Source organism: Hyla sarda, chromosome 5, assembly GCF_029499605.1.
Source record: "Hyla sarda isolate aHylSar1 chromosome 5, aHylSar1.hap1, whole genome shotgun sequence".
Lineage (NCBI taxonomy): Eukaryota > Metazoa > Chordata > Amphibia > Anura > Hylidae > Hyla > Hyla sarda.
The window spans coordinates 258864608-258936696 of NC_079193.1; the positions used below are offsets into that span (position 1 = coordinate 258864608).

General features: G+C 42.8%; 1 protein-coding gene across 1 annotated transcript; it reads right to left on the reverse strand.

Moving 5' to 3' along the window:
* Positions 1-9690: 9690 nt before the first annotated feature.
* On the reverse strand, positions 9691-38148 carry RAB12 (RAB12, member RAS oncogene family). The gene is made up of 6 exons (XM_056521593.1): positions 37591-38148; positions 26996-27056; positions 21551-21689; positions 20854-20943; positions 16405-16509; positions 9691-10932 (listed from the first exon to the last, which is right to left on the reverse strand). Exons 1-6 carry the CDS (start codon positions 37853-37855, stop codon positions 10819-10821), a joined length of 774 nt encoding a protein of 257 aa, XP_056377568.1. The 5' UTR covers positions 37856-38148; the 3' UTR covers positions 9691-10818.
* Between the last annotated feature and the right edge of the window lie 33941 nt (positions 38149-72089).

Here is a 72089-nt window from a genome sequence, read left to right on the forward strand (position 1 = left end):
CTGGGGCTTGTAGTTTTGCAACATCTGGAGGCACCCTGGTTGGGAAACACTGGCCTAAAACAGTGTTTCCCAACCAGGGTGCCTCCAGATGTTGCAAAACTACAAGTCCCAGGTTGGGAAACACTGTGCCCGGCCTCCGCCCCACCTTACTGTAAGGGCATGCTGGGAGTTGTAGTCCTGCAGCTGGGGGCAGGGGACAAGCTTGTCACTTGCCCACACATCTCCTGCACCACACAACTACAACTCCCAGCATGTCCTTACTGTAAGGACATGCTGGCAGTTGTAGTCGTGCGGGGCGGGAGATGTGTGAGCAGGTGATAATAAATGTACTAACCCATTTTTTTTGTTTTCTTCTCATTTCAGATCCGTTTATCCTGTGGACTCCTTCGGATTCGGTGGACTACTTCGATGACCAGCGTTTTTCTTTGTTTGATTTTAATAAAATGGTTAACGAGGGCTTGTGGGGGAGTGTTTTTTGTAATAAAATTTTTTTAAAACCTGTTGTGTTTTTTTCTTACTTTACTAGACAGGCTTAGTAGTGGAAGCTGTCTTATAGACAGAGTCCATTACTAACCTGGGCTTAGCGCTAGCCACAAAAACAGCTAGCGCTAACCCCCAATTATTACCCCGGTACCCAACACCACAGGGGTGCCGGGAAGAGCCGGTACCAACAGGCCCGGAGCGTCAAAAATGGCGCTCCTGGGCCTAGGCGGTAACAGGCTGGCGTTATTTAGGTTGGGGAGGGCCAGTAACAATGGTCCTCGCCCACCCTGGTAACGTCAGGCTGTTACTGTTTGGTTGGTATTTGGTTGAGAATAAAAATAGGGGGACCCTATGCGTTTTTTTTTTTAAATAAATAATTAAATATATTAAAAAAACGCATAGGGTCCCCCTATTTTTATTCTCAACCAAATACCAACCAAACAGTAACAGCCTGACGTTACCAGGGTGGGCGAGGACCATTGTTACTGGCCCTCCCCAACCTAAATAACGCCAGCCTGTTACCGCCTAGGCCCAGGAGCGCCATTTTTGACGCTCCGGGCCTGTTGGTACCGGCTCTTCCCGGCACCCCTGTGGTGTTGGGTACCGGGGTAATAATTGGGGGTTAGCGCTAGCTGTTTTTGTGGCTAACGCTAAGCCCGGCTTAGTAATGGACTCAGTCTATAAGACAGCTTCCACTACTAAGCCTGTCTAGTAAAGTAAAATAAAAATAAAACACAACAGGTTTTTAAAAAAATTTATTACAAAAAACACTCCCCCACAAGCCCTCGTTAACCATTTTATTAACATCAAGCAAAGAAAAACGCTGGTCATCGAAGTAGTCCACCGAATCCGAAGGAGTCCACAGGATACACAGATCTGTAGAAGAAGTAACCAAAAAAAAAAAGTGTAAGTACATTTAGGGAGAAAAAAACTGTGTTAAAAAAATGTAATAAACACACACACACACACACACTAAACGCCGTTTACCACTTCTGAGCCATGACTACAATTTACAGTGATCCCTCAACTTACAATGGCCTCAACATACAATAGTTTCAACATACAATGGTCTTTTCTGGACCATCGTAAGTTGAAACCAGACTCAACATACAATGCTACAGACAGTCCAGATCTGTAAAACGTGTCAATGGCTGGAAGAACCAACCAATCAAAATGGGCATTCACTGGTAAAACCCCTGTATTACTGAAGTGTATGCACTGACTGGTGTCTGGTATTACATGTTCTGTACACTTTACCTGTATCAGGGTTAGCTGCTCTTTTGGACACCAGGTGAGGGCGACTCCATTACTTGTTTGGGACATTGCCTGTACTGTACAGGACCCCTGAAGAAGCTCCTGTCCTCTACATAGACCAGTGTTTGCCAAGCAGGGTGGCCCCAACAGCTGGAGGCTCCCTGCTTGGGAAACACTGACATAGACAGTGATTTACAGCTCCCAGCAGATCTTTATTACTTTTATATGTAGGGATTTGCTTTATCTATATCAGTTATCTACTTATTTTTCTTTGTCACTTTTTCCTATTTTGGATGACATTTTGGTGCCTTTAGAACCAATTACCCTGTTTCCATAGAGTTATGGTCTCAACATACAATGGTTTCAACTTACAATGGTTTTCCTGGAACCAATTAATATTGTAACTTGAGGGACCACTGTAGTTATTGAATTATTTAGATGTGGTGAAAAAGCTAAAAAAAAACTCAAAAACAAAAGATCCAGAAGGAAACCAGCAGCCAAACCTATTCAGACAGCAGGAAAAAGGAACAGACTATTTTTTCTACTACATGAAGTAAATTTCCCACTTTTGCCTATGTGTGCCAAATTTATTAATGCCATGCAACAATTTAGTAAATTTGTCGCACATAGTCAAAAATGAAGTAGAAAAAAACAGGGTAAAAAACAGACTACATAGTAAAAGATTAGTAAATGCCCCCCATAGTAATAAAATTCATGCATGTGCAATCTACCTAAATCTTTTGCAGTTACTACAGCTTTCTTGGGTATTCAATTAAATCAGCCTCACTTAAAGGGGTCCCCCGGCGCTAAGACATCTTATCCCCTATTCAAAGGATAGGGATTAGATGCCTGATCGCGGGTGTCCCGCCGCTGGGGACCCCCGTGATCATGCACGCAGAACCCAGTTATAATCAGTCCTTGGAGCATGTTCGCTCCGGTTCTGATTACTGGCCCCGTCCCCGTGTGGCGTCACGCCCCGCCCCCTCAATGCAAGCCTATGGGAGGGGGCGTGACAGCTGCTCCAGAGACCTTATCTCTTGGGACGGTGATCACACTGTGTCACTGCGTTATTGGTTTGCACTGCTCTCTTTGACACGTGTGACCCAGCCGCAATCCTAGTAGAATGTTATACTTTGTTATACCTATGACCTCTGACCGCCCCCCCCCCCACCTTCTGCTTTTTAGCTAGTGTTGCAGGGGTACTCCACTTCCCCAGCGTTCAGAACATTTTGTTCTGAACACAGGGTGCTGGCTGCGGGGGTTGTGACGCACCACGCCCCTTGTGACACCACACCACGCCCCCTCAATGCAAGTCTATGGGAGGGGGCGTGGCAGCCACCACGCCCCCTCTCATAGACTTGCATTGAGGGGTCATGGTGTCGCGAGGGGCATGGCCATGACGTCAAAACCCCCACAGAATGTTCCGAACACTGGGGCAGTGGAGTACCCCTTTAAAGGGGTTTTCATCTAGTAATTTTTTTTCTTATTTTGTGCTCAGGCAGGAGAAAAATAAAAAAACATACTTTGTTTTATAATTACAATTGCGTCCATGTAGAATCTGTGTCTGTGTAACAAGCAGGATCAGAGAAACCTATAATCCTGACTGATAAACCCCTTAGATGCTGTGGTCAACAACACCCTCTGCCACTCTCCCTAAACCCCATGAATGCAATTGCAAAAAAAAATTCCCTCAAGTCAGTCATAATGGTATGCCTACAAAGCACAGACAAATAGGTTGTTAGTCCATCTTACATGCCTGGGCATTATATAAGCAATTAAATTATCCCAATGTAAACTTTTTTCCTGGAAGATCCCTTTAAGTAGACTAAAGGGTCGTTGTCATTTAAAAATAAGACTTGTCCAGATGTTGGCACAGAGGTATGGTGCTCTTGTGTAGTCCTTCCGCTGTCTTTGGCTTTTTGATAAAAAGTTAAAACTCACCATTTTCTTCTTTTTTTCTTTCTTTAATCCCTTAACCCCTTGGGGATGGAGCCCATTACGACCCTAAGGACGGGAGCATTTTTTTCAAATCTGACCTCTATCACTTTGTGCATTAATAACTCTGGGATGCTTTTACTTATAAATTTGATTCCGAGATAGTTTTTTCGTGACATATTCTACTTTATGTTAGTAGTAAATTTTTGTCGATACTTGCATCATTTCTTGGTGAAAAATTCCAAAATTTCAGGAAACATTTGAAAATTTTGCATTTTTCTAACTTTGAAGCTCTCTGTAAGGAAAAGGGACATGTTGAATAAATTACTCATTGATTCACATATACAATGGGGGAGATTTATCAAAGGATTTAGACTGTTTTTTCCTGTCTAAATCTGTCGCACAGAAAGTCGCAGTCTAAATATGTGCGACTTTTCTGCGACTTTTGCTGTAGAGGATTTTTAGAACATGATGCATGCAAGTCTATTTTAGACGGAAATGCATTGGAAAATGCATTGGTGCTGAATTTATCAAGTGCGACTTTTGTGCGACAAGTCGCATCTGACCAAAATACGCTGAAATGTCAGACAATGTTGGAGCAAGTCTAAATGCAGTTTAAGCTGTAGACCCTGAAGTCTGAGCACAGAATTTATCAAGGGCTGTGAGACCTTTGATAAATTAGGAGCACAATAGACAGGAGGCTACCACATACGCTGGTCTATAAGCATACCCAGAATAGACTAGATTAGTAAATGTCCCCCAATATGTCTACTTTATGTTGGCATCATAAAGTTGACATGTTTTTACTTTTTGAAGACATTAGAGGGCTTCAAAATTATAGCAGCAGTTTTTCAATTTTTCACGAAAATTTCAAAATCAGAATTTTTCAGGGACCAGTTAAGTTTTGAAGTGAATATCAGGGTCTTTATGTTGAAAATCCCCTATAATGGACCCCATTAGTAAAACTGCACCCCTCAAAGTATTCAAAATGACATTCAAAAAGTTTGTTAACCCTTTGGGTGTTTCACAGGAATAGCAGCAAAATGGAGAAAAATCTAAATCTCAATTTTTTACACTAACATGTTATTGTAGCCCCATTTTTTTCATTTTTAAAAGGGGTAAAAGGTAAAAAAAAAAAAAAGCCCCCCAAAACTTATAATTAAGGAGATACCTCATATGTGGATGTAGAGGGCTCAGAAGAAAAGGAGTGACAATGGCGTTTTGGAGAGCGAATTTTGCTGAAATGGTTTTGGGGGGCATGTCGCATTTGGGAAGCCCCCATGATGCCAGAACCACATGGCATACTATTTTGGAAACTACACCCCTTCAAGGAAAGTAACAAGGGGTACAGTGAGCCTTAACACCCCACAGGTGATTGATGAACTTTCGTTAAAGTGGGACGTGAAAATGAAAAATTTTATTTTTATCACTAAATCCTGGTATTGCCCCAAACTTGAAATTCTTTACAAGGAGTAATAGAAGAAAATGCCCCCAAAATTTGTAATCCCATTTCTCTCGAGTAAGGAAATACCTCATATGTGGATGTAAAGTGCTCTGTGGGTGCACTAGAGGGCTCAGAAGGGAGGGAGCGACATTGGGCTTTTGGAGTGCAAATTTTGCTGAAATGGTTTTTGGGTGGCATGTCGCATTTAGGAAGCCCCCATGATGCCAGAACAGTGAAAAAAAAAAAAACACATGGCACACTATTTTGGAAACTACACCCTTCAAGGAACGTAACAAGGGGTAAAGTGAGCTTTAACACCCCACAGGTGATTGACGAACTTTCGGTAAAGTGGGACGTAAAAATAAAAAATAAATATTTTTTTTCAATAAAATGCTGGTGTTACCCCAAATTTCTCATTTTCACAAGGGGTAATAGGAAAAAAAAAAGTCCCAAAAAATTTCTAACACCATTTTTTCTGAGTATGGAAATACCCCATATGTGGATATAAAGTGATCTGTGGGCGAACTACAATGCTCCGAAGAGAAGGGGCGCCATTGGGCTTTTGGAGAGAGAACTTGGTTGGAATGAAATTCAGGGGCCATGTGTCAGAACAGTGGAACCCTCCCCCCCACATGTGACCCCATTTTGGAAACTACATCCCTCACAGAATGTAATAATGGGTACAGTTAGCATTTACATCCCACTGGCATTTGACAGATCTTTGGAACAGTGGGCTGTGCAAATGAAAAATTAAATTTTTCATTTTTACGGACCACTGTTCCAAAAAATCTGACAGACACTTGTGGGATATAAATGCTCACTGTACCACTTATTACATTACGTGAGGGGTGTAGTTTCCAAAATGGGGTCACATGTGGGGGGTCCACTGTTCTGGCACCATGGGGACTTTGTAAACGCACATGGCCCCCAACTTGCATTCCAACCAAGTTCTCTCTCCAAAAGCCCAATGGCGCACCTTCTATTCTGAGCATATGTCCACATATGGGGTATTTATATGCTCAGAAGAAATGGTATTACACATTTTGGGGGGCTTTTTTCCTATTAACTTCTGTGAAAATAAAAAAATTGGGGCAACGCCAGCATTTCAGGAAAAAAAAAAGTAAATGTTCACGTCCAAATTTAACGAAAATTCGTCAAAGACCTGTAGGGTGTTAAGGCTCACTATACCCCTTGTTAAGTCCCTTGAGGGGTGTAGTTTGCAAAGTGGGGTCACGTTTGTGTTTTTTATTTTGCGTTCATGTAAGAACTGCTGTAACCAAACAGCCACCCCTGTGCAAATCACCAATTTAGGCCTCAAATGTACATGGTGCTCTCTCACTCCTGAGCCCTGTTGTGCACCTGCAGAGAATTTTACGTCCACATATGGGGTATTTCTGTACTCAGGAGAAATTGCGTTACAAATTTTTGTGACGTGAAAAGTATGACTTCTTTTTTTTTTACACTAACATGCTGGTGTAGCCCCCAAAATTTCTCGGGAGTACGGAAATACCCCATATGTGGCCCTAAACTGTTGCCTTGAAATATGACAGAGCTCGGAAGTGAGAGAGCGCCATGCGCATTTGAGGCCTAAATAAGGGATTTGCAAAAGGGGCGGACACAGATAAAAGGATGGCGCTTGTCTCCACCAAAACCCTACGGCAGTGTTTCCCAAACAGGGTGCCTCCAGCTGTTGTAAAACTCCCAGCCTGTCAGGCCAGTCAATGGCTGTCCGGCAATACTGGGAGTTGTTGTTTTGCAACAGCTGGAGGCTCCGTTTAGGAAACACTGCCGTATGAGCCGTTATAAATTTTTATTGGGGGGGGGGGGGGGGGAATGTGTAAGGGTGTGTATGTAGTGTTTCACTTTTTATTTCTTGTTAGTGTAGTGTAGTGTTTTTAGAGTACATTCACATGGGCGGGGGTTCACAGTAAGTTTTCCACTGGGAGTTTGAGCTGCGGCAGAAAATCTGCAGCAGCTCAAACTTGGAGAAGGGAACCCACTGTAAACCCCCCACCCATGTGAATGTAGCCTGTACATTCTCATGGGAGGGGGGGGGGGGGTGCCCCAAACCTTCAGCTGTTGCAAAACTACAGTGGCTGGAGTGGTCCTGATAGAATTTAGATAAAGAACAGAGGTGGCTATTGGGGTAGTAAGGGGATGAACAGGTAAGGAAAGAATTACTTTTTTATGCTAAAAACACCTTTAAAATTGTGTTCCCTTCGCAGTATGGTCATGTCATGGTTTTAGATCCCAGCAGAATGTCTAATCCTGATGGCCCCACAGAAAGGGGGAAGAATGTTTCTGTTTGGTACATATCTCTATCAACTGCTGAGACTGGACAATGAGGACAGTTCACACCTGCAATTGACAGTCTAGATCAGTGGTCCCCAAACTGTGGCCCTCTAGATGTTGCAAAACTACAACTCCCAGCATGCCTGGACAGCCAACGGCTGTCCAGACATGCTGGGAATTGTAGTTATACAACATCTGGAGGGCCACAGTTTGGGGACCACTGGTCTAGATGTTGTAGCCAGCCCATTCTATGTACCAAGTATTGTCTACAGCTGGATCTGAGGAAGGTGTCTATAATCTGCTCAAGATGCCTCCCCACTGGGCATTCAAGAACATGGTAGAGGGATGTGGGGATTTGCATGTGGCCAGCACCTTCTTGGGATAATGGATGAACCATTTCTAAGAAGCTGCTGACACAAACACCCACAATAAGACACCCATCAGGAGGACCCAAAGCTTTTCTGCCTGTTGTGGCCTTTAGGTTCCATTTCCCTGTGAACTATATTCCCCTTGACTGTGGATTTATTCATACTACACTGTATCCATATTATCCATATTCTGTGGACTGTGGCTTTGCCCTTTATTTGCCGGTGGGACTAGGTCCAGTATATTCTCACAATAAGAATTGGCGCTGTTCTCCTATCACTCGCTTTGTTAATTGTGCAAAATTCTAAGGAACCAGCCCACAGCAGATATACACTGTGGGCAGGGACAGAAGCTGTGCTTTTGGCTATATTTTTTTTATATAAATATAAAATGTTTTCATTTTTTTACAATTTGTCATAGAAGAGGGGGGGATTTCATTTAATAATTTTTTTTTTAATTCTTTTCCTCTATTGACGATTTCCCCTTGTAACTGGGACTGACATATTAGCCTAACTTAAAAGAAGAATAAAGCCCCTAACACGGTAGACCCAGAGTTTTTCATTGGTCTGCAGGTAGTTAAAAAAAGGATGAATGAAGCATAACAAGCATAGCATTTAAAATCAAAATATAAGAAAATGTTCATACACTGCTCAAAAAAAATAAAGGGAACACAAACAACACAAAGTAACTCCAAGTCAATCACACTTCTGTGAAATCACAGTCAATGCTGGCTGTGCTTTCACCCTAGTGGTAGCATGAGACGGAGTCTACAACCCACACAAGTGGCTCAGGTAGTGCAGCTCATCCAGGATGGCACATCAATGTGAGCTGTGGCAAGAAGATTTGCTGTGTCTGTCAGTGTAGTGTCCAGAGCATGAAGGCGCTACCAGGAGACAGGCCAGTACATCAGGAGACGGGGAGGAGGCCGTAGGAGGGCAACAACTCAGCAACAGGTCCGCTACCTCAGTCTTTGTGCAAGGAGGAGCAGGAGCACTGCCAGAACCCTGCAAAATGACCTCCAGCAGGCCACAAATGTGCATGCGTCCACTCAAACGGAAACAAACTCCATGGAGGGTGGTATGAGGGCCCGACGTCCAAAGGTGGGGGTTGTGCTTACAGCCCAACACCTCATTGGACATGTGGCATTTGCCAGAGAACACCAAAAATGGCAAATTCGCCACTCACAGAAGAAAGCAGGTTCACACTGAGCACATGTGACAGAATCTGGAGACACCATGGAGAACGTTCTGCTGCCTGCAACATCCTCCAGCATGACTGGTTTGGCGGTGGGTCAGTAATGGTTTGGGGTGGCCTTTCTTTGTGCTTGCCAGAGGTAGCCCGACTGCCATTAGGTACCGAGATGAGATCCTCAGACCCCTTGTGAGACCATATGCTGGTGCGGTTGGCCCTGGATTCCTCCTAATGCAAGACAATGCTAGACAACGCCACGTTGCACCACAGACTGTCCAGGAGTTGACGGATGCTTTAGTCCAGGTCTGGGAGGAAATCCCTTACAAGACCATCCGCCACCTCATCAGGAGCATGCCCAGGCGTTATAGGGAGGTCATATGGGCACATGGAGGACACACACACCACTGAGCCTCAATTTGACTTGTTTTAAGGACATTACATCAAAGTTGGATCAGCCTGTAGTGTGGTTTTCCACTTTGATTTTGAGTGTGACTCCATATCAAGACCTCCATGGGTTGATAAATTTGATTTCCATTGATAATTTTTGTGTGATTTTGTTGTCAGCACATTCAACTATGTAAAGACGAAAGTATTTCATACGAATAGTTCATTCATTCAGAACTAGGATGTGTTATCTTAGTGTTCCCTTTATTTTTTGAGCAGTGTATATCGGGTGCTGTAAATAGAGAAAACATCTGTCAAAAAACAAAAACTACACAATCATTCATAAATAAAAAAGGTTTATTTTTCACTTCGTTAGTTAGAAATACTATCTTGTTTCCAATACCACAATGACACACATTTATCCAAATGCATATCTGCATTACACAGTGCATAGAGATATCAAATATGTAATTCACAAAACCATCATCATTAAAACAGTATGTGCCATTTAGGTGTCATGTCATACTTTGCCACCCCCCCTCCCCCCACAAAAAAATTTAATGTGGCAAGGTTAAACGTACGGATTAGTAGGTGAATACTAATAATAATAAAAAATGTCAGTTTCATCTCCATGTCCAAATAGAACAGTATGCTGCGTTTTCTAGCAGCCTTGTCAGGCATTACTTCCCAGTGAGCCCATTAAAGGGTGTGCGCAATGAAGTTTCCAGAAGAGTTCATAAACCACATACTTTGCTATGCTTGTTCAGGGTGCCTTAATAGCACACGAATCCTGTGCAAGGAGCATTAGAGAGAACAGAAGGGGGCATGGGCCATTCATGTTGTAACTCTAGTAAAACTAAAGGAGAAAAAAAAAATGTCCTTCAAGCTATTTAGGCATTAATAAATATTACTGGAGCGAACATTAATGCTTGTTGTAGGTCCAGTAATCAACTATTGCTATAATTAAAAATAAAATTGCACTGTTTAATAAACTAAATATAATACTGTATATGGAAGCATTTTTTTTATTGGAAACCTTAAATAGTTAAATATTTTGGAGTGATAATACAATTAGCAAAGCACCATATATATATGTGTCTAGATACAATAAAAAAATACAAAAGAGATTGGTAACTGAGAAACCAAACTTCTGAGCTGAAAACACTATGAATCCAACACTAGATACTACACAACTAGTGGAGCCTGAAATAAAGTGCTTTGCAGGAACCACTGCAGTACAGCGCTTAGAAAAGATGGGCCAATACTCCCCATCCAGAGTCCATTCATATTGCTGACTCTGAACCATTGCTCCCGGGGGCAGGAGGAAGAAATGCAAACTTAAAACCTTTACTTGTTGATTACATATTTACATATTTTACTGAGAAACAAGTGCAAAGTGGGAGCTTCCTAATGATTGTATCACAGGACGCAGGGACTGAGTGTCTTGGTCCTGCTATGTCAGGAGAAAATCAACAGCAACGGACAGGTGGTCGAGGTGGAGGGAGCTCTGGGGGGACTTCCGGCTCCGGCTGAAGAGATAAGATGCTGTTTGACAGCTCATTCCGCATTATATCCAGGGGCATCTGCACAAGATATATATATTAAGAGGTTACTGTATGGAATGTTCATACAAACAGCAAAATAACACATTAAGTTGGTTATTAAATGCATCTAAATTCATAATCTGTAGGTTTGTAATGAAATATATTGCTATAACTTCAGGTTTGTTTTTTTTGCCATTAAAAGGGTACTCCGGTGGAAAACATTTTTCTCATATCAACTGGCTCCAGAAAGTTAAACAGATATGCAAATTACTTCTATTAAAAAAATCTTACTTGTTGTTCTTTTCTGTCTGACCACAGTGCTCTCTGCTGACACCTCTGTCCATGTCAGGAACTGTTCAGAGCATATCCCCATAGCAAACCTCTAATGCCAGTTCCTGACATGGACAGAGGTGTCAGCAGAGAGCACTGTGGTCAGACAGAAAAGAACAACTCAACTTCCTCTGTAGTATACAGCAGCTGATAAAATCTGAATCCTTCCAGTAATTTATTTATTTTTATTCGTTTTATTGAAACAATAAAAAACACTGGCTACAAGGTCAGATCAGAAATACATATGGAGAAAAAAGTAAGGCATTAATAGGAGGAATTAGACTGAATGTACCATCATGAAAAGAATGGTCAATCCAACCGTAGAGGTGCAGATACTACACAGATGAGACCGGTAACAGTGGCATGAAAACAAACAAAGAACATAAACATATCATGTACAGATACATAAAACCAAAACCTCCGTCCTCCCTGACCCGCCAGCATCACAGTACCAATTAACTTAAACAAAAAGTAGTAGCCCAAGCTGCCCGGGAAAATAAGGATTTAGCTTTTTTAGTAGAAGTAATAAACAAATCTCTAACTTTCTAGCACCAGTTGATTTGAAAAAAAAAATAATAATAATAATAACAATAATATTTTCCACTGGAGTACATCCTAAGGATGTCTGCAAGCTACAGCTATACCACAACAACTTCAAAACTACTGGTTAGTGTTCAATTCATCCATACAACACATAAACCTTAAGTTACGTTATAACCTTTAGCAAAAAAAATCAAAAAATATGAAACCACTTGGTCCTGGCAACAGCATATTTTTTTTAGAACTCCCAGCAAGTTTGGAGATCAAGACTTCCCTCGAGACTAAAGCGACCTGGAGAAGTATTTGCCAAAAGTCCCATACAAGCTTATGGGACTTCTGGAAAATACGACTCCTGATCGTTTTAGTCTCAGGGAAAGTCTAGGCCACCAAAGTTGCCAGGAAATATTCTGTTGCCAAGACCATCATCGGATGTACATTTTAATTTCAAATACACAAATCACAGGTATGACTCAAAACAATGTTTAATAGCTGAACATTCTGTTTTCATGTACCATACCTCAAAGAAGTACAGAGAGTACATTATTTTGATTGAAAGAAACTGTCAGTTTCATGCTGCCCGAACCACAGGTAGCATGAAACAGGCACAGCATTTTTGTAAATACTTTGTTATATCTTTTAATATGACAACAATGAAGAAATGACACTGTGCTACAATTTAAAGTAAAGTAGTGAGTGCACAGCTATTAATGCCTAAACACTGGCAACAAAAGTGAGTACATCCCTAAGTGGAAATGTCCAAATTGGGCCAAATAAGCCATTTTCCCTCCTTGGTGTCATGTGACTCTTTAGTGTTACAAGGTAAAAGGTGTGAATGGGTATCAGGTGTCTTAAATTTGGTGTTATTGCCCTCAAAACACTCTAATACTGGTCACTGAAAAACAGGCCTCACCATGGTCAACCAAGGAAGTTGAAAGAACATGCTCAGCATCATATCCAGAGGTTGTATTTGGGAAATAGGCATGAGTGCTGCCAGCATTGCTGCAGAGGTTAAAGGGGTGGGGGGCCACCCTGTCAGTGCTCAGATCATATGCAGCACACTGCATCAAACTGATCTGAATGGCTGTCATCCAAGAAGGAAGCCTCTTCTAAAGATGATGCACACGAAAGCATGTGAACAGTTTGCTGAAGACAAGCAGACTAAGGACATGAATTACTAAAACCATGTCCTGTGGTCCGATCAGACAAAAATAAACTTATTTGGTTCAGATGGTGTCAAGCGTGTGTGGTGGCAACCAGGTGAGTGCTGCTAGCACTGGGGAGCTACAGTTTATTGAGGGAACCATGAATGTCAAACATGGACTGTGACTGTGAAGCAGAGCATGATAACCTCCCTTTTGAGACTGGGCCGCAGGGCAGTATTCCAACATATTAACAACCTCAAACACACCTCCAAGACCTGGAGGCCTTGCTTAAGAAGCTGAGGTTAAAGGTGATTGACTGGTCAATCATGTCTCCAGATGAAAGCCTGTTGAGCATATGTGCGGCATCCTCAAATGGAAGGTGTGGGAGTGCAAGGTCTCTAACATCCACCAGCTCCGTAATGTCGTCATGGAGGAGAGGAAGAGGACTCCAATGGCTACTTGTGAAGCTCTGGTGAAATCCATGCCCAAGAAGTTTAACCTCTTGGGGAAGCAGGGCGTACAGGTATGCCCTAGGGCGCATCCCCGGTCCTTAACCCCTTAAGGACGGAGGGTTTTTCAGTTTATGCATTTTTGTTTTTTCCTCATCACCTTCTAAAAATAATAACACTTTCAATTTTGCACCTAAAAATCCATATGATGGCTTATTTTTGTGCCACCAATTCTACTTTGCAATGACATCAGTCCTTTTGCCCAAAAATCTACAGCGAAGCGGAAAAAAAAAAAAAAAAAATCATTGTGCAACAAAATGGAAGAAAAAACGCCATTTTGTAACTTTTGGGTGCTTCCATTTCTACGCAAGAACATTTTTCGGTAAAAATGACACCTTATCTTTATTCTGTAGGTCCTATTTTTGACTTGGTATTGCGCGTACACCATTGACCGTGCGGTTTATTTAACAATATATTTATATAGTCCGGACATTTCCGCACGCGGTGCTACCACATATGTTTATTTACACAGTTATTTTTTTTATGGGAAAAGGGGGGTGATTCAAACTTTTATTAGGGAAAGGGTTAAATGATCTTTATTAGCTTTTTTATATAGCTCCTATAGGGGGCTATAACACTGCACACACTGATCTTTTACACAGATCACTGCAAAGCCATAGCTTTGCATTGATCAGTGTTATCGGCGGTTGATTGCTCAAGCCTGGATTTCAGGCTTGGAGCAATCAATCGACGACTGGACGCGCAGGAGGCAGGTAAGCCACCCTCCTGCTGCATCCTAGCTGTGCGGGACATCGCGATTTTATTGCAATGGTCCCGATCAGCCCGACTGAGCAGCTGGGATGCTTTTACTTTCACTTCTAAAGAGTTAATGCCGGACATCAGCCCGATCGGCGATGTCCGGTATTAGCGCGGGTCCTGGTTGCTTACAGCAACCGGGACCCACCGGGTATGATACGCGCTCACCTCGCGAGTGCGCATTATATCTGGGGACGCGCATAAAGCGGGACCTTTATAAAGGTCCATTTGTGCTAAGGGGTTAAAGGACACAGGGCGTACCTGTACGCCCTGGTCCTGTTTACCAGGTTTAAACTGTTCTCACAGCAGACTTGTTAAACCCAGTGGGTCCTGGTTGCTACGGGCAGCCAGGACCCACGGCTAATGCCGGACACGGCCGATAGGGCCGTTGCCCGGCATTGACCCTTTAGATGCCACGATCAAAGTTGATTGCGGTGTCTAAAGCGAAAGAATACGGCCAGCTCAGCGTAGCTGATCGGGACTATCACGACTAAATGTCCCAATCAGCTTACTGGATGACAGGAGGGTGCTTATCTGCCTCTCCATTGTCCGATCGGCGATCTACTGCTCCATGCCTCCTCAGCAGCATTGATCAGTGTAAGCAATCAGAAGATTGTGTAAAAAAAAAAAAAAATGGAATAAAAGTTAATCAACCCCTTCCCTATTAAAAGTAAAAAATCACCACCTTTTCCAATTTTTTACAATAAAATAATGAAATAAAGAATAAAAGTAAGCATATGTGGTATTGCTGAGTGCGTAAATGTCCGAACTATTAAAATATAAGGTTAGCTAAACCACACGGTTGATGGCGTAAACATAAAAAAATACCAAAATCCAAAATTGTGCATTTTTGGTCACTTAAAATACCATAAAAATTATAAAAAGCGATCAAAAAGTTCCATAAAAAAAAAATGGTACATGATGATAAATACTACAGACGATGGCGTAAAAATGAGCCCTCATATAGCCCCGTACACGGAAAAATTAAAAAGTTATAGGAGTCAGAAGATGCCAATTTTAAACATATTAATTTTGGTGCATGTAGTTTATCATTTTTTTAAAGTATTAAAATAAAATAAAACCTACATGAATTGGGGATCCTTGTAACCATATGGACCTACAGAATAAAGATAAGGTGTCGTTTTTACTGAAAAGTGCACCGTGTAGAAACGGGAACCCCCAAATGTTACAAAATGGCGTTTTTTAAATTTTATTTCACCCCACAAATAATTTTTTTTTGTTTCGCCGAAGGTTATATTATAAAATAAGTGATGTCATTACAAAGTACAATTGGTGACGCAAAAAACAAGCCCTTATATGGGTCTGTAGGTGTAAACTTGAAAGCGTTGTGTTTTTTAGAAGGAAAGGAGGAAAAAATGAAAATGCAAATGAGTCCTTAAGGTGAAAATGAGCTGAGTCCCTAAAAGGTTAAGGCAATGCTGGAAAATAATGGTGGCCACAAAATATTGACACATTGGGCCTGACATTTCCACTAAGGGGTGTACTCGCTTTAGTTGCCAAGGTTTAGACATTAATGGCTGTGTGTTGAGTTATTTTTAGGAGACACAACATTAAACAGTGTTATACAGGTTGTGCACTCACTACTTGTAGCATAGTGTCATTTCTTCTGTGTTGTCACATGAAAAGATAAAAAAAAAATACTAAAATGTGAGGGGGATGACTCACTTATGTGATAGATATACTGTATGTTTTTCAATATCAAGAATGGAAAAAAGAATTATAGAATCATCCTACACTTTGCATTTCTAAAAAAAATACTGTGAAGTCTTTTTTGAAAAAGTTGAAACCAGTTTAGGGTATGTCCATATGTACTGTATACACTGCAGAATGCAGAATTTAGCATTAATCAATATAAATAAATAGTTGAACACAGTATGAAATGCGCAGTATATACAATACTTGTGAACATGTCTTTTTTGACAACAGGAAACATCCCAATTCCCATTCTCATAGAATAGAAGCCTTTTAATATACTTTTCAAATTCTGCTCTGGTAACACAATGCTGTCAACCATAATGATTTCAAGCCTTAAGACATAAAATCATTATGCATAACACATCATCACACCATGCCCTATGCAGTATCACAGGGACTAACTTGAGTCCAGCAGCCAAGGGATTAGGGCAGAATTTCAGTATATTACATCATATGAAAAAAACTTTTAAACCTTTTTTTTATAATTGAAAAAAAAAAAAAATGGATAACATGGTTACCTTTTTCAATATGTCATCAACCAGCTTTAAAAAGATTTCATCTACATTAAAGTTGTCCTTGGCGCTTGCTTCGCAGAACCGCATCCCAGTTATCTGTTGTGCAAACTTAATAACAGGGAGATAATATAAAACAATATATATATATATATATATATATATATATATATACACATATAAATATACAGTGAATATCAATGTGAATGAACAAGTTGCTGTGAACCATATAGGCACAGTACAGTTAACTACATGTATTTAGGTACTTTACACACTCGTCAGGGGAAGCTAATGGCTACTTCTTATTGTGCTCTGTAAATGTTTAGCAGAATGTAACAATGTTTTTTTCAACAAACCCCATTTACTTACAGTGTAAAAAAAAAAAAAAAAAAAAAAAAAAAAAAAATCAGCAGACGATTCTCGACATGCTGCAGATTTTCAAATGCCCTACGCGTTGCCACAATGCTGCAAATATCATACATTAGAATGTATTTGGTAAAAACTGCAGCTAAATACCCTCCAAAATTTAGTAGCAGATTTTTTGTGTGGATTTCTAAGCAGAATTTTCATGACAGATACTCTTGAAGGCAGGTAAAATATAAATATAATTATCAATGCCTTTGGTGAAATCCAGTTGTAACTAGTAGAGTCCACTCCAGACTTATGTTAAAGGAGTACTCCGGCGCGCACTTTTTTCATTTTATCCCGTCCGGGCTGCAAAATAAAAGAAAACACACTCTCCCTTACCTGCCAACGAGCCCCGGAGCTCCGGTACACTCCGGTACAGGTGTTCGGTCCCCGGGCTGTATTCTTCTTACTTCCTGTTAGCCCGGCACGTCACACGGAGCTTCAGCCGATCACTGGCCGAGGCGGGACATCGCTGCGGCCGGTGATAGGCTGAAGCTCCATGTGACGTGCCGGGCCAACAGGAAGTAAGAAGAATACAGCCCGGGGACCGAACACCTGTACCGGAGCTCCGGGGCTCGTTGGCAGGTAAGAGAAAGTGTGTTTTCTTTTATTTTGCAGCCCGGACGGGATAAAATGAAAAAAGTGCGCGCCGGACTACTCCTTTAACCTGTTGTAACAGAGGCCTCAGGGTGGTATTGGAGGGAAGGTGAGTGGGATTTTTATTATTTTCTTTTGGAGGGGACTTATTGAGGGAAACTACTTAAAGGGGGCATCTACCTAATCAGATGTCCCCTACCAACCTAACTACTGGGAGCTTCTACCTATAAGGGTAGGATTCCCTAACTACCTACAGGGGGCTTTTGCCATGACACATGCAATTTAGCTTGGGATCTTCCATTTTTCCTGAACATCTTTGTTTCATCAGACCAGAGAATCTTATTTTTCATAGTCAGAGTCCTTTAGGTGGTTCTTTTGCAAATTCCAAGGCTTTTATGTGCCTTTTACATATTCCAAAGCTTTTATGTGCCTTTTACATATTCCAAGGCTTTTATGTGCCTTTTACTGAGGTGGGCTTCTTTCTCATCACTCCAACCTAAAGCCCAGATTGGTGGAGTGCTGCAGTCATTGTTGATTTTCATGAATTTTTTTCACATCTGAAAACAGGATCTTACAAGCTCAGGATCTTACAAGCAAGCCCTAGGAAAAGTCATGGTTGTTCCAAATATTTTTCATTTATGAATCATGGAGGACACTGTGCTCTTTGGAAACTTTCAGTACAGAACAAATTATTTTGTACCCTTCTCCAGATCTGTGCCTCCCGACAATCCTGTCTGAGCTCTACAGGCAGTTCTTTCAACCTCATGCTTTGGTTTTTGCTCTGCCATATATTGTCAGCTGTGACACCTTATATAGACAGGACTGTGTCTTTCCAAATCATCTCCAATAAACTGAATTTACCACAGGCAACTCCAATCAAGGTATAGAAACATATCAAAGATGATCAAGAGAAATGGGAGGAGCCAGAGCTAAATTTCAATTGTCAAGCAAATTGTAGAACTACTTACGTCCATACAAACTTTAGATTTTTCATTTTTTTCAATTTTTCATTTTAGGATATTTATGGACATTTATCAACAGGTTTAGTCAGGTTTTCTTTACTATAATTGTCGCAAAATTGTCGCAACTGCGCGATTTTTCGTGCGACATTTTGACTGGAAAGCGAGAAAAGCAAGTTTTCCAAAAATTAACTATGTAGTAATAATTTTAAAATGGACTTCGGGTAGTCAGGTATTTATTAACTGCGACAGTCGCAACTGCGCAAAAAAAAGTCGCAACAGCGTAAAAAATTTACTAAATTTACTCCAGCTCAAACATGGAGCAGAAAAAGCTACTACCAAAGTAAAAAAGTAAAAATTGCTTACGTGAAAGAAAATTATCAACAGGCTGAAACCAGTTGATAAATAAGTCACACATAAGCAAAAAAAAAGTAAGGAAAAAACTACTAAAAAAAAGAATACATAAGCAAAGATTGATAAATGTCCCTCATTGAGAGCAAAATGATAGGGAAGATATACTGTATGTTTTTTTAAATTTAAGCACCAGAATTAAACATAGCAAAATGTGGAAAATCTGAAAACCTACATAATTATAAGTCAGTATGTAATGGAGGGAAAAGGATTAAGAAACAATCTCTGACAAAGAGGAAACTAAAATCTAAAATAGACAAAATAATCAAACCCAGGCGACAGGCTGGGACAAGGATTTTTAGGTTTAAGGCCCCGTTCACACTATAAATTCATCACTTTTAAAGACCCGTTATAATGTTCCGTTATGAAAACCCTTAAAATCGTCCGTTAAACAGCCGTTACAAAGTCCCATATAACCGTTACAAAATCCCATTATAGTCTATGCAGAAAAGAAAAACGACCCTTGAGATGGTGCTGCTGGTGTGATGGAAAGCAAATTCCAAGCCAAAGATATTTTCAAAACACCGGAGTGGTTTATTTAGAGCATAAAACAATAAAAGTACAGAGATGACGCGTTTCAAGGGAGCCACCCCCTTCCTCAGATCAGTCTGGGTACAGTGTGTGCATGCAGGGTTTAAATACACAAAAATGCCGCCAAAACACAAAGTGGGCGGGGCCAACGGATGACATCACAGTGTGGTATTCAGGTTACACAGGTAGCAAACATGGTTATTTATAACATATATAAAATGGAAATCGCAATAAACAGTACATATTGTATAAGAACGCATCTAGTCACTATTTAAATAAGACAATGAATCAAACCCGCTACCAATAATCCGACACAGGATCGGTCCATCAATTTCGTTACCATTTACAGTAGGGAGCATGGTAACATCAGTGAAGTACTTAATAAGCATTGGGCTATTCTTCTCAAAGATCCCGATCTGAGTACTATCCTCCCATCCAAACCCCCCCCCTTACCTTCCGCAGGGGTCGCACTTTAAAGGAACCTGGCCGCCCCCAGCAAACTCAAGTCTAAACCTCCCATGACTACATCATCTAATTTCTTGATTATGGTTGGCAATTTCAAATGTGGTTTACCAAGATGTACATGTTGCACCCATATCACACATAGATGCAGTTCTTTCAGCTCCCAGGTGACAAAAAATTCCTACTCCATCAAAACGCGCCTCGACTGTGGATCTCAATATGTGATATATATGCTACAATGTCCCTGTGGGCTGCAATGTGTCGAGCGCACCATATGATGTTTCCGCGGGCCCCTTAATAAGCATCACAACAATACGGTTCGTGGGTTCACCTTACATAGTGTGTCCCGCCATATGTATGAACACCACGACAACAATTTTAGTCTTTTCTGTACTTTTATTTAGTTATCTCAGTACTTTTATTGTTTTATGCTCTAAATAAACCATTTTTGGCTTGGAATTTGCTTTCTATCACACCAGCAGTGCCATTTCAAGGGTCGTTTTTCTTCTCTGCATTGCTTCCATTGGGATTGGTTCATTCCTTCTCCTGGGACCCGGGCTTAGCAGCTGGTTCTTCACATCTTGACAACCCACCTGTTGGGTCTACATGCAAATTATTTATTCGCTCATGGTAAGCGTCCATTACCTAAGGGCGACCTCAGCCTATTGACGGTGCTCATCACCTTATTGTCCATCTATTTTTTGTGGTAACGCACAAGGCGCCACCCGTTGGTCTCTTTTTTTCTCTCATTTCCATTATAGTCTATGGGATTTGTACATTACCCGTTTTAACACGTCATAGCCCGTTATTAATAAAGGACGTTATTTTGTGACGGAAAAAAGAATGAAAGAAATGGTGCATGCACTATTTCTCCCGTCACAAAATAACATTCGTTATTAATAACAGGCTATGACGGGTTAAAACAGGTAATGTAAAAATCCCGTAGACTATAATGGGATTTTGTAATGGACATTTTTTATGGTTTTATTAATGGGTCATTATAACGGATCTTTAAAACTGACATTTCTATAGTGTGAAAGCAGCCAAACACCTCACATACATGCCCCTTATTTCACGAAATCCTTACCTTTTCTCCCTGTTGCCGAGAGAGTTCTCTGTCAACTTCACAGTCCAGCTTATTTCCAACTAGAAGGAGTTCTGCATCCTCAGACGCATACTACATTAACACAGATAGCAAACCAGTCATTTTTTTGTCACAATAAAACAGTAATTTGACCACTTTCCCCACATACATAATAGTTAAATGAAGTCTTGTATTTTGTTTGGTAAACCATTGCCATAAAGTAAAGAATGTGATTATTTCCAGTTCTATTGTAGTAATGTATGTAGTTATTTGAAACACTGTGTCATAAGAGTGCACGCATATAAATGGGCATGTGAATGAAGGGGTCCTAACACTGAACACAGGCTACTCGATCAACTTTTACTGTACGAGAGTATCATCCATTGCTGGCCCTGAGCCAATTCCTGTAGGGCCACTATAGGTGTAGGATGTAGGGCCCAACTGAAAATCCTGCTGTGTACAGGAGTTTAAATAGCTTAGAGCAGTGTTTCCCAACCAGGGTGCCTCCGGCTGTTGCAAAACTATAACTCCCAGTATGCCCGGACAGCCGAAGGCTGTCCGGGCATGCTGGGAGTTGTAGTTTGTCAACAACTGGAGGCGCCCTGGTTGGGAAACTCTGGCTTAGAGACTACTCTACATAGAAGAATAAGTTGTCACACTTATCAGAGGGACTGATATAACCAGTGTTTATAATGCCCACCTTATCAATCATCTTCATCCATTTTGGTAAATCATCAAAAGTCTCTTTCTTGGTGATATCATAGACTAATATGATACCCTTGGCACTTCGGTAATAGGCTGAAGTAATACTGTTGAAGCGCTCCTGGCCAGCTGTGTCCCTACAAAAAGCAAAGAGAGCATGGTAGAGAAGAGAAAGAGTGATAGGACAAATCTCAAATAAAGAGCAGAAATTAGCATTCAGCTTCACACCTACTCACACTGTGCAAGACAAAGCCCGACTTGTGAGCACGATAAAAGAGCTCAAGCATGTTGGCGCTGACTTCAGAAAATGCCTAATGACTGTGCGATGTCACTTTATTAATGGCTGAACTATGGGCTTAGGGATCCCCAGTGGAGGGCCACCTTGTTCTAGTACTTATTAATGGACCTTTAAGAAAAACAACCCAAAGACAATATATATTTGTCACATTGCTCTAGCGATCAACATCAACAAACATCAAATGCATGTTCACACAGGGCAGTCTTCAAGGAAAAACAACTGCACACTTTTGTGGAATGCAAGTGAATGGAATCAAATGCAGACAGATTTTTCTGCAGCAAATTTACCACGTGTCAACATAGACTAAGGCTCTTTGTATATAAAACAGTATGGAGTGCACAACAGCCAAAAGATACCTTCCATATCTTAGCACTATAACTGGTATACCACCCTTACTCTTCCTTGAAATAATTCCTAGTGATTAAATTACTGAGTTTATATTGACTACAATATGTCACAGAAATAGCTTTAAGAACATGATAAAGAATTGTGGATTACAATCCTCCGTACACAATTTTGCTGTCCGTATTATATAAGTACAGTAAGTGTATAGAATTCACATAAAAAGCTAAGCTTAGTTAATTAATTAAATTACTTCTACTGTTTAAAGGCTGGGGCTCCATGACAATTTTGGGGTTGTGCACCCAAAGATCGCCTAGACAGCTGTGATGCAGCAAGATCCACACAGTTAGTTAAAAATGAGATTGCACTGTGCCCCAAAAGTAACAGCGACTGCAACTGGGCACTTGCAAGAAATTCGTCCTAAACTTATTTTTTGCAACGGTCAGGTAGCAGCCACTTTTGGGTTGCAGAGTGACCCCATTTACTTACCTTTGGTGCGACACAGCGCAAATCAGGCAGTGCAAAATGTTGATTTATGTTGTGTCTGTCATGGCCAACATTGCTGTGTAGTCCTAGCCTTGCTGCCAGGGTTCCCTTGCTCATAGCAGCTGATCACTCCCAGGAAGGGGGATTTTTTTATGATCAGCTCACTGCAAAGGAATCCTTCTGAAGGCAGGATCTGTGCAGAGCAGACAAGCCTCTGAAGGAAGATAGCAATAGCTTTCCTATACCGTATAGGACAACTCACACGTTTTGGTCTTCACATGTGAACTCCTCAAGTCTACACCAGGTTTTGTCTGTTAACATCATGCTGACTGTTTTTTCAATGTAGCTTAATGTTACTAATAGATTTAACCTGTACAATGTATCGTGTGTTAAAGAAACAGCCAAGTTTAAAAGGGGTTATCCCAATATCAAGAGTTATTATCTATCTAAAGGATAAGGAATAACTAGCTGATTAGTGGGGGTAAGAGCGCTGGGAACCTTGACGATTCCAAAAGCAGAGTAAAGTGTCCCCTGACATTATGGTACGGCAGAGCACATGAATGGTCAGTGCTCCATTTATTCTCTAAGGGATTTCTGATCATTGCTAAGCTCAGTACTCGTATCTGTATACACAAAAGAGTATCTCTGCACATATGTACTGCTTTATAGTAAAGGCGATATACAAGTTCTGCAACGTACCAGGTTATAGCACCTGCATTTAATCTAGTGGCTCCATATTCCCCAGCCAAAGTCCAACAAATACACAAATAAATGTAAGCACAACAAACGGGGATTTCGTTTATTCAATCTATTTATCCACAATTCTTCAGCTGTTACACAAACAGATATGTATGGACAAAATAAAGGATAATCAACCAGTGACAAAGTAGCAGTAGTTCATCGATCAGGCACTCTTAGAATTCATCTGCCTCCATGAGGTCTCCTGTTCCTGGCCGTGATCTGTAGCATCTCCTGCGGGCTGGAAGTCGGGCTGCTCAGTGCATCCGAGCGCCGACCATCAGGCTGACGTTTCAGAAGATTGATCTCTCTTTCTCCCTTTCTGAAGAATTGTGGATAAAGAGATTGGATAAACGCAATCCCCGCTTCCTGTACTTTCATTTATTTGTGTATTTGTTGGACTTTGGCTGGGGAATATGGAGCCACTAGATTGAATGCACGGGAGCCACCCAGGGAAGAATCAGTGATCCGCTGTGCTATAACCTGATACGTTGCAGAATTTGTATATCGCCTTTACTATGAAGCTGTACATATGTGCAGAGATACTCTTTTGTGTATACAGATACGAGTACTGAGCTTAGCAATGATCAGAAATCCCTTAGAGAATAAATGGAGCACTGGCCATTCATGTGCTCTGCCGTACCATTCTGTCAGGGGACACTTTACTCTGCTTTTTGGAAACGTCGAGGATCCCAGCGGTCTTACCCCCACTAATCAGCTAGTTATCCCTTATCCTGTAGATGGATAATAACTTTTGATATTGGGATAACCCCCTTTTGAGAAAGAGAGATCAATCTCCTGAAACGTCGTCACCCTGATAGTCGGCGCTCGGATGCACTGAGCAGCCCAACCTCCAGCCCGCAGAAGATGCTACAGATCACGGCCAGGAACAGGAGACCTCATGGAGGCAGATGAATTCTAAGAGTGCCTGATCGATGAACTACTGCTACTTTGTCACTGGTTGATTATCCTTTATTTTGTCCATACATATCTGTTTGTGTAACAGCTGAAGAATTGTGGATAAAGAGATTGGATAAATGCAATTCCCATTTGCTGTGCTTTCATTTATTGGTGTATCTGATATACAAGTTCTGTGCTGTCAGTCCTAAAATACATCCCTAACTTGCAGACATATACCAATTACTATAATTTAATTGACATTACAGGAAAAAATGAAAGCAGGGTCATCTGCATTAACCTGAATATACAGGTATATAGTGCGGATGACCGTCTTTTTAATGCTTTCTACTAGGCAAAAATTGGTAAAGTCTGGTTGGTTATGGAGGCGGGCTGCTGCTGTATGTGCAATGCTTTCTCCTGCCCACTCCAGCCAATAACGCCACCCTCTTCATGGACATACTGAGGAGGAGGGGATGTATATTTATAAAGAGAGAAGAGTTATCAGCAGAGAGGGGGGCAGGGTTACCGCTGGAGTGTGCGGGAGATAGCACTGTACATACAGTAGCAGCCTGCCTCTACTGCGCATAAGAAGAAATTACCATATCACAAACCAGACGAATATCTCTGGAACAGCTGCACCAATTGTCGCCTGGTAAGAAGGGTTAGAAACAAGTGACAGGTGACGCTGTTGTCAGTTTCCCTTTAGAGAATTAAAATAAAACATGTGGATAAAGCCCTTTTAAATAAACAATATAGTCACTACAAATGACCAATAGTGTGGTTTTAGTATGAAAACACAAGACGGTAATGGAATGCCAAACAATAAGTGAGGGCAGACGTGAGAGAAAAGGCAGTAAAAAGTAATGCGTTACCTTGTGATGAGCTCGCTGATCTCCTCTCTAACAAGTGCTGATACATAACCAGCCATGTGGCAACAGCATTCCAGACAGGAACACACAGATGAACGACCAAGACAGGGCACATATACATTCAAGCATTAGTTGACCGATGTAGTCACTGAGAAAGCATCAGTGTAGTCAGTAGAAAGCAAAACAAGCAAATGGTGAGATTAATGAATTGGTGAACAGATGTGATTAAAAAAAAAGTTAGACTATGTGAAGCACATACATAAACATTAATAACAAGGTGTATCATTTAGTCACACGGCTACACTGAACGAATGAATGAAGAGGATGCACGTTGGGTGAAAATGATAAAACTGGAGTTTAATGGCTGAATTCAAGCAGAAACAAACAAACACACAAAAGAGCAAAACCTTGGTTATGGTACAAAGTGGTTAGGAGCACAAACCTTGAGGTAAACAAAATGTTTCTACTGACTCAATGCTACTAAAATATTTATAAATAGTGCAAAATGTGTTCTAAATGGTACCAGCAGAAACAATAAAAAGATTTGTCCCCGAATGTAATATTAACCTTCAGTGACATTTTTATAATGCAAACGGATATGTAATAAAGTATGTCTTTATATGGCATGGAACAAAAATAGTCCCGTACCAGTATTTATTCCGTAGTCCAGCACTTTATTAGGTCGCAGGTCCATAGTACTCAATTAGAGATGAGCGAACTTACAGTGAATTCGATTCGTCACGAACTTCTCGGCTCGGCAGTTGATGACTTTTCCTGCGTAAATTAGTTCAGCCTTCAGGTGCTCCCGTGGGCTGGAAAAGGTGGATACATTCCTAGGAAAGAGTCTACCAGGACTGTATCCACCTTTTCCAGCCCACCGGAGCACCGGAAAGCTGAACTAATTTATGCAGGAAAAGTCATCAACTGCCGAGCCGAGAAGTTCGTGACGAATCGAATTTACTGTAAGTTCGCTCATCTCTATACTCAATGTCAGCATCAATGTCTACAGGTTTTGATAAAGCAGAATGCTCAGGATCTGCCTCTAGGGCAGGGTTTCCCAACCAGGGTGCCTCCAGGTGTTGCAAAACTACAACTCCCAGAATGCCTGGACAGCCAAAGGCTGTCCAGGCATGCTGGGAGTTGTAGTTTTGCAACATCTGGAGGCACCCTCCTCGGGATACACTGCTCTAGGGAGTCAGACAGTCAAGTAGGCTATATAAATGGCAGCGTGTTTAGAACAAAAAAATTACCTAGATGCCTCTGGCTCCTAAACACAAAAATGTAGGAGCCAAATACCTTTCTTCGTTGTGAAATTTAAACAAACATATTTTCCTGGAAAATATATATTTTTTTATGTGCCATCCTGTGCAATAAAAAAATAAAAATAAAAAGATTAAAAAAATAAACTGTATACTCACCTCCACTGTTATCACCCACAGCTTCTGTTCTGTCTTCGCCTGGTTCCTGCTCCTAATAGTGATTTGTATGGGCAGAAACCACCTGATCAGCCAAGTTATTGGATAAGCGGGCAGTTCCTGCCAGAACAGGACAACATCAGAAGCAGGAAGTAGAGGATAGGGCACAGACAGAATGGCAGCAGTGGGGGATTGGGGGAGGTGAGTATGTGGTATTGTTTTTAGTGCCGTATTATACAAACATCACTTATGTGAATGGACTCCTAGTTTGATCAAGATAGTGCCATGAATAGTTTTATGTAATGCTGGTAACAGAAAACCATACAGAATATCATTGGTCTTTTATGGGAGGAGCAGGTACGTAGAACTTGTCACATACATAACATTGTACCTACCATATTTGTAACCGAATTTTCTTTCCCCTTAATTCTACTGTTTTGATTTTGAAGTCAACACCTGTAAAGGAAAACAAAAAAAATATTATCAAGCATTTCTGTAAAAAATTATAGCTATATTAGCCTTAACCATTTTCTGTATGTGATAAATTGGTTCATGTTGTTTGGGTTCCGGCTTTGTGCCTGTGCTGCTCTGTAACTGTTTATGGACCGACTGTGGGCTGAACCGTGGTGGTGGACGCACCTCAGGCAGCAAGAAGGCAGCCATGGACAAGAGGGACGGTGTGCGTTCTGCACCTCCCTCGCCCCGTACACAGCTCCCTCCTCGCCCCTCTCTCAGGAGGAGGATGTAGATTTTCACAGCCCCGCTCCTGGATGTATATTGGCTGTGATAATCCCTCTCCTGCCGAGGGAGGTGCATGAAAATTTACGTCCAGGAGCGGGGATGTGATTCTTAAGAGCAGTCACGATTCTTTCATTTTATATAATATATATATATATATATATATATATATAATAAATAAAAGTAACGGTATTGGTGACATTTGCACGAGTACTAGTACTCGTGCAAATGTCCAGTATCATTCCCGATACTAGGGATGCACCTAAAGAGAAATTTTGGTCCGAAACCGAAAATTTTGTCTGTGCTTGGTTGAAAACCGAAACTGCATTGCCCCGCCTACTTTTTTCAATATCGTTTTTGTCAGATTGTATTATCAGACTTTTTTTAGTTACTGATGTACCATACTTGAAGGTGACACCAGAACACATACGGGGTGGCTATAGAAGGTACTGGCCAGGCTTGGAGCCACAGCACTGCCACTTACATTGACTCCAGAACACACTATAGGGGTACACACCTATCTGATTGGTTTCTATGGGTAACTACTCCATTTTTCCTCAGCAGGTTCCCATAAATCTCCTCTTTATCTCTTAAAAAAATCAAAATCAGTATGCTTAAAATAACTTAACGTATAACTTATTTTTGCCATATATGGGGTTGTATAGGGGCTAATTTTTTGCGCTGTATTTTTGATCAGTACCATTTTTATTTTGATGGGGACTTTTTGGATTACTTTTTTTTCCTGCTACATTGAAGTGAACAAAAATCTGCAATTCTGGCTGTTGGTATTTTTTTACATTTACGCCATTGACCGTGCGGTTTCATAAACATTATATTTTAATAGATCGGACATTTATGCATGCGGCGTTACAAAATATGTTTATTTTTGTTAACTTTATTTTATTTGAATTAACTTTTATTTAGGAGGAGTGACTTTTTTTTTTTTTACATTTATTGCCTTTATTATTTACAAATGTATTTTCACTATATTTTTTGTCCCCATAGGGAAGTGTTTTCCAGTGTGCCTCCAGTTGTTGCAAAACTACAACTCTCCACATGCCCATACAGCCAATTGCTGTAGGGCATGCTGGGAGTTGTAGTTTTGTAACAGCTGGAGTCTGACAGATGTAATTTTTTTTTTACTTCTGGACACTGATCAATTCTATACTATAGGAGCCTATAGCACAGCAATGATCAGTGTTACCGACACTCCATTACCACAGGCTGCTAAGGCCTGCATTACTGAAGCGCCGATCACACAGGACAGACGAAGGTAGGGAACCTCTGCCCGTCCTCTCAGCTGATCGGGACCCTGCGAAATTTCGGTGCATCCTTACCCGATACAGATACTGGTATCAGGACATCCCTACTAATATATATCCCGAAGCTATTCCCAACTACATAAAAATAATGACCCACATCTATCAAAACTCGCTGAGACAAAACCTGAAGTTATTCACCAATAATAACTAATCAGAGCTCAGTTTCTGTGACCATGCTCATATTTATGTCTATATAGTTCATACTTCCACATAATCTATCAGTAGGTAGGGCTGCAGATGGTGACTCCGGCTCAGGCACATGGTGCTAGTACTGCAGATTATACCATGTTGCTGTGTGGAGGTCCACTCAAACTTTGTTCCAGTCTGACCACATTGCTCTCTGCTGACACCTCTGTCTGTGTCAGGAACTGTCAAGAGGAGGAGAAAATCTCCACAGCAAACCTCTCCTGCTCCAGACAGTTCCTGACATGGACAGAAGTGGCAGCAGAGAGCACTTTGATCTGACTGGAAAGAACTACACAGCTTCCTCTGGAGCATACAGCAGCTGATAAGTACTGGAAGGCTTAGGGCTTATTCACACTACATATTATCCAAGCAGAATATGGTGCAGTAGCCTCCCACTGTTTTCAATGGGATTCTGCTGCATCATTCACACTACATATTATCTGAGCAGAATACGGTGCAGTAGCCTCCCACTGTTTTCAATGGGATTCTGCTGCATCATTCACACTACCGAAATTCTGCTGCGGAAATTCCAGACCCCAGACTCTGCTCGGAAATGCTGTCTATTGAGAGGCCACATTTTCGAGCAGTCCTAGCACTGACTTGTACAGACACCCGCTCCAGATGGAATCTCCGCCCAGGTGGAGAAGTGAGCCCTTAAAATTTTTAAATAAAAGTAACTTACAAATCTGTATTACTTTCTGTCACCAGTTCATTGGAAACCCCCTTCAATTTATTTAAAGGATTCTATTAGGAGCTATGAGAAAACGTATCTGCTACAGTCTGTAAGTTATGATGTCCCAGTGGACAGTATTGCCCAGATTTATCAAACTGTGTTAGGCTGGGTTCACAACACGCTTTTGCAATGCAGTTCCCGGATACGTTTCAATTTGAAAACCGTACGGAACCGTATTGAAAACCGTATGCATTGACTCTCCATTGAAAACCATATGCCAAAAGATGCATCCGGTTATGTCCGTTTTGCATTCTGTACGGTTTTGTCAGTTTTTTTTCCCATACCCAAAACTGTAGCCTACCACGGTTTTTGGTACGGGTGAAAAACCATATTGAAGTGTATACATTTTTTTTTTACATGGGAGTCAATGGGAACTGTACAGAACCTTATGTTATCTTGGAATTTCAATCAAACAAGTGAAATAATGGAATGAATAGTTAAAAACATCTACGTTTTTTTCTTAAAAAAACAGATGCAACCGGACATCATTTTTCAAACCGTATACGGTTTAAAATTTGTACACACGTTTTGATACAGTTTAGTCAGGTTTTGAGGAATCCGTTTCTGTATTGCAAAAACATAGTATGAATGCAGCCTGAGAGAAAAAAGAGAGAGAGAGAATTTCCCACAGCAACCAATCACAGCTCAGCTAACGAGCCATGGTAAAGAGAAAGCTGAGCTGTGATTGGTTGCTTTGGAAATATCACTATTTTTTCTCTCACACAGTTTGATAAATCAGGACCTATATGTTCTACATACACTATTATATAATAAACACCAATCAAAGAAAACTAACCTTACTAAAACAGTAAGTAAGTGTGCATTAGAAATATGTAACACCAAAAAGATGAAAATAATGCACACACATATAGAATATAGGAAACACATACAAAAAGGGAAAATAAAGACAATGTTTATTGAAATTTACAAAAACATTTAAAAATGGACATAAAAGAAGAAAGAAGAGGATAAAGTAATAATCACCAGGAAAATCACTAATGGACAGATGGTAAGTAGAGGGTAAGACACACACTGCAATACAGAATATAGTGTCAGAAAGTAGCCGGGACCTACACAAATGGGGAGAATATAAATGGACATCAGTCCAAACCCATGTAACATGACCAGCTACAAACACAGGGATAATATAACAGAATGTGTGCAGGGTGCCAGACCATAACCTAACCCCAACAATCATTTCGCTGATTAGAATAGCTTCCTCAGGGGGCCCGACTAACCATCCCTTGTGTCACGTATAAGTAGTCCTGCACCACCAATAGCATACACATGTCCTAGATGGACATAAGTTTCAACCAATAGACTAACACCACTTATCAACCTGCTTGCATAACACAGATGGACATCCCATCTAACCAATCACATTAATGTATAGGGTTTCTAAAAGGTCCAACCACCACGGACCTGATCCATATAGGAAACGACTGCTGCAGGCCACGTGAGAACGCCAGTGGCGTCATATCCGCCTATGATGGAGGTCACATGAGCGCGCAGCAGTCACCTGATCGCACGAGCGTTGCGTATAGTTGCCGCAAGGCATGTAAATATTACGGGTGCATGTGCAGTGCTGTGCCCAAGCGCGCAGACCCAGAGCACAGGCGCCGGCGGCTGTGATCTGTGATCGGTCACATGACCACAGCACTGTCATGCTCAGCCATGTTCATTCAATTTATTATTGACTTAACCACTAGAAGCCTAACAGAACAGACTACTCAAATTGACACAATGGCAAAACAAATCTATGATGCATTGACCCCAACGGAGATTGAAAGTTATAAGAAGGAAATTGACGAAGCACATGAGATATGGGAAAAACAAATACAAAGTCAGAGGGACCAGTTAAAATGATCAGGGTCACAAGGTGTATAAATGGAAATATACTGTCAAAGCTTCGAGACCAAGATCTTATTCTATTTCCTCCAACACCTCATATGGAGGCAAATCTGATTCTTCCCCTTCCAGTATCCAGAGGGGAATATCTCAGGAAAGGAAGAAAGAAAATCAGTCATGTGGGTTGAACCATCCACTTATATTCAGCAATTTAGCATACTCTTACAGACTGTCACTTCCATTTTTCCCCCCCTTCATTTAATTTGTATTTTTATTCTTCAATAACAAATTTTCTCATTTGTCAGCATTGATTCATTATCATATGTCTTATTTTCATTCATTTTTTTTATTTATGTATTGCTTTCTCACATTAACATTGCTCACTACTCTATACTCACCTTACCTTCACTTCTTTTTCTATATAACCCTATTCACACACCACCACATTTTCCTACACTGTTGCGTTTTTCACGTTCACCTGTGTCTGATTTGCATGCTCATCTCCCGCACTTCCCCCTTACTGTGTCATCACATGACCGCAGTGCTGCGGTATTGACTGATCACATGCGCCGTAATGTTAACATGCATTGCGGCAACTACACGCAGCGCTCGCGCGATCAGGTGACTGCTGCGCGCACATGTGATTGGTTAGATGGGATGTCCATCTGTGTTATGCAACTAGGTTGATAAGTGGTGTTAGTCTATTGGTTGAAACTTTTGTCCATCTAGGACATGTGTATGCTATTGGTGGTGCATGACTACTTATACGTGACACAAGGGATGGTTAGTCGGCCCCCTGAGGAAGCTATTCTAATCAGTGAAACGATTGTTGGGGTTAGGTAGGTTATGGTCTGGCACCCTGCACACATTCTGTTATATTATCCCTGTGTTTGTAGCTGGTCATGTTACATGGTTTTGGACCGATGTCCATTTATATTCTCCCCATTTGTGTAGGTCCCGGCTACTTTCTAACACTATATTCTGTATTGCAGTGTGTGTCTAACCCTCTACTTACCATCTGTCCATTAGTGATTTTCCTGGTGCTTATTACTTTATCCTCTTCTTTCTTCTTTTATGTCCATTTTTAAATGTTTTAGTAAATTTCAATAAACATTTGTCTTTTTTGTTCACTTTTTTATGTGTGTGCATTATTTTCATCTTTTTGTTGTTATATACACTATTATATGTACATATATGGTTTTATTACGGTGCTAGACACAAACATCATTATGAAACAAAAAGAACGTCACGCGGCAGTGAAGCTTCCACTCAGCAACGTTATGTTCACAATATTCGAAAATGAAATGTAGTACGCTGCGCCCCCCCCCCCCCCTCCCCCAGTCACAAGGCCGGCAACAGGTGCTGAAAACACCCTGGCGAGGAACGTCAAGTCAGGGACACTGGTAAACACATTAGGAGGGTGCAGGGATCTATGAATATGTGCTCTGCACTTGTTGAGTCTATCCTCTCCACCTTATCTGTTCTGTCACAAAGGCAGGACGGGCCTGGTTTGCAGCCCACATTCCCAGTAACAGCTCCATGACACTGGTTATAGGGACGTGGTGCATGTAGAGAGAATGCAGCGATACGATGTACGCGTCTGTACACATTGTGGATTTTCTGCAGCAGATTTGCATGAAAAAAAATCCACAAAGAACTATAGTAGTATTTTATAAAATATTGTGGACATCCAACTGTTGCAAAACTACAACTCCCAGCATGCCCGGACAGCCAACGGCTGTCCGGGAGTGCCGGGAGTTGTAGTTTTGCATTACAAGCTAGGTATGAACCTTATTCCCCCCCGAACCCTGTCATCCATGCAGAATCGTGATAGTGTTGTATATCTATAGCAACAACAAAGAGACCCCAGGGTGGGTTAGGGTAATAATAACCAAAAAACACCTTTGACCCTGGGAAGCCCAGGGTCACTGATACCCTTATTAAATCCCACTCCTAAAACTTAACTTTTATTTATATTTTAGTTAAAAATAGTGAATAATAAGTGTATAGTAAATGATGAGTGTGTTCACTTAAAATCACGGGTTGGTGTGCTTAGTAGTAGTATTTAGATTACATCCAGTTATCCACTGTTATATATATTCACTATCACAGGTGGGCTGCAGTACCACCATGGATTGCACACACAAACTACCGCTAATTAAAACGCTGAAAATGCCCCCTCTACATGTTTCACTACTTCCGTAGCGTCTTCAGGAGGGATGCCCATTTTCCCTCCTGAAGACGCTACGGAAGTAGTGAAACATGTAGAGGGGGCATTTTCAGCGTTTTAATTAGCGGTAGTTTGTGTGTGCAATCCATGGTGGTACTGCAGCCCACCTGTGATAGTGAATACATATAACAGTGGATAACTGGATGTAATCTAAATACTACTACTAAGCACACCAACCCGTGATTTTAAGTGAACACACTCATCATTTACTATACACTTATTATTCACTATTTTTAACTAAAATATAAATAAAAGTTACGTTTTAGGGGTGGGATTTAATAAGGGTATCAGTGACCCTGGGCTTCCCAGGGTCAAAGGTGTTTTTTGTATATCTATAGCCGCACCACATCCCAATTCTCTCCTACAGGTTGGGTATAAGTCATAGCATTTCTTATGTGGTAAACCACCCACCAGGTTATGACACTGTATAGAGGAGGTGTTGCGCATGCTCGCCCGTCATCGGGACCTGTGAATCGCACCTCTATAAATGAAAGTATGGCTGACTAAGTATATTACTGCAAACGGCGAGCAGGGAATATCTGTATTTTATGCAGGATTCGGGTTACTTATAATGTAGTGTCTCTAATCCTGTCTAGGAGGAGTCTTTTGCCCACGTTGCTGACAGTGGGGGATCAGGAGTAACATGCCAACTGACAACCCATAAACACCCTGTCTATGTGGGCATTAATAGAGTTTATTGTACACTTCTACATTACAACGGGCACCCAGCAGCAAAAAATAACCTGTGCCCTTGAAAGTGACACTTTGAATTCTCTAGTATGTATCTATAAGGGTGGATTCAGACATACACTGTGTAATTATCTGCGTAACATCCACTGCTATCTGGCTGCATTTGTAGATCATCCAGCCCATGGTGCAGTGTTTCCCAACCAGGGTGCCTACAGCTGTTGTAAAACTACAACTCCCACCATGCCCGGACAGCCAACGGCTGTCCGGGCATGCTGGGAGTTGTAGTTTTACAACAGCTGGAGGTACCCTGGTTGGGGAAACACTGCCATGGAGTGTAAGGAGTTAAGTAGTAAAGCTTTTTTTCACCACTTACCTCTGCCAGCATACTGCAATGCTATTTATTGTATATGAGCCAGACTCCAGTCATTTAAACAGTGGGAGTCCCTGCCCTGGACAATGTTTCCCTTTCTGGGTGGCATTTCCTGCTTAAAAGGGGTACTCCGGTGGAAAACTTTTTTTATTCTAACTCAACTGGTGCCAGAAAGTTAAACAGATTTGTAAATTACTTCTATTAAAAAAAATCTTAATCCTTCCAGTACTTATTAGCTGCTGAATACTACAGAGGAAATTATTTTCTTTTTGGAACACAGAGCTCTCTGCTGACATCACGAGCACAGTGCTCTCTGCTGACATCTCTGTCCATTTTAGGAACTGTCCAGAGCAGCACATGTTTTCTATGGGGATTTTCTCCTACTCTGGACAGTTCTTAAAATGGACAGAGATGTCAGCAGAGAGCTCTGTGTTCTCAAAAAGAAAATAATTTCCTCTGTAGTATTCAGCAGCTAATAAGTACTAGAAGGATTAAGATTTTTTTAAATAGAAGTAATTTACAAATCTGTTAAATTTTTTCCACCAGAGTACTCCTTTTAAGGGTGCGTTCACACGCTAGTAACTAGCAACGGGTTTCCCGCTGCGAGTTACGCTACCATTCATTTGAATGGGTCCGCGGACAGTCCGCAAATCTGACACTATTGCGGACTGTCTGTGGACCCATTTAAATCAATGGTAGCGTAACTCGCAGCGGGAAACCTGCTGCTAGTAATAGCGTGTGAACGCAACCTAAGAGCAGATAGGATAGATTTGGTCCTTGGCTATACAGCACTTTGAGGGCCTAGCTTGGTCTGAGCAGCGGTAACTTACCTTCAAGGGGTATTCCATCAACTGGCTTCAAAAAGTTAAACAGATTTGTAAATTACTTCTATTAAAATGCTTTAATCCTTCCAGTAGTCATCAGCTGCTGAAATGGAGTTGTTCTTTTCTGTCTGACAACAGTGCTCTCTGCTGACACCTCTGCTTGTCTCAGGAACTGTCCAGAGTAGGAGCAAATCCCCATAGCAAACCTCTAATGCTTCAGACAGTTCCTGAGACAAGCAGAGGTGTCAGCAGAGAGCACTGTTGTCAGACAGAAAAGAACAACTCAACTTCAGCAGCTGATAACTACCCGAAGGATTTAGATTTTTTTTTTTTTTTTTAACAGAAGTAATTTACAAATCCGTGAACAATAAAGTTTTGGGTGAACTCAATCTGTGGTTCGTCCGAGAATTCCCGTACAATGTAGACCCCTAATGGCTACATCCAATGTGCAAAAAAAATGCTAGACAGTACAAAAGAAAGTGTGCTGGTTCTCAAGGACTATAGAAATGTAATATATAAAAATGAGTATTGGTACAGATACATGTATAAAGGGGTTGTATGTGGAAAACTGGGGTGGGAAAGGGGCAAAAAATATTGTCTAAAACAACCAAAAGTGCACAAATGCAGAGTAGAGATGAGCGAACTTACAGTAAATTCGATTCGTCACGAACTTCTCAGCTCGGCAGTTGATGACTTTTCCTGCATAATTTAGTTCAGCTTTCCAGTGCTCCGGTGGGCTGGAAAAGGTGGATACAGTCCTAGGAGACTCTTTCCTAGGAATGTATCCACCTTTTCCAGCCCACCGGAGCACCTGAAGGCTGAACTAATTTACGCAGGAAAAGTCATCAACTGCCGAGCCGAGAAGTTCGTGACGAATCGAATTTACTTTAAGTTCGCTCAGCAGAGTTCTAAAGTACATTTATTTTCAGATTTTAAACATTTAAAATGTCCAAAGTGGACATATTTCCTATTCTGAAGAGCAGACGGTTTTAGGCTATGTGAGCATCGGCGCCTCCATCACAAATGCTGTTGAAGGGAGGAATGGCGCTGACATACAGCACTAGTTTTCCCCATCAAAACAATGAACTATGATACAACACATGTGAACAGAGCCTCAATAAGTGTCATGTCAGCGATAGAAGACCCAGTACTGATACCGGACACCCAGGCATTCCTGAGGTCACTTCATAGAGCTCTGCGGCAAGTATGCTGAGAGGGTGAACATGCCAGCTGTGCAGATGGTATCACAGGGGGTCAAGAACAACCCCCCCATCATCTACCAGCCTGCTCCATGGGGGCTGCACCAGATGGGGTCCCCGCACAGCGACCATAGAGGTTGTAAATTGGTGTTCTCATTTGACACGTAGCTATACAGCACTGTTTTCCAAACAGAGTGTCTCCAGCTGTTGCAAAACTACAACTCCCAGCATGCCCGGACAGCCAACGGCTGTCCGGGCATGCTGGGAGTTGTAGTTTTGCAACAGCTGGAGAAAGACTGTTTGCAAAACACTGGTATACAGCTTTGGTCTCCAAACTGTGGACCAATAGCAAAACTTCAAATCCCAGCATGCCCAGACAACCATTGGCAGTCCAGACATGCTGGGAGTTGTAGTTTTGCAACAGCTGGAGAAAGACTATTTGCAAAACTGTGGATCAATAGCAAAACTTCAAATCCCAGCATGCCCAGACAACCATTGGCAGTCCAGACATGCTGGGAGTTGTAGTTTTTCAGACACCCTGCAGATTTGTTGATGCAAGAAATCTGCAGCATGTCTGCGAGGTGTGAACAGCTTGTCCCAGGTTCACAACCACATGGTTACTATCTTCCATAAACAGCTCCACACACCTGTCCATGGGATGCGAATTGTATCCACTGACATGAGCTGCAATACCATACCTCACCTGTGGATAAGTGTGGCGCTGTGGCGTGTTTAGTACAAAAAATAACGACCATGTTTTCCCAAGTACTAACATACAGGCGCCCCCATTTTTCCCAGCCAGCACCCAGAACGTGAAGCACTACAGGTCCCAGCATGCACAGGCTCTCACCCACGGTGGACTTGCACGCCTCGCAGAAGGTGTCGTCCGTGAACCGCTCCATCAGGCTGGTCTTGCCCACTCCCCGGGAGCCGATAATGATAACCTGCAGCTTAAAGTCCGCCGGCCGGGGAGGCTGCTTCCTCCTGCGGCCCTGGGCGCCCGTTAGAGCCGGGGAGCTGGAGGCCGAGGAGCCGCCGCCGCCGCCATATGAGATGTGATTGCTGCTCCCCCCGCCGCCCCCGAGCCCCCTGTGGTATCCGGGCCTGGAATCCATTAACACATCCGAACCGTGTTCACACCGAGCGGCCTCACGTCACACACAGGCTCCTGCCCGGGATACAGGCCGGTGTGTCCTGGCGGCGGTCACTGGGGGAATCCTGCGCTCCACCCGGAAATGTGTGAGAGGAAACGGCCTGGAGATGTACATAGTGCACTGAGCTGTGTGCAGGATAGTAGGCTCCCTCTATGGATGAGGAAGACTCCCGGCACCGTGTACTGGGCTACAACACTATTCACACAGACAGCTGCACCATTATGGGTCCACATGAGGCAGAATGTTATCGGGATAAGGATTCAGCAGATATCACAATGTACATGGGACTGCACAGAAAAAGCCCAATCACCTATCAGTTCTGCTACGTTTGTTGCAAAACTACCACTCCCATCATGCCCGGACAGCCTTTGGTATAATGGGAGTGGTAGTTTTGCCACAGTTTGGAGAACATTGCCTTAGGCTGGGTTCACACCACGTTTTTCAAATACGGTATGGCAAAAACCGTATACAACCGTATGACTCCAAATTAAAACATACGGTTTTTCCCCGTATACGGTTCCAAAACGTACGTACGGTTCTATCCGTTTGCATCAGTTTTTGCCAACTGTTTTGCTATTTGGTTGGAATAAGTTTTCCAGCAATTTAATAAAGTTACTATTGTTCTATTGAAATTCCAAGCTGCGCATGTGTCAACTCCAAAAACGGATTAGAAAAACCGTGTGCAACCGTATTCTGAAATTCTGTGTACGGTTCTCATAGACAACAATGTTAAAAGAACCTCATACGGTTCGCATACGGTTTTCCAACCGGAGGCAAAAACGTGGTCGACAGCGTTTTTGCCTACAGTTGAAAAATCGGCAAAACCGTATCCGAGGCAAAACGGATGCAACCGTACACAACATTTAGAATACGGTTTACAATGCATTCTCTATGCATACGGTTTTGGATACGGTCGTATACTTTTTTTGCAGAAAACCGTATACCATCACCGTATTTGAAAAACGTGGTGTGAACCCAGCCTTATATTGTTTTTCTGTTTCTAGCATGGTGTGTATGATTTTATCAGGTGAGTCTTCATATGGACTGGCTATATATATTTTAAAAAAAGCCTATATAGAAAACCATTAGTTTAGGGTTCTATTATTGGGGCCCACCTCATGTCCCCACCTCATTGATGTTCACCTGCAGGCTAAGCTTCTATTTTTTTTCATCGGAACAAATGCTAGAAAAATTTTAACAGCTTTTTCCAGCATTTTGATGTTTTTTTCTGTTCTGGAATGTGTATGGAAATACCAATCCATGCCATTTTTTGTTACCTTGTGGCGGTTTTTCACTGCTTTAGGCTAAGTTTCCACTTGGTTTTTTTTTTCTGGCAGTTTTTGGATATCTGCCACTGCAGTTTTTAAGCCAAAGTAAGAAGTGGATCCATAAGGAAGGAGAAGTGTACAGTAACCCCCCGACATATGATCAAATCGACATACAATGCTTTTATATGTCGGGGCCATCGCATTAACTGCTATCCGACAGCGCAAAATGCTTAAGCTGCTGTCGGATAGCAGTTTAAGCCTCCCGGACAGGTTCACTTGCCTATCCCCGCTGCTCCGGGTCCACTTTGCGATCCTCCGGCGTCTTCTGTATCTTCTCCAGGGTCCGGGCCTCGCTTTCCGGTGTCGTTATTACGTCACTACACACGCCGTGTCGGTGCCGCAAACGTAATAACGTCACCAGAAAGTGAGGCCCAAACACCGGAGAAGATGCGGAAGAAGCCGGAGGATCCCGAAGAAGACACCGGAGCAGCAGTACAGCATCGGGAGCCCCTGGGACAGCATCGGGAGCGGTGAGGACGCGGTCCGGAGCGGCGGGGACAGGTGAGTATAACTTCCTATACTTTACATTGCACGGATCCCTCAACATACGGTGGATTCGACAAGCGATGGGTCGTTTGGAAAGAATTACCATCGTATGTTGAGGGACCACTGTAAGTCCTTCCATTTTATTTATACACTTCTGGCTTTGGCTCAAAAACTGCAGTGGCAGATATCCTAAAGGCTAAGTTTCTACATTTCTTTTTTTTTTATTTAATTTTTTTTTTTTAAACCCCAATTCTGCCGCATGGCGTTTTTTCGGGCAAAAAACGCTGGGGCCAGATGTTAGCTGTAAATCAATGAGAAATCGCAAAATTCTTATTCCACTTGGCGTTTTTCACTTTGGCGTTTTTTTAAATCCTTTTGGCTTTTTTTCACTCTTTTTTGGCAAAATCGTGGCGTTTTTCTCCCATAGAAGTCTATGGGAGTGATAAAATGCCAAGAAAAACGATATGTAGGTTTTAACTTTGGCATTTTTGCAGCCGGTTTTTATTCTTTTTTGGACTTTAGTGATCAAAAAAAGTGATGGAGATACCTTTTTTAACCCCTTAAGGACTCAGCCCATTTTGTCCTTAAGGACTCAGACAATTAAATTTTTACGTTTTCATTTTTTCCTCCTCGCCTTCTAAAAATCATAAGTCTTTTATATTTTCATCCACAGACTAGTATGAGGGCTTGTTTTTTGCGCGACCAGTTGTCCTTTGTAATGACATAACTCATTATATCATAAAATGTATGGCGCAACCAAAAAATACTATTTTTGTCGGGAAATTAAAAAGAAAAACGCAATTTTGCTAATTTTGGAAGGTTTCGTTTTCACGCCGTACAATTTATGGTAAAAATGACGTGTGTTCTTTATTTTGAGGGTCAATACGATTAAAATGATACCCATTATTACATACTTTTCTATTATTGTTGTGCTTAAAAAAAATCACAAACTTTTTAACCAAATTAGTACGTTTATAATCCCTTTATTTTGATGACCTCTAACTTTTTTATTTTTCCGTATAAGCGGCGGTATGGGAGCTAATTTTTTGCGCCGTGATCTGTCCTTTGTTTTTTATACCACATTTGCATATAAAAAACTTTTAATAAATTTTTTATAATTTTTTAAAATAAAATGTATGAAAAAAGTAGCAATTTTGAACTTTTTTTTTCCGTTCACGCCGTTCACCGTACGGGATCATTAACATTTTATTTTAATAGTTCGGACATTTACGCACGCGGTGATACCAAATATGTCTATAAAATTTATTTTTTACGCTTTTTGGGGGTAAAATAGGAAAAAAAACGGACGTTTTACTTTTTTATTGGGGGAGGGGATTTTTCACTATTTTTTTTACTTTTACTTTTACATTTTTTTACATTTTTTTTTACACTTGAATAGTCCCCATAGGGGACTATTCATAGCAATACCATGATTGCTAATACTGATCTGTTCTATGTATAGGACATAGAACAGATCAGTGTTATCGGCGATCTTCTGCTCTGGTCTGCTCGATCTAAGACCAGAGCAGGAGATGCCGGGAGCTGGAAGGTGAGGGGACCTCCGTGCGGCGTTCTGAATGATCGGATCCCCGCAGCAGCGCTGCGGGCGATCCGATCATTCATTCAAATCGCGCACTGCCGCAGATGCCGGGATCTGTATTGATCCCGGCACCTGAGGGGTTAATGGCGGACGCCCGCGAGATCGCGGGCGTCGGCCATTGCCGGCGGGTCCCTGGCTGCGATCAGCCGCGCATGACACGGGCATTGCTCCGATGCCCGCGGTTATGCACAGGACGTAAATGTACGTCCTGGTGCGTTAAGTACCACCGCACCAGGACGTACATTTACGTCCTGCGTCCTTAAGGGGTTAATAAAATTTCATAGGGTACCATAAAAAAAATAAAAACAGTAGTGAAGGAAAAAAATTGTATCTAACGAAATGTATCTTTTTTTTTTATAACAAAATTTTTATAAATTTTTAAACAGGGATCAATTTATGTGGGCGGGCAGGGATCTAAAAATGTAGCCGACAATAATAAAAATGTAGTGTGTGTATGTTTTTCACTTTTTTTTCTTTATTTTTAAGGTAGTACTACACTGTTTCATGATGGGAGTAGTAGTACCTGTATTAATTGACAGATCGCCCGCTGTGATCCTCCTGTATATTGTATGGATGCAGCGGCCGCTCTTCTATGGTCCCCTGCACTGCTGTATGTATACACATATTCATATTTCCCACAGAGAGTTTTGATTGGCTGGAACCATCTGGCCAATCACAGCTCTCTGCGGGAAATATGAATAGGTGTATATATACAGAAGTGCAGGAGACAATAGAAGAGCAGCCGGCCACATCTATTAATTATACAGAAGGATCGCAATGGACGATCTGTCAATTAGCACAGGTACTACTACTACCATCATGGAACAGTGTGTTCCATGCTAGAAGTAGTAGTACTACCTAAAAAAAATGTAATCAATGTAAACAATAAAGAAAAAAAAAGTGAAAAACATACACACACTACATTTTTATTATTGTCGGCAACATTTTTAGGTCCCCGCCCGCACACATCCCTGTTTTAAAAATTAATAAATATTTTGTTAGAAAAAAAGGATACATTTCGTTAGATACAGTTTTTTCCTTCACCACTGTATCTTTTTTTTTTTTTTTTTTAATGGTACCCTACGAAATTTTATTAAAAAAAAGGTATCTCTTTTTGGATCGCTAAAGTCCAAAAAAAGAATAAAAACCGCCTGAAAAAGTGCCAAAGTTAAAACCCACATATCGTTTTTCTTGGTGTTTTTTCACTCCCAAAGACTTCTATGGGAGAAAAACGCCACAATTTTGACAAAAAAAAAAATCTCCAGTGGCTCAACATGCTGCGATTTTGGAAAACCGCTAAGGAGCTGAAAAACGCCCAAAAAGAGTGAAAAAATTCCAAAAGGATTAACCCCTTAAGGACCGAGCCCTTTTTCACCTTAAGGCCGGAGCGTTTTTTGCAATTCTGACCACTGTCACTTTAAACATTAATAACTCTGGAATGCTTTTAGTTATCATTCTGATTCCGAGATAGTTTTTTCGTGACATATTCTACTTTAACTTAGTGGTAAAATTTTATGGTAACTTGCATCCTTTCTTGGTGAAAAATCACCAAATTTGATGAAAAAAATGAAAATTTTGCATTTTTCTAACTTTGAAGCTCTCTGCTTGTAAGGAAAATGGATATTCAAAATATATATTTTTTGGGTTCACATATACAATATGTCTACTTTATGTTTGCATCATAAAATTTATGAGTTTTTACTTTTGGAAGACACCAGAGGGCTTCAAAGTTCAGCAGCAATTTTGACATTTTTCACAAAATTTTCAAACTCGCTATTTTTCATGGACCAGTTCACGTTTGAAGTGGATTTGAAGGGTCTTCATATTAGAAATGCCCCATAAAAGACCCCATTATAAAAACTACACCCCCCAAAGTATTCAAAATGACATTCAGTAAGTGTATTAACCCTTTAGGTGTTTCACAGGAATAGCAGCAAAGTGAAGGAGAAAATTCAAAATCTTCATTTTTTACACTCGCATTTTCTTGTAGACCCAATTTTTGAATTTTTGAAAGGGGTAAAAAGGAGAAAATTTTTACTTGTATTTGAAACCCAATTTCTCTCGAGTAAGCACATACCTCATATGTCTATGTTAATTGTTCAGCGGGCGCAGTAGAGGGCTCAGAAGGGAAGGAGCGTCAAATGGTTTTTGGGGGGCATGTCACCTTTAGGAAGCCCCTATGGTGCCAGAACAGCAAAAAAACACACATGGCATACCATTTTGGAAACTAGACTCCTCAGGGAACGTAACAAGGGGTAAAGTGAACCTTAATACCCCACAGGTGTTTCACGACTTTAGCATATGTAAAAAAAATTATATTTTTTTTACCTAAAATGCTTGGTTTCCCAAAAATTTTACATTTTTAAAAAGTGTTATAGCAGAAAATACCCCCCAAAATTTGAAACCCAATTTCTCCCGATTCAGAAAACACCCCATATGGGGGTGAAAATTGCTCTGCTGGCGCACTACAGGTCTCAGAAGAGAAGGAGTCACATTTGGCTTTTTGAAAGCAAATTTTGCTCTGGGGGCATGCCGCATTTAGGAAGCCCCTATGGTGCCAGAACAGCAAAAAAAAAAACACATGGCATACCATTTTGGAAACTAGACCCCTCGGGGAACGTAACAAGGGGTAATGTGAACCTTAATACCCTACAGGTGTTTCACGACTTTTGCATATGTAAAATTTTTTTTTCATTTTTTACCTAATATGCTTGGTTTCCCAAAATGTTAACATTTTTAAAAAGGGTAATAGCAGGAAATACCCCCCAAAATTTGAAGCCCAATTTCTCCCGATTCAGAAAACACCCCATATGGGGGTGAAAAGTGCTCTGCTGGCGCACTACAGGTCTCAGAAGAGAAGGAGTCACATTTGGCTTTTTGAAAGCAAATTTTGCTCTGGGGGCATGCCGCATTTAGGAAGCCCCTATGGTGCCAGAACAGCAAAAAAATAACACATGGCATACCATTTTGGAAACTAGACCCCTCGGGGAACGTAACAAGGGGTAATGTGAACCTTAATACCCTACAGGTGTTTCACGACTTTTGCATATGTGAACATTTTTTTTTTTTTTTTACCTAAAATGCTTGGTTTCACAAAATTTTTACATTTTTAAAAAGGGTAATAGCAGAAAACACCCCCCAAAATTTGAAGCCCAATTTCTCCCGATTCAGAAAACACCCCATATGGGGGTGAAAAGTGCTCTGCTGGCGCACTACAGGTCTCAGAAGAGAAGGAGTCACGTTTGGCTTTTTGAAAGCAAATTTTGCTCTGGGGGCATGCCGCATTTAGGAAGCCCCTATGGTGCCAGGACAGCAAAAAAAAAACCACATGGCATACCATTTTGGAAACTAGACCCCTCGGGGAACGTAACAAGGGGTTAAGTGAACCTTTATACCCCACAGGTGTTTTATGACTTTTGTATATGTAAAAAAAATTTTTTTTTTTTTACCTAAAATGCTCGTTTTCCCAAAAATTTTACATTTTTAAAAAGGGTAATAGCAAAAAATACCCCACAAAATTTGAAGCCCAATTTCTCCCGAGTACGGCGATACCCCATATGTGGCCCTAAACTGTTGCCTTGAAATACGACAGGGCTCCAAAGTGAGAGTGCCATGCGCATTTGAGGCCTAAATTAGGGATTGCATAGGGGTGGACATAGGGGTATTCTACGCCAGTGATTCCCAAACAGGGTGCCTCCAGCTGTTGTAAAACTCCCAGCATGCCTGGACAGTCAGTGGCTATCTGGCAATACTGGGAGTAGTTGTTTTGCAACAGCTGGAGGCTCCGTTCTGGAAACAGTGGCGTACCAGACATTTTTCATTTTTATTGGGGAGGGGAGGGGGGCTGTGTAGGGGTATGTGTATATGTAGTGTTTTTTACTTTTTATTTTATTGTGTGTTAGTGTAGTGTAGTGTTTTTAGGGTACAGTCACACGGGCGGGGGTTCACAGTAGTTCCTCGCTGGCAGTTTGAGCTGCGGCAGAAAATTTGACGCAGCTCAAACTTGCAGCCGGATACTTACTGTAATCCTCCGCCCATGTGAGTGTACCCTGTACGTTCACATTGGTGGGGGGGGGGGGAACATCCAGCTGTTGCAAAACTACAACTCCCAGCATGGACGGTCTATCAGTGCATGCTGGGAGTTGTAGTTTTGCAACCGCTGGAGGCTCCGTTTTGGAAACAGTGACGTACCAGACGTTTTTCATTTTTATTGGGGAGGGGAGGGGGGCTGTGTAGGGGTATGTGTATATGTAGTGTTTTTTACTTTTTATTTTATTGTGTGTTAGTGTAGTGTAGTGTTTTTAGGGTACAGTCGCACGGGTGGGGGTTCACAGTAGTTTCTCGCTGGCAGTTTGAGCTGCGACAGAAAATTTGCCGCAGCTCAAACTTGCAGCCGGATACTTACTGTAATCCTCCGCCCATGTGAGTGTACCCTGTACATTCACATTGGGGGGGGAAACATCCAGCTGTTGCAAAACTACAACTCCCAGCATGTACGGTCTATCAGTGCATGCTGGGAGTTGTAGTTTTGCAACAGCTGGAGACACACAAGTTGTGAAACACCGAGTTTGGTAACAAACTCAGTGTTTTGCAACCAGTGTGCCTTCAGCTGTTGCAAAAGCTACAACCCCCAGCATGTACGGACAGCGGAAGGGCATGCTTGGTCTTGTAGTTATGCAACAGACGGAGGCATACTACATTGGCTGGGGATGCTGGGGATTGTAGTTATGCAACAGCTGGAGACACACTGGTTTACTACTTAACTCAGTGTGCCTTCAGCTGTTGCAAAACTACAACTCTCAGCAGTCACCGACAGCCAACGGGCATGCTGGGAGTTGTAGTTATGCAACCACCAGATGCACCACTACAACTCCCAGCATGCACTTTAGCTGATTGTGCAAGCTGGGAGTTGTAATTACACAACAGCTGAAGGTACACTTTTACATAGAAAGAATGTGCCTTCAGCTGTTGCAAAACTACAAGTCCCAGCATGCCCATAAGGGCATGCTGGGAGTTGTGGTGGTCTGCCTCCTGCTGTTGCATAACTACAGCTCCCAGCATGCCCTTGTTGCATGCTGGGAGCTGTTGCTAAGCAACAGCAGGAGGCTGTCACTCACCTCCAACGATCCAGCAGCACAGGTCAGTCCCTCGCCGTAAACCGGCCGACGAATCAGGGCGATCGTGAGGTGGCACCAGTGCCACCTCACCCCTGCTGGTAATGGCTGTTCGGGGCCGTCTCTGACGGCCCCGATCAGCCAGTAATTCCGGGTCATCGGGTCACTGGAGACCCGATTGACCCGGAATCTGCCGCAGATCGCTGGACTGAATTGTCCAGCGATCTGCGGCAATCGCCGACATGGGGGGACATAATGACCCCCCTGGGCGATATGCCGGGATGCCTGCTGAACGATTTCAGCAGGCATCCGGCTCCCCTCCGGCTAGCGGTGGGGGCCGGAAATGCTCAGGGCGTATCCATACGCCCTCGGTCCTTAAGGACTTGGAAACGGGGGCGTATGGATACGCCCTATGTCCTTAAGGGGTTAAAAAAACGCCAAAGTGGAATAAGAATTTTACCATTTCTCATTGATTTACAGCTAATATCTAGCCGCAGCGTTTTTTGGCCGAAAAAAGGCCATGCGGCAGAATTGGCTTTTTTCTTGGCGTTTTCCCACAAAAAAGTAGAAACTTAGCCTAAATTTCATCATTCATTGGCCACATATTATCTATTACACAGGGAGATGTGCAGTTGACAACTACAGATTGCAGTATTGGGATACCCATAAAAAGTCCTCAATAGCAAAGAAATAATAAATTATTATATTTACACTGGGAACCCCTGTGCTATACGGATGAATAATAAGCAGTGGTGAAGTTGAACATTTTTCTGTTTCTAGCATGGTGTGTGATTTCATCAGATGAGTCTTCATATGGACCGTTTATGTTTTTTCCTTCACACTGTTGGTCACTACAGCCTCCTGTAGCTTTCTGCGTAGGTAATCTTGAAGGGGTTATCCCCTATACACCAGATAGGTGATAGCCGGTAATTACATACTGGTAACTCTATTTCCCTGAGCCATTACAGCACCACCTGAGAGAAGAACTCCGCCTTTAGGGACAGGAAACCTGTAGGATAAAAGGAAAAGGCCTCCTCTCCAGCCTCAGTGAATTTCCAAGACCAAGAGAGCCTTTCTTCAAAATTAGAACATACACACACACACACATATATATATATATATATATACACACACACACATATATATATATATATATATATAAATACAGTACAGACCAAAACTTTTGAAACACCTTCTCATTCAGAGTTTTCTTTATTTTCATGACTATGAAAATTGTAGATTCACACTGAAGGCATCAAAACTATGAATTAACACTTGTGGAATTATAGACATAACAAAAAAGTGTGAAACAACTGAAAATATGTCATATTCTAGGTTCTTCAAAGTAGCCACCTTTTGCTTTGATTACTGCTTTGCACACTCTTGGCATTCTCTTGATGAGCTTAAAGAGGTAGTCACCTGAAATGGTCTTCCAACAGTCTTTAAGGAGTTCCCAGAGATGCTTAGCACTTGTTGGCCCTTTTGCCTTCATTGGGTTCAGGTCTGGTGACTGTGAAGGCAAGGTCATCTGGCATAGCACCCCATCACTCTCCTTCTTGGTCATATAGCCCTTACACAGCCTGGAGATGTGTTTGGGGTCATTGTCCTGTTGAAAAATAAATGATGGTCCAACTAAACGCAAACCGGATGGAATAGCATGCCGCTGCAAGATGCTGTGGTAGCCATGCTGGTTCAGTATGCCTTCAAATTTTGAATAAATCCCCAACAGTGTCACCAGCAAAGCACCCCCACACCATTACACCTCCTCCTCCATGCTTCACGGTGGGAACCAGGCATGTAGAGTCCATCCGTTCACCGTTTCTGCGTCGCACAAAGACACGGTGGATGGAACCAAAGATCTCAAATTTGGACTCATCAGACCAAAGCCCAGATTTCCACTGGTCTAATGTCCATTCCTTGTGTTCTTTAGCCCAAACAAGTCTCTTCTGCTTGTTTCCTGTCCTTAGCAGTGGTTTCCTAGCAGATATTCTACCATGAAGGCCTGATTCACACAGTCTCCTCTTAACAGTTGTGCTGCTAGATCTCTGTGTGGCATTGACCTGGTCTCTAATCTGAGCTGCTGTTAACCTGCGATTTCTGCGGCTGGTGACTCGGATGAACTTATCCTCCGCAGCAGAGGTGACTCTTGGTCTTCCTTTCCTGGGGCAGTCCGCATGTGAGACAGTTTCTTTGTAGCTCTTGATGGTTTTTGCGACTGCATTTGGGGACACTTTCCACCTAGAATATGACATATTTTCAGTTTCACACTTTTTTTTATGTCTATAATTCCACATGTGTTAATTCATAGTTTTGATGCCTTCAATGTGAATCTACAATTGTCATAGTCATGAAAATAAAGAAAACTCTTTGAATGAGAAGGTGTGTCCAAACTTTTGGTCTGTACTGTATGTATATATATATAGGAATTGGGGTGGGATTACTGCTTGCAAGACTGCGCCCAATGGAGAGTGAGGCAGAGTTCCCAACATCCACTCTGTAATGGTGAAAGAAGGTAAGAGGAGACGACCAGGTACATATCTGGTTCACAGAGGCTCCTCTCCTCTCAGCCCAGGAGGTAGCCAGAGATCTTGTAGAATGTGTTTTGAGACCTGAAGGGGGAGCTAAACCTAGAGAAGAATAAGCCAATGAGATAGCCTCCCTAATCCACCTGGCTAAAGAATCTTTACTAGGTCTTTTTCCTGCATCCAGAAAATTGCACAAAGCTGGGGATTTTCTGATGGATTTAGTTCTCTCCAGCTACTCAAGCACACACCTAACATCTAAGGAGTTAAAAGAATTTTCTTTGTCATTAGAAGGGTTAGAACAAAAGGATGGAAGTACAATAGGCTGAGCTACATGGAATCTAGACACAACTTTAGGAAGTTATATATGTCCCCCGCACAGCGCTATCATATGCCCCCAGCAGCGCATGTTATATATGTCCCCCACACAGCGCATGTTATATATATGCCCCCCGCACAGCGCATGTTATATATGCCCCCCCGCACAGCGCATGTTATATATGTCCCCCGCACAGCGCATGTTATATATGTCCCCCGCACAGCAGCGCATGTTATTTATGCCCCCCGCACAGCGCATGTTATATATGCCCCCCGCACAGCGCATGTTATATATGCCCCCCGCACAGCGCATGTTATATATGTCCCCCGCACAGCAGCGCATGTTATTTATGCCCCCCGCACAGCGCATGTTATATATGCCCCCCGCACAGCGCATGTTATATATGCCCCCCGCACAGCGCATGTTATATATGCCCCCCGCACAGAGCATGTTATATATGCCCCCGCACAGCGCATGTTATATATGTCCCCCGCACAGCGCATGTTATATATGTCCCCCGCACAGCACAGGTTATATATGCCCCCCGCACAGCGCATGTTATATATGTCCCCCGCACAGCAGCGCATGTTATATATGCCCCCCGCACAGCGCTATCATAAGCTCCCGGTAGCGCTATCATTGACAAGCATTTTATTTGCAGAGCATGTCTCCGGGAAGCCGCTGACCGATGCTCTGCTAATGCTCTGCTTGTCAATGATAGCGCTTCAGAGGCATATGTGTATAGAAGCGAAGTGGGGACCAGATATATAGCGTTATCTGGTCCCCACTTTGCTTCTATACACAGTCCTCCTCAGTCCAACCACCAGAGCTGCCCCATCGCCTCCCCCATCCCCGGTGTTATAATTACGTGTTCCCGAGGTCCACGATCCTTCTGGCCATGGCGCTATTGCCGTGAGCTGTCACTGTGCGCACTGACAGTGACGTCGCGTTGGGGACATCACTCGTCATTGCAGCGCACAGCAACAGCGCCGGAGCCAGAAGGATCGCAGACCTCGGGAACAGGTAATTATAACACCGGAGATGGGGGAAACGATGGGGCAGCTGTGGTGGTTGGACTGAGGAGGACTGTGTATAGAAGCAAAGTGGGGACCAGATAACACTATATATCTGGCCCTTACTCTGCTTCTATACACATATGCCTCTGAAGCGCTATCATTGACAAGCAGAGCATTAGCAGAGCATCGGTCAGGGGCTTCCCGGAGAGATGCTCTGCTAATAGAATGCTTGTCAATGATAGCGCTACCGGGAGCTTATGATAGTGCTGTGCAGGGGCATATATAACATGCGCTGTGCGGGGGACATATATAACGTGCTGTGCGGGGGGCATATATAACATGCGCTGTGCGGGGGGCATATATAACATACGCTGTGCGGGGGCATATATAACATGTGCTGTGCAGGGGGCATATATTACATGCGCTGTGCGGGGGACATATATAACATGCGCTGTGCGAGGGGCATATATAACATGCGCTGTGCGGGGGGCATATATAACATGCACTGCGTGGGGCATATGATAGCGCTGTGCGGGGGACATATATAACATGCGCTGTATGGGGGGCATATATAACATGCGCTGTGCGGGGGGGGGCATATATGACATGCGCTGTGCGGGGGCATATATAACATGCTCTGTGTGGGGGCATATATAACATGCGCTGTGCTGGGGGGCATATATAACATGCGCTGTGCGGGGGGCATATATAACATGCGCTGTGAGGGGGCATATGAGAGCGCTGTGCGGGGGGCATATATAACATGTGCTGTGCGGGGGGCATATATAACATGCGCTGTGCGGGGGGCATATATAACATGCGCTGTGCAGGGGGCATATGATAGCGCTGTGCGGAGGACATATATAACATGCGCTGTATGGGGGGCATATATAACATGCGCTGTGCGGGGGGGCATATATAACATGCGCTGTGCGGGGGCATATATAACATGCGCTGTGCGGGGGGGCATATATAACATGCGCTGTGCGGGGGGCATATATAACATGCGCTGTGCGGGGGGCATATATAACATGCGCTGTGCGGGGGGCATATATAACTTGCGCTGCGGGGGGCATATGATAGCGCAGTGCGGATGACATATATAACATGCGCTGTGCGGGGGTGCATATATAACATGCGCTGTGCGGGGGCATATATAACATGCGCTGTGCGGGGGGGCATATATAACATGCGCTGTGCGGGGGGGCATATATAACATGCGCTGTGCGGGGGGCATATATAACATGCGATGTGTGGGGGCATATATAACATGCGCTGTGCGGGGGCATATATAACATGCTCTGTGTGGGGGCATATATAACATGCGCTGTGCTGGGGGGCATATATAACATGCGCTGTGCGGGGGGCATATATAACATGCGCTGTGAGGGGGCATATGAGAGCGCTGTGCGGGGGGCATATATAACATGTGCTGTGCGGGGGGCATATATAACATGCGCTGTGCGGGGGGCATATATAACATGCGCTGTGCAGGGGGCATATGATAGCGCTGTGCGGAGGACATATATAACATGCGCTGTATGGGGGGCATATATAACATGCGCTGTGCGGGGGGGCATATATAACATGCGCTGTGCGGGGGGGCATATATAACATGCGCTGTGCGGGGGGCATATATAACATGCGCTGTGCGGGGGGCATATATAACATGCGCTGTGCGGGGGGCATATATAACTTGCGCTGCGGGGGGCATATGATAGCGCAGTGCGGATGACATATATAACATGCGCTGTGCGGGGGGGCATATATAACATGCGCTGTGCGGGGGCATATATAACATGCGCTGTGCGGGGGGGCATATATAACATGCGCTGTGCGGGGGGGCATATATAACATGCGCTGTGCGGGGGGCATATATAACATGCGATGTGTGGGGGCATATATAACATGCGCTGTGCGGGGGCATATATAACATGCGCTGTGCGGGGGGGCATATATAACATGCGCTGTGCGGGGGGCATATATAACATGCGCTGTGAGGGGGGCATATATAACATGCGCTGTGCGGGGGGCATATATAACATGCGCTGTGCGGGGGGCATATATAACATGCGCTGTGCGGGGGGCATATATAACATGCGCTGCGTGGGGCATATGATAGCGCTGTGCGGGGGACATATATAACATGCGCTGTATGGGGGGCATATATAACATGCGCTGTGCGGGGGACATATATAACATGCGCTGTATGGGGGGCATATATAACATGCGCTGTGCGGGGGGGCATATATAACATGCGCTGTGCGGGGGCATATATAACATGCGCTGTGCGGGGGCATATATAACATGCGCTGTGCAGGGGGCATATATAACATGCGCTGTGCGGGGGGCATATATAACATGCGCTGTGCGGGGGCATATATAACATGCGCTGCGGGGGGCATACGATAGCGCAGTGCGGATGACATATATAACGCACTGCGGGGGGCATATGATAGCACTGTGCGGGGGACATATATAACATGCGCTTCTGGGGGCATATGATAGCGCTGTGCGGGGGCATATATAACATGCGCTGTGGGGGGCATATGATAGCGCAGTGCGGGGGACATATATAACATGCGCTGTGGGGGGCATATGATAGCGCAGTGCAGGGGACATATATAACATGCACTGCGGGGGACATATGATAGCGCAGTGCGGGGGACATATATAACATGCACTGGGGGGGACATATGATAGCGCAGTGCGGGGGACATATATAACATGCACTGCGGGGGACATATGATAGCGCAGTGCGGGGGACATATATAACATGCGCTGCGGGGGGCATATGATAGCGCAGTGCGGGGGACATATATAACATGCACTGCGGGGGACATATATAACATGCACTGCGGGGGACATATATAACATGCACTGCGGGAGACATATGATAGCGCAGTGCAGGGGACATATATAACATGCACTGCGGGGGACATATGATAGCGCAGTGCAGGGGACATATATAACATGCACTGCGGGGGACATATGATAGCGCAGTGCAGGGGACATATATTACATGCACTGCGGGGGGCATATGATAGCGCAGTGCGGGGGACATATATAACATGCACTGCGGGGGACATATGATAGCGCAGTGCAGGGGACATATATAACATGCACTGCGGGGGACATATGATAGCGCAGTGCAGGGGACATATATTACATGCACTGCGGGGGGCATATGATAGCGCAGTGCGGGGGACATATATAACATGCACTGCGGGGGACATATATAACATGCACTGTGGGGGGCATATGATAGCGCAGTGCGGGGGACATATATAACATGCGCTGCGGGGGGCATATGATAGCGCTGCAAAATTTAGCGGCTTTGAGAGAACTCTGAATCTCTTTACAGATAATGGGGGAGATTTATCAAAACCTGTACAAAGGAAAAGTTGCCCATAGCAACCAATCAGATCGCTTCTTTCATTTTTAACAAGGCCTCTGCAAAAATGAAAGAAGCCATCTGATATAGGCAACTGGGCAACATTTCCTTTGCACAGGTTTTGATAAATCTCCCCCCATGTCTTGCATAGATAATGATAAAAGATGGAACCTCTGCAGTGACAATCTTAGCTATACAAGATGCAAATGTCTGTTTTTCATGTTGAGGGGGAGTTTAGACCTACATACATTGCACTCAATATTTTGGGATTTTTTTAGTTGCCTTTTTTGGCACATCGCCCTAAAAGAGACCGTCGTCGGGGGTCTTTTCTGAGACCTCAGCTGAGTCCCATCTGGGGTCTTTCTTTGACGAGATCATGCTTGCTTCTGTAGATAGTTGGCTGTGCTCCATGTAAGGAACCGAACCAGGCACAAAGGGCTGCCCAAATACCGGCAGGCCTCCCTCTGCGCCTAAGCATGGCATGTGATGTCACATCTGGGTTCCCCCGATCACCTGACTGCCTCTAATAACGTCACATCTGCCGGCCTCCGGGACCCGCTGATATGAACGAGGGAGCAGAAAACTGTCGCTCCCCTCCTGAACAGCCCTAGGATAGGAGTAAGCAGAGAAGTTAGCATAGTAACATAGATCATAAGGTTGAAAAAAGGGAAAACCCTGACAGAAGTTCTAGTCTCACCCTCACTTACTGGACTTTGTCCATGCCAGTGCTTCGGCTTGGACAAAGATGATTCTTCAGCCAGATAGGATTATGTTCTGGATCATATGGGAACCCCTAGTGTTCTTTTTTTTAATAATTCAAGATTTCTATAAAAAGGAGATTACATTTTCTAATTAAGTACATTAGAAAGGTTATTTTGCTACACACCTCACGTAATGTAATAAGGGGTGCAGTGAGCATTTACGCCCCACAGGTGTCTGAAAGATTTTTTAAACAGTGGTCCGTGAAAATGAAAATTTTTATTTTTCATTTGCACAGCCCACTGTTCCAAAGATCTGTCAAACGCCAGTGGGGTGTAAATGCTCACTGCACCCCTTATTAAATTCTGTGAGGGTGTAGTTTCCAAAATGGGGTAACAGGTGGTGGTGGGAGGTGTCCACTGTTCTGGCAGCACAAGGGCTTTGTAAACGCACATTCCAAACAAATTCTGTCTCCACAAAAGCCCAATGGCGCTCCTTCTCTTCTGAGCATTGTAGTGCGCCAGCATAGCACTTGACGCCCACACATGGGGCATTTTCATACTCATTAGAAATGGGGTTACAAATTTTGGGGGAGATTTTCTCCTATTACCCCTTGTAAAAATGTTAAATTTATAAAAATCTGCATTTTAGTGAAAACATTTTTTCTTTCATACATCTGTGGGGTGTTCAGGCTTACTGTACCCCTTGTTACGTTCCTCGAGGGGTGTAGTTTCCAAAATAGTGTGCCATATGTTTTTTTTTTTTTTTGCTGTTCTGGCTTCCTAAATGCGACATGCCCCCAAAAACCATTTCAGCAAAATTTGCTTTCCCAAAGCCAAATGTGACTCCTTCTCTTTTGAGCATTGTAGTGCGCCAGCAGAGCACTTGACGTCCACACATGGGGTATTTTCATACTCAGAAGAAATGTGATTACAAATTTTGGGGGGCATTTTCTCCTATTACACCTTTTAAAAATGTGAAATTTGGGGGAAAAACTGCATTTTAGTGGAAATATTTTTTTTTCCATTTACACATCCGACCTTAACGAAAAGTTGTCAAACACCTGTGGGGTGTTAAGGCTCACTGTACCCCTTGTTACGTTCCTTGAGGGGGGTAGTTTCCACAATAGTATGCCATGTGTTTTCTTTTTGCTGTTCTGGCACCATAGGGGCTTCCTAAATATGACATGCCCCCCAAAAACCATTTCAGCAAAATTCACTCTCCAAAATCTCATTGTCGCTCCTTCCCTTCTGAGACCTCTAGTGCACCCACAGAGCACTTGACATCCACATATGAGGCATTTCCTTACTCGAGAGAAATGGAGTTACAAATTTTGGCGGGATTTCTCTCCTTTTTACCCCTTGTAAAAAAAAAAAAAAATGGCATGCGAGTGTAAAAAAATGAAGATTTTGAATTTTCTCCTTCACACTGCTGCTATTCCTGTGAAACACCTATAGGGTTAAAGGGGTATTCCAAGATTTTTTTTATTTGACTATGCTACAGGGGCTGTAAAGTTAGTGTAGCTCATAATATAGTGTATGTACCTGTGTGTGACAGTTTTCTCACAATTCTGTGATTTTCACCCCACTATTTATTTTTAACAGCATACAAAATGACTGTTGTCTCAGATTTTTCCCAGCTTGCAATGCGGCCGAGACCTGACTCACTAGTCTGCTGATGACAAGGAGCCTGTTTGCTTCAATGGATGGAGGGATCGCTTGGTGGGAGAGGGATCAATCTGCAACCAATGCAACAGCTGTAGGCACCCTGATTGAAACCCACAGGTCTTTGAATGGATACAGCTCATTTATGTTTCAATGGGTGGGGTGGCTGATGTGTGGGAGGGAGAAAAATGGAATTGTGGTATTTGCAGTCAAAAAAAGAAAAGTCAAACAGGACATACTAGTTCACAAAAAGCTAGCCACAGTGTTATGGCTATCTCATAGACAAGACAAGCGCAGATCCTTTCTAAGCATGTCCATTCCTGCCTGCCAGGTACGTACTAAAATCACCTTATTTTATGATTTAAAAAAAAAAAAAATTTGTTGGGTGAAATAAAACAACAACACAATTTAGCAACTTTTTTTTTAGGGCTTCTGTTTCTACGCAGTGCACTTTTCGGTAAAAATGACTGCTTATCTTTATTCTGTAAGTCCATATGGTTACAAGGATACCCAATTTATGTAGGTTTTACATTTTTGTTTTTACTTCTTTAACCTCTTAAGGACCCATGACATATGCATACGTCATGAGTCCCGGTCCTGCGATATAACGCGGGGTCACACGGTGACCCCGCATTATATCGCGGCGGGCCCGGCGTCATAGTGAAGCCGGGACCCGCCTCTAATAGCGCGCGGCACTGATCGCTGCAAGTATAGGAAGGGGTGCACGGTAGCAATGCCCGAGACACGCGTGCAGGTACGTCCCGCAGCACGAGTCCCGGGGTTGCAGATAGCAGGAGAGAGGGGGCGCTCATGGCTGGAATGAATGGCCGGAGCGCTACCCATAACACATACGTGTTTAGGTATGATTGATAGCACAGTCAGGGTCCAAAATCCTCTGCTCCCTTGCCAAAATCTGGACTTGGTGACTCACTTTTTCTATGTAGAGCTGGTGTCTGACTATTATTTGCTGACTGCATTTTATACTGTAGGTAGTATGTTACCAAACTGTTAGACATAACCTTTTGGGGCTAAACAAAGGACAGGCAGACAGTCTGTTGTTTCACTGAACACTGCAACAGGAGCAGGAACTCTTTTATTACTTATGAGGCATAGACAAAACATGAACTCACAAACGTAACACTGCCATCTAGTGGTCATACAATGTAGTAGGCACACAGCAATGACATACAGTGGTTGTTGCTCATAAAATACAAACCTTGTATGCTAACACCCCCACTCAACAACTACTATCTATGTCAATCCCATTTCTGATCTAAGATCCACAAATCTGTTTCTAGCTAGTGGCTTTGTCAAAGCATCAGCAATCATTTTTTCTGACTCACAATACACAAGTACAATCACTTTCTGATCAACTAAGTCATGAATGTAATGATGTCTGACATCGATGTGCTTGGTTCTTCCATTAATCTTCTCACTTGTTGCAAGCTTAATGCAAGCCTGATTGTCCTCAAATAAGACGGTAGGTTCTGATGTTGCTTCTCCAAGATCCTTGAGTAATTGCTGTAACCACACAACTTCTTGACTGGCATAAGCTGCAGATATGTATTCAGCTTCTGTAAAGGACAACGCCACTGACATCTGTTTCTTGCCGGACCATGATATAGGACTGTCTCCCAATTTTAATAAGTAACCACTTGGGGATTTGCGTGTGCTGTGATCACCTGCCCAATCGGAGTCTACATATCCCACGAGGTTTAAATCACCACTTGCTGACAGTTTCAAATTTAAGTCTTTTGTCTGTGTCAGATATCTCATAACTCTTTTGATCGCATTCCAGTCTCTTTGACGTGGTTTATCAACTCGCCTGCAAAGAAGAGACATGCTGGCTGCAATGTCTGGACGTGTAGTGGTTGCAATGTAGAGAAGTGCCCCCCACTGCTTGTCTGTATTGTTCATTGGATGTGAGAAGATCATCTTCTCCTTCTAACTTTGGATATGCTGTATCCATAGGTGTGCTTGCTCCTTTCACCTCTGTCATGTTGAATTGCTGAAGGATAGATTCAATTTTTGCACTCTGATTCAACAGGAAACTTCCATCTTTCTCCCGCTGGATATCAATTCCAAGATAATATGTCACTTCACCTAGGTCTTTAGTTTCAAAGTGCTTGTTGAGTACTCCTGTTAACTTTGCAATTTCATTGTTTTTTTTGTGAGCAATGATCAGGTCACCTACATAAATTAGCAGATACATCCACTCAACGTCTACTTGTTTAGCATATAGGCACAGATCAGCTTTGCTTCTTGTAAATCCTTCATTTAGTAGAACTTGATTAATCTTCTAGTTCCATGCTCGAGCTGATTGTTTAAGGCCATAAAGAGATTTATTCAACTTGCAGACAAGATGCTCTTTCCCTTTTTCAAATATCCTTCTGGCTGTGACATGTAAATTTTTTCTTCAATATCACCATTAAGAAAAGCTGTCTTAATATTGTGATGTTTCACAATCATTGTACGCTTGGCAGCCACTGTCATTAGTGTTCTGAATGTACTTTGTTTAGCAACTGGAGCAAAAGTAGCATCATAGTCCTCACCGAACTTCTGTGAGTAACCTTTAGCAACCAGCCTTGCCTTGTAGCGACAGATTTTCCGTTCAGAGTTAAATTTGGTTTTAAAAACCCATTTACATCCAATGGCATGTTTACCTTGAGGTAGCTCTGAAAGTGTCCATATCTGGAGATCTTTGATTGATGTCATTTCTTCATCAGCGGCTTTATTCCATACTTGTCTCTCATGCATTGGCAGTTTCTGCATCTCTTTCCATGAACCTGGTTCAGTTTGAACAGCTCTGCGAGCAATGTAAGATAAACGTTCAGCTGGAACACCTTTATTGATTCTGGTTGATTTTCGGACTGAAGGTATTTCTGGTTCAGTTTCAGGTTTTGATTCTTCTGCAGTAATTTCTATTTCTTTATCACTTTCCTTATTTTCTTTAGTGACTGATGTTGATTCTTTCTCAGTTTGAATAGTGTGTTGTTTAAACTTTGAGCACACAGAAGTTTCATCAATAATCGCACTTCTGCTGACTGTTACCTTGTTCGTGTCTTGATGTAAAATCCTGTATCCTTTTTGAGATTCACTGTATCCCACAAGTACACCTTCTTTTGCACATGCATCCCATTTTGTACGTTTTTCTTTTGGAATGGGTACATAGGCTTTACTTCCAAAAATTCTGATGTGTCTTAAATCTGGTTTCCTTTTGTTCCACAGTTCATATGGAGTTTTGGTAGTTGCTTTTCCCGGCAAATGATTTTGAAGATAACATGCAGTTGTGATAGCTTCTCCCCAGTATGTAGTTGGCAAATCAGCATCAAATAGCATGCTCCTCCTGCGGTTCACTCTCTCTGCAACTCCATTTTGCTCTGGGTTATATGGAACTGTTGTCTGGAACATAATTCCTTGTACTTGTATATTCTGAGCCATTATCTGTTCATGAAATAAAAAGGATGGAAAAGCGCTCCACTGTGAAGGACAATAAGTAAAAGAAGGTGAGCCCCTATCAATGGAGTAACTCACCAGATAGTGTTGTGCTATAGAGGCACAACACTCTTGCAGGCACATAATCCTTTCGGAGGGTTGTGATGGAGATTCTGCCTGGACATCCACCTAGGACTGCAGCTTATCCCGCCCTCGGCTAGGCATAGGGAACGTAAATTGAAGATTGTGCACTTTTCCGGTGCACAGGTGATAGGGATATTACAGCGCTGTCCACAACCAGGGTGAGTAGTTTAAAAGTATTTATTTTACATGTAACGCGTTTCAAGGACGCTCTGTCCTCTTCCTCTTCCTATGTCTGAGGAAGAGGACAGAGCGTCCTTGAAACGCGTTACATGTAAAATAAATACTTTTAAACTACTCACCTGGTTGTGGACAGCGCTGTAATATCCCTATCACCTGTGCACCGGAAAAGTGCACAATCTTCAATTATCTGTTCGTAGTACTCTGGGCATTCCACCAAAAATATTATTCACTTTAGTGAGATACTCTTCTAATTTCTCTGGCACTTCATCCTTATTGTGAAGTAGAAATACGGTGGTATATCTGGAGTAATCATCAATGAAGTTCAGAAAGTACTTTTTCTTTCCTGGAGTCATAGTTTTCATTGGACCACAAAGATCTGAATGTATTAAGTCCAGAGGTTTTTGAGCTTTGCTGTTGGTCTGCTTGGGAAAAGGTGTCCTTGCCATTTTTCCTTTAATACAGCTGGTACAAATCATTATGTGATCACATGGATTAATCTTAATACCACTTGCATTGTTATTCTCAACTATTTTCTTTATTGTATCAGAATTTCTGTGCCCCAATCGTCTGTGCCAAGTGTGGATGCAGTTTGAATGTTTATCCTCTTTGGCTATTTTAACCATTTCACTGCAGTTCAGCTGATATAGTTCATCTATGATTTTAGCCTTTGCAAGCAAGCAGTCCCATTTTGTTATGATACAACTGTCACCCTGAAATGTGACTACATTGCCTTGGTTAGTGAGTTTCTTTACTGACAAAAGGTTGCTTTCAAGATCTGGCACATACAGAACATTTCTCATATGGATCTTTTTAGTGATATCTGGAGAGATAGGACAGCATAGAAAGCCATTTTCTATTCCCACTGATTTCATGAAATGTCCATTAGCTGTAGTTATCCCTTCTGTTTTGCTTTCATCAAGCTGAGTGAAGAAACTTCGGTCATTTGTCATGTGACTTGTAGCACCACACACCATGCTTGCACAGAGGTAACACCATTTTTGGATCTGAATGCATACTCCTTTGTTTCTATGACATTCTTAGCTTGTTGCAATGCACTTTGTTTTTGCATTCTAGCTTTCCAGATTCTACAATCTGCTTTTAGGTGTCCTGGTTTCTTGCACACAAAGCATTCCCGCTTTTCTAGCTGCACGTTACTGTGTTTATTTTTGTACTTCGTCTTTAAAGCCGTCTCTGAACACTCACATTACTCATGCTTTCAGTTTTGCACTTGTATTCATCCACAAGGTTGCCTTTAACATATTCCAGATCATCATCTAGACGTGCACCTAGAGCTGTGACAAGTGTCTCATAACTTTCAGGAAGTCCACTTAATAATAGCGCTGCTACATGGAAATCTTTTATCTCTTCCCCAATCCCTCGCAGTCTCTCCACCGTCTCTAAGGTCTGTCTTATATAGTCCTGCATGTCCTGGTCTTTCTGTAGCTTAGTCTGATAGAGCTTTCTGATTAAATACAGTTTATTGCTGAGATTAACTCTTTCATGTGCTTTCTGTAACTCTTCCCACATGTCTTTAGCAGTCTGACAGTTACATATATGTATGACTTGATCATCATCTATGCACAGGGAGATTGTGCTCTGCGCTTTCTGATCTAACCACTCCTCTGTGGGCTGTGCAGGTCTTGGTTCATTTATACATTTCCACGTACCGTCTCTTATAAGCAGCATTTTCATCTTGAATTTCCAAGATTGGTAGTTCTGATTTGTCAGATTTGCAATGGAGAACTTTGCTGAGGGGATGGCAGCAGCCATTTCTGCTGTTTGTCTTTCTGTTGCTGTCTCCTGCACTCAATTGCTCTAGCTCACTATATCTGGCTATATCCAGGGGTAATCTGTATTATATCCAGAGCTTCTGTAACATGTCCTGGGCACATAACCTGTTAGACATAACCTTTTGGGGCTAAACAAAGGACAGGCAGACAGACTGTTGTTTCACTGAACACTGCAACAGGAGCAGGAACTCTTTTATTACTTATGAGGCATAGACAAAACATGAACTCAAATATGTAACACTGCCATCTAGTGGTCATACAATGTAGTAGGCACACAGCAATGACATACAGTGGTTGTTGCTCATAAAATACAAACCTTGTATGCTAACACAAACACATAGCTAAGCCATGATATTAAAGTTGGCATATGCCGACAGATATATATCTTTTAAGACTCTAGAAATGCCCCTAGTATCTTAATACAATAGACATATTTGGCAATTCTCAAAGGAAATCCACAGCAGAACAAAGCAATTTGTAGTTTTAGAAATCCTCAGAACGCTCTAAATCTGAAGGGATGGGAATGGGGTTTTGTGGATTTGCAGAATCCTTACAGAAAATCTGTCATGTGTGAATGTGGAGTAATAGTTTGTGGCCTTTAATTGAGCTGACGTCCTCTTTAATCTGAACTTACAGTATATACAGACAAAGGGCAAAGAAAACCTAGCGGGTAATAGTTATGGCAGGAAAGAATATAAGAACATTTATTTATTTAAGAAAGAACTTACAGTAGGTATGTAATAGAAATGGAAAGCAAGCGATGGACCGTGTAAGTAAGCTTTAGTATACCATCAGCATTTCTGGGTCAAAAGACTTAAAAATATAATTCAGTGCTGGTAGAATCCATCAGTACAACTACTTTATAAGTATATACTGTTAAGTGCAAGTTTCCTGAGCATGAAAAGGTAAAATGTTTCTTATCATGAACAAATGGAAGTATTTAAAAGAAACTCAACCATATGGAAAAAGAAAGGGAATTTTCTTATATTCTTGAAACCATAAATCTATCTACAGGAAAACGAAATTGTCATATTTTACATTGTGTTAAATTCACATTACACCCACAAAGATCAGAAGTAGCTATTCATTAGTATTGTATTAGGGACATCTACTTTGTTTTGTGCGGGATCCCCTTGTGTCTTCAGAGGGACTTCAGTGTACCTTGTCTTAGATTTTACAAGATGCCTGAAATACAGTGGTCCCTCAACATACGATGGTAATCCGTTCCAAATGGACCATCGTTTGTTGAAACCATCGTATGTTGAGGGATCCGTGCAATGTAAAGTATAGGACAGTGGTCTACAACCTGCGGACTTCCAGATGTTGCAAAAATACAACACCCAGCATGCCCGGACAGCCAACGGCTGTCCGGGCATGCTGGGAGTTGTAGTTTTGCAACATCTGGAGGTCTGCAGGTTGAAGACCACTGTTAGAGGAAGTTGTACTCACGTGTCCCCGCCGCTCCGGACTGTCACCGCTCATCACCGCTGCCCTGGATGTTGCCCTCCATCGCTGTCGCCACGTCCCCGGGGTGTCCCGACGCTCCGGCAAGGCCTCTGCTTCCCCAGCATCCTCGCTGTCCATCGCCGCCATCACGTCGCTATGCACACCGCTCCTATTGGATGACGGGACGGCCTGCGCAGCGAAGTGATGACGACCATGGAGAGCGCCGGCGATGCAGGGGATCCCGAAGAGGACGCTCCGGAACCCCGAGGACAGGTAAGTGATCGTCAGCGGACCACACGGGGCACTGTAAATGGCTATCCGTTGGCAGTTGAAGCAGTCTACGCTGCCGGATAGCCGTTTATGCAATGGTCCAGACATACAAAAGCATCGTATGTTGATGCTACCTTCAACATGCAATATCCTCTGAGAGGCCGTCGTATGTTGAAATGATCGTATGTCGAGGGCCATCGTAGGTTGGGGGGTCACTGTATTTTTCTGAGTCAGGTCAAGTGAAGTTTATTTGCTATTGATACTATTGTACATTGGAATGTTTAAGTTGGATAGTACACATAGATTTTATGCAGTTGTGAATATTCACAGCAAGTAGTGTCCCAATACAATTGTTCCAGCTACTAGCCTAAAAAATTTATCGGGTGTTTTGTTTTATATATAATAAGAATATCAGTTTCTGTGAGTTTTTCAAAAATATTTTTTAGTACCGTTAGTCCTGGGTTTTCTATTGCTACCAAGAGGCCACCCATCTTATACCTAGTTCAGCAATCAGTTCTCACTGTCTTTGAGACAGGATTTTTTTTAGGATGATATTCTTACAGTGCGGACATGAACAATGAGCAGGAACAGTGGTTTCTACTTCGTGTTCCTGTCCACACTGTGAGGACATTTCAGAATTACACGGATTTCTTCACCAATCTACAGTCGAATCAGTGCTGCCTGTCTGCCATGTCAGAAAGACTACCCTTGATGTGTCTTTCCAAGTGTTGTGTTACAGAAGCCACCTCAAATTGAATAACATGAAGTCTACATTTTGCACATTGCACATGGTCCTCTACAGTAGTTTCAGTAACTTTGCAATTGCATATACTGTATATTTGCAATAGACATTTCACATACATGGAAACACCTAAGATTTCTAAATTCAGTAATGATACTATAAAGCATTCTGTAAAGCAGAGTGGGAGCCTTTTCTCTGTTGTGGGCCATTTTAATAATTATGTGATCATTTACAGGCCATACAAAATTTTCATCTTAAAAAATAGCCACTATATTTGGTCAAATACTGTGATGGCTGGAACGGCTTCTTCTTGGTGAGGTGTATGATGGTAGCTAGTGTTTATAATGTTGCTACTTGTAATCGCTTTTCAAGATGTGCGTTGGGCAGTCCGGTGGTAGCTTGCCCTATGGGTAGTTTGCCCCTCTCCTCTCCTATTGTAGCTTTTCCCCTCTTGGTAGTTTGTCTCTACTACCTGTGTTGTATGTAAGACCCCCCTTGTAGGTACTGTGCCCCCTTTAGGTAGAACCCCCTGTATGTACGGTAGTTTGCCCCTTGTAGGTAGTTTGCCACCTGTATGTAAGTTCTCCTGTAGGTAGCTTGCCCCCTGTAGGTAGTTTACCCTCTGAATGTAGGATCTCCCTGTAGGTTGCCATTTGCAAGTAGCATCACTGGATGCCAGGAGCCCTCGATACTTATGTTCTCAGGACATGCTAGAACATCTGGTGCTAAGCCACAGGTCTCCCCACAGGTCCTGTAGCTTTTCTCCCTACTGGAAAGCAGTAGCAAGGGTTCACCTCTTCTCTAGAAAAAGGGGCGAACACGGAAACGCATTGAGTTGCTATTTAATTGTATATTTTATTTTGAAAATATAAGTAGTGGACAAGCCTCTGAAGGTATAAGTGAAGAGCCGACTTGAAGTTGTAAAGAAAGGAGAGATTCCTCCCTTCTGAAGTAAGTCTATTTCAATGCACTTAAGGGAGATAGTAATAGAGATGGATATTGTGGTCATACTTGGTCTCCAATATTTGTCTGTTATTCTTTTTTATTTCTACTACGGCACCTGTATTTTCTTGAGAGAAGCCGGTGTAGGGTTTGTAGTGAGCAGACATATACAGTGGGGCAAAAAAAGTATTTAGTCAGCCACCAATTGTGCAAGTTCTCCCACTTAAAAAGATGAGGCCTGTAATTATTATCATAGGTATACCTCAACTATGAGAGACATAATGAGAAAAAAAATCCATAAAATCACAATGGCCCTCATTTACTAAGAAAATCGGGTTGTAAGTCTATGTTGCTTTCTTACCCGACTGCTTTTTTCCCCTGATATTTATTATTATGTCGCATCCTGTTTGTCGCATGTGGGTTTTGGTTTTCAACTCCTCTGAGCTGTCGGGAAAAAATCCACAACAATTCAACAAATTCGGGTTGGAAACCTTTATAAATACGTGGGAAAGCTCAGAAATGTCGGGTTACGCCCCTTTTTCGGGTTTGGGAGAATCCACATCGGGTCTGTCGTGAAAAAATGTTGCATCGTGTCGCAGACTGGCGCATGATGTCTGCGACATGGCGCAGACAAAGATGCGACAAAAAAAACCGACAAAAGAGGTCGGGTTTAGAATAGTAAATGAGGGCCATTGTCTGATTTTTAAAGAAGTTATTTGCAAATTATGGTGGAAAATAAGTATTTGGTCAATAACAAAGGTTCCTCTCAATACTTTGTTATATACCCTTTGTTGGCAATGACAGAGGTCAAACGTTTTTTATAAGTCTTCACAAGGTTGTGGTATTTTGGCCCAATCCTCCATGCAGATCTCCTCTAGAGCAGTGATGTTTTGGGGCTGTCGCTGGGCAACATGGACTTTCAACTCCCTCCATAGGTTTTCTATGGGGTTGCGATCTGGAGACTGGCTAGGCCACTCCAGGACCTTGAAATGCTTCTCACGATGCTACTCCTTCGTTGCCTGGGTGGTGTGTTTGGGATCATTGTCATGCTGAAAGATCCAGCCACGTTTCATCTTTAATGCCCTTGCTGATGGAAGGAGGTTTTCACTCAAAATCTCATGATACATGGCCCCATTCATTCTTTCCTTTACACGGATGAGTTGTCCTGGTCCCTTAGCAGAAAAACAGCCCCAAAGCATGATGTTTCCACCCATGCTTCACAGTAGGTAGGGTTTTCTTTGGATGCAACTCAGGATTCTTTCTCCTCCAAACAGGATGAGTTGAGTTTTTACCAAAAAGTTCTACTTTGGTTTCATCTGACCATTTGACATTCTCCCAATACTCTTCTGGATCATCCAAATGCTCTCTAGCAAACTTCAGACGGGCCCGGACATGTACTTGCTTAAGCAGGGGGACATGTCTGGCACTGCATGATTTGAGTCCCTTGCGGCGTAGTGTGTTACTGAGTGTAGCCTTTGTTACTTTGGTCCTCGCTCTTTGTTACTTTGGTCCCCCCGTGTGGTTCTGGGATTTTTGCTCACTGTTCTTGTGATCATTTTGACACCATGGGGTGAGATTTTGCGTGGAGCCCCAGATCAAGGGAGATTATCAGTGGTCTTGTATGATTTCCTTTTTCTAATAATTGATTTGACAGTTGATTTCTTCACACCAAGCTGCTTGCCTATTGCAGATTCAGTCTTCTCAGCCTGGAGCAGGTCTAAATGTTTTTTTCTGGTGTCCTTCGACAGTTCTTTGGTCTTGGCCATAGTGGTGTTTGGAGTGTGACTGTTTGAGGTTGTGGACAGGTGTCTTTTATACTGATAAGTTCAAACAGGTGCCATTAATACAGGTAACAAGTGGAGGACAGAGGAGACTCTTGAAGAAGTTACAAGTCTGTGAGAGCCAGAAATCTTGCTTTTTTGTAGGTGACCAAATGCTTATTTTCCACCATAGTAAATTCTTTAAAAATTAGATTATTTTATGGATTTTTTTTTCTCATTATGTCTCTCATAGTTGAGGTATACCTATGATGAAAATTACCGGCCTCTCTCGTCTTTTTAAGTGGGAGAACTTGCACAATTGGTGACTGACTAAATACTTTTTTGCCCCATTATATACTGTATATATGCTGAAGGCCTGTACAGTTGGGTGAGTGAGATGCAAGTGCCACTCACAAATAGTATGTGGATCATTCAATGTGGAGGTGGTAAATTTGTTTCTTAAGTGTACGGAAGAGCTCTGTTTTTTCATGTTTTCTTGTTATATGTAACTCTCCATTAGTGGGGGATTTTCTGTTGCAGATTGCAGATCTGTGGTTTTGCTGAAGAAACAGGGGTCAGACCTCTGCAATCAGACACATATTCCCTATCTAGATTTCTGCAGCTGCAAGTCTGTCTTGTCTTTACCAAGAGCTGAGTGATGCTCCATTTCCACTTGGCAGGTTTTTTGTTTGTTTTTTGGAAATCTGCCACTGTAGTTTTTGAGCAAACGCCAGAAGTGGATTCAAAAGAAATGGGAAATATAAAGGAAGGACTTATACTTCTACTTCCTCATGGATCCACTTCTGACTGACTCAGTGGCTGCAGTAGCAGTTTAAAAAAATAAAAAGCCTGTAAAGTGGAAACGCAGCCTTAGGCAGTGACGGATCAAGAGTCTAGTCTCGGGAGGGGCACTATTACAGTATTTTGTGTTTGCGGACAGAAAATAAGATGTTGCTTACGTAACTTAGAATATTATTAAATGTATCATACAGTCCTAACCTTGTCCAAGACTCTTAGGCCATGTATACACGTCAGAATAATAATCAAATATACCAATGGCCACAGAATGGGAAAGTGCTAAAGAAGTTTTTACAATTTAAAACTACAGCCCTCAGTATGACCTAAGCGGTGGTGAGGGGATGCTGGGAGTTGTTGTTTCACTCATTATAACTGCAGAACTTACAAGTGACTCAGGCTCTGATAGGACATAGTGAGGAGAATACACAATAATATCAGTGACTACAGGCGACATCTTCTATATAGTCTTTCCTTATCTAATTCACATGGTACATACCACCGGGTCCAGCTAAATCTTCTCTCTGCAGAACTTGATGCCCAGATGGCATTGGCTCCTCACTCGCGGATTCTGATCCTCTCTATGAAAACAATAATTATTAAAATACTGCCAAACACTGTATTCTTTGAATATAATACTGGCACACAGCCTCTGAATATAATTCTGACACACTGTACCCTCTGAATAAACAACACACTGTACCCTCTGAATATAATACTACCACACACTGCACCCTCTGAATATAATACTACCACACACAACACCCTCTGAATATAATACTACCACACACTGTGCCCTCTAAATTTAATACTACCACACAATGCACTGTCTGAATAAAACTTTATGTGCATTGCACTCTCTGAATACAATACTGTACTGTATTGTGGCCCATAAAAAAACCATACTCCCCCAAAAATTCCTCATAATATACATTATACCTCTGAAATGCAAAACACCCTGTGCCTTCACATATAGCATACCTCCAAACCGTCCCGGATCCGGCAGAACATTCCCGTCTCAGAACGGCCCCCACGTGTCCTACTTCTGTGATTTCCCCTGTGTGATCACTACTCACTGTACAGAGGGAGCCCCGGGAGATCATGCAGTGTCTGCTCCATCATGTGATCGCCCCTGAGCTAAGAGAAGGACCTCATTGGCCCTGCAGCCTGGGAGAGGCACCGACATCAACCAATCAGAGGCTTACTGCTACAGGGGGGAAGAAGGGAGATGCCTGCAGATGGAAGAGAAGATCGGTCTGTGTGTGGAGAAGAAGCCGATCAGAGGTAAAGTGCACAATGTCCTGGATAATAGTAATGGCTGATATAGAGACTGTCCTGGGCAGAGGGGAGACTGATGGCAGCTTCACTGCCTAGAGAGGAGCAGAAACTCTAGGGTAGCAGCTGTGAAGGCATGAACCCTCCTAACACATGGAGCTGGGACTCCTGCAGGCCCCCTCTGCCATGGTGCCCCTCCACCCACATGTATGCTGTATGCCCCCTCTGCCATGGTGGCCCTCCACCCACATGTATGCTGTATACCCCCTCTTCCATGGTGCCCCTCCACCCACATGTATGCTGTATACCCCCTCTGCCATGGTTGCCCTCCACCCACATGTATGCTGTATACCCCCTCTTCCATGGTGCCCCTCCACCCACATGTATGCTGTATACCCCCTCTGCCATGGTGCCCCTCCACCCACATGTATGCCCCCTCTGCCATGGTGCCCCTCCACCCACATGTATGCTGTATGCCCCCTCTGCCATGGTTCCCCTCCACCCACATGTATGCCCCCTCTGCCATGGTGCCCCTCCACCCACATGTATGCCCCATCTGCCATGGTGCCCCTCCACCCACATGTATGCTGTATACCCCCTCTGCCATGGTGCCCCTTCACCCAAATGTATGCTGTATGCCCCCTCTGCCATGGTGCCCCTACACCCACATGTATGCTGTATGCCCCCTCTGCCATGGTGCCCCTCCCCCCACATGTATGCTGTATACCCCCTCTGCCATGGTGCCCCTCCACCCACATGTATGCTGTATGCCCCCTCTGCCATGGTGCCCCTCCACCCACATTCATGCGGTATGCCCCCTCTGCCATGGTGCCCCTCCACCCACATTCATGCTGTATGCCCCCTCTGCCATGGTTGCCCTCCACTCACATGTTCTCTCTTAGCCTTACATCTGATCACTTTAGAGTCCAGCATCTTCTTCACTAACTTACTTCCTCTAGAACAGCATTTCCCAAACACTGGCATGCGGGGAATTGTAGTTTTGCAACAGCTGGAGGCATCCTGGTTGGGAAACACTGATCTTGACTGTGTAATTGTTGGTTTAGTTGTTATGTATTTGTATTGTGTGTGGAGCGCACCAGCCTCAATATAAATCGTACTCAGTGACTGTCTCTTACTCACATTGCTCCTCCCAGTCTTATCTCCTCCCCTTGCGGCCACCTTGCTGCCATTTTATGGACCCGCTCTAATCTCAGCTTACCTTGGAGGATCATCACATCTCCCCATCTTCTCCTGCCGACCTCGAAGTTTGAGAGCTGCCACCAATTTCAGTTCACGCACACACAAAGTTAGCTGTGCCCGTGCTACGGCCCCTGCTGTCTCTGCAGTACTATTCACATGGGGTAAGTGCACTGCACTTAGTCTTTAGTACAGACTAGGGTGCAATGCTCTGCACATACCCCCACCTGTATAGGAATGTACACTCAACACTGCTATACACATGGGGGGTTATGTGCAGACTGCAGAGAATTGCACCCTAGGGTCTTCTAGTGCAATGCTCTGCAGTCTGCACATACCCTATGGGAGCTATAACAAAAAGTAAAAAGTGTAAATAAATAAATAAACTCCTTCCCTAATAAAAGCTTGAATCCCCCCATCCTTTCCATTTTTTAAAATTAAATAATGTAAAAAAAATAAATAAATAAATAAACGTGTGTAACAGTAAATGTCTGAACTATTAAAAAATAATGTTAAATAAATTGCACGGTCGATTGTGTACAGGTAAAAAAACATACTAAAGTCCAAAATTAAGCATTTTTGGTCACTTCATGTGCCCTAAAAAGCAATCAAAAAGTCGCATCAAAACAAAAATGGTACCAATAAAAACTACAGACCACGGCAAAAATGTATCCCTCACACATTCCCGTACACAGAAAAATAAAAAAGTTATAGGGGTCAGAAGATGACAACTTTAAGCATACTGATTTTGGTACATGTAGTAAAAAAATTTTTTTAAAGTAGTAAAATGAATTACAACCTATATAAAATTTACTATACACACTGGGTATGTCCAGAGCATTGCACCTTGGTGTCTAGATATTTCCATGTTAGCGGAAGTGGGCAGGATTGGACAAACATTGTAACGGGAGTGGGCGGGATTGAACACAACTATCTAGGTGGGGTCCACCTACAGGCGGCAGCTATCTACAGGTGTCAACCTACTCGGGGCACCTTTGTAAATGGGGAAACTATGGGAAGGGACCTGTCTGCCTACTAGAACTACCTAACTAACCAATTGTGGAACCTATGTACCTACTCATAGTGGGAGACTCATAGGTCTTATAAAAGTGCAGAGCCTAAAATGTTTATTTCTGGCAGGTTCTCCATGGAGGAGTTGTAGCTGGAAATCATCATGACGGTCTGGGCCGAAGGGAGAAGAAAAGGAAAGTAAACGACGATCAGAGAAGATGTCAACTGCGAGTCATTGGATATAACTGTATGTAATCACTTATATAGTCTGTTGTGGTAATGATGGGGGTTGTTGTCAGTCTGTTATTCTAGGAGGTCCTCCTAAACTTAGATTACAGACTCACAATATTATTGCTGGTTTCTCTAGTCGTCTCCACGACAGCACCCTGAGATTGCCTCCACCTGATTGGACAGGGAAAAACACTGAGAGGTTAAAAGACCCTCCCCTTCCTCTCCCCTCCAGTGTTTTTCCCTGTCCTGATCCGGGCAGGCAACCTGAGAGGTGCACGAGACGGATCCCGCGTTACAGTTAATTTTTTCACTATTTTTTACTATACTTCTTACCTACTCCTGCGGTGTCCAAGTCGGGCTGATGCAGAGTTAGGAGTGATAGGGAGCGGATCAGGGCTCCGGTTTTTCTTCCGTTCCCGTGCTGTTATGTTTTTCAGCGTCGCGCGGGGCCTTCATTCTGGTCCTGTGGAAGCGATCTCAGGGCGGCCGGCGTCTGATCTCACTTCCGGTATAGTGGGGTCAGTTCCGGCCGGATTCCCAGTCCTCTGTGTCCGTCTGACGTCACTTCCGGCGGGGGCAGCGCCACATGACCGGCATGCCCTATAGGATTTGGAGGCGGGCAAATTCAAATTGGGATCGCTTCTGGAGCGCAGACAGGATCCTCTATTAAAGGAACCTTAGTCTAGCGTCTCCTGCTTCATTCAGGCTGCTGCATGGAGCTTCCAGAATCCAGGATGGATACTCCAGCGAAGATCCCTGAGGGTGAGACGCTGCAGAATCCCGGATCCGTGAGTACAGAGGGCTATGTGGTTTTTCCCAGAGCCTATCTACGGTT

Excerpts from the sequence above, each read along its gene's own strand:
- RAB12 (XM_056521593.1), bottom strand. The coding sequence starts at position 37,855 with ATGGATTCCAGGCCCGGATACCACAGGGGGCTCGGGGGCGGCGGGGGG. Across the intron at positions 27,057-37,590 it reads GGCGTGCAAGTCCACCGTGG|GTGTTGACTTCAAAATCAAA; the intron begins GTGAGAGCCTGT and ends TTTCCTTTACAG. Across the intron at positions 16,510-20,853 it reads CTCGGCAACAGGGAGAAAAG|TTTGCACAACAGATAACTGG; the intron begins GTAAGGATTTCG and ends CCTGTTATTAAG.